General features: G+C 39.8%; 2 pseudogenes; both read left to right on the top strand.

Annotated features, from left to right (window-relative positions):
* Positions 1–26,342: 26,342 nt before the first annotated feature.
* LOC120594761 (uncharacterized) lies at positions 26,343–26,461 on the top strand (annotated as a pseudogene).
* A 22,891-nt stretch (positions 26,462–49,352) lies between these two features.
* LOC120594689 (uncharacterized) lies at positions 49,353–49,468 on the top strand (annotated as a pseudogene).
* The last annotated feature ends 22,621 nt before the right edge of the window (positions 49,469–72,089 follow it).

Below are 72,089 nucleotides of genomic sequence, written 5' to 3'. Positions count from 1 at the left end.
TCAACAAGTAAATACTTTTCATACTCTTCCAGATATTCTAAATAGTAGCAGTTCCTGGGGTGTGGCTGCTCCAGCCTGTACAGCATTGAGAGATGGGTTGGATTTTTTAAAGTGTAACTAGATTCTTACAGCTTTGAGTGGACCCCATAGGTGATGAGCCCCTGACCTTGGCTGAAGGCTCCCACTGATTGCACACGACCAGACGTTCAACAACCATGGAGAAAAACTGGCTCAGTCGTAACTGAAAAATGAAGGCAAATAGATCATTCAAGGTGATGGCTAAAGGGAACAGAACTGACCAAGGCCATTTACCTTTGACAATTCTATGAACTGGGTATAATTATACCCATTTTACAGATGTGGTAACTGAGTCCTATCGAGATAGAAAGTAGGACAGCTCAGACTTAAACTTAGTTCTCTGCTTCCAAATCTAATGCTTTTCCCACTGAGCTACATGTCAAACCCCTTTTTGGTGGCCGTTGTTTCCTGCCTTTGTTGATGCTTATCCTTTAAAAAATGTTCTATAGTTAATGTCCAAATGGGGACACTTGATGATGACAAATGGTAAACTGGATGGAGTGTCAGGACATCTGATGTAAACCTGACTATTCCAGTCAAACTGGGCTACATGGTCACCCTATTTATAGTGGTCAGAGTTTGATATACAGGGTGAAAAAAAGATGCATGCATGTCGATTACCTAGCAAAACAAAGATGTGGGCAAATTTATCTTAGGAGCAACCTAGGGACAGAGTATAGTATATAGACTAGCTCTAGGCACCCCTGGGAAAGGCTTAGTGCATCCTATCCTGCTTCCAACCAAGTACTTCGGGATCATCTATGGAATACCGCCACCTGGGTGCTAAGCTTCCCGACCAGGAAGTTCCCTCCCTCCCCTGAATTTATTCTTCTTCTTGCTGTAATCTCCATTAACATTCTGGTCTGAACTACGTCCTGTAAGGAGGCAGCATGAAGCTCTGCCTGGATTAGCCAGGCAGAGTGAGACTCTCAGGGGACAAAAGACATCCAAACCTTGCAGGTATGGGCAGAATTTCAAGTCTGCCTGGCAGGAGGAGAGCCCTCAAAGTTTCTAGGGAAATGTTCTCTCTCTCTCTCTCCTTCTCTCCTTCTCTCTCCTTCTCTCTCTTTCTCTCACACACACACACACACACGTGCACACATGCACAGACAAACTAAAACATCAAACCTTCCCTTTAAGTTTGAGAAGTCAGTTGCATAAGAACATAACGAAGAATATCAAACCTCACTGGAAAACACTTGGAGGATCCTACGACATCTTGTGTGTAACCTGAGCTGGCTGGGTGATATGTTTACTAAAAACAGCAATGCCATTGAAGGAAACATCCTAAGATCTGGCATAATAAGACCTACATTAGGTCCCTGTCTTTGATGCTTCTGGCTGTATGAGCCTGAGAAAGTCATCTCAGTTCTCTGAAGTTCCATTTTGTCATCCGCAAAATAATGATAATATTTAGTTTAGTTTATTGAATTGTCGAAGAATCTACTGGCCACACTTAGGAGAATACATGATAAATTCTAATATTAATTTAAATGTATGATGTAATGATGAAGATGATGATACAAAATGACGATGTTGATAAAGATGATGGTGAGGATGCTGTTGGTGATGATGATAACACAGTCATGCCCCACATAATGACATTTTGGTCAACAACGGACTGCATATATGGTGGTGGTTTCATAAGATTATAATGGAGCTGAAAATTCCTATCACCTAGTGACTCTGTAGTCATCAGAACATTGTAGTACAATTTATTACTCATGTGTTTGTGGTGATGCTGGTGTACAGTGTTTATAATGTTTACAGTAGTGTACAGTAATGTCTTAAGCCTTCTCATTCACTCACCACTCACTCAATCACCCACAGCAACTTCCAATCCTGCAGCTTTATTCATAGTAAGTGCCCTATACAGATGTGCCAGTTTTTAAAATCTACTGTACCTTTTCTATGTTTAGATGTGTTTAGATACACAAATACTTACCACTGTGTTACAGTTGCCTACAGTATTCAGTACAGTAACATACTATACAGGCTGGTAGCCTAAGAGCAATAGGCTATACCATATAGCCTAGGTGTATAGTAGGCTGCACCATCTTGGTTTATGTAAGTGCACTCTATAATGTTTGCACAATGACAGAATCACCTAACAATTCATTTCTCAGAATACATTCCCATCATTAAGCAACGTATAACTGTAAAAGGTGACAATGTTGATGAGGATGTTGACAATGATAATGATGAAGACGATGATGAAGAGGAATGTGATGAGAATGTTAAGAGTTGAGGGACTGCTCGAGAGTTGTCTTCAGTCAGTTGAAGAGCTAACAGAAGTACAAAGTGTAGGTATAATCAGTCTAGATCCAGATTAACACAAGGGAGGGAAAACCCACATTTCTTGAGCACATGTCATCCTCTAGGGCCACCAAAAGTCTTCATGTCCTTACCTTGCTTCACCTTCACAGTAACTCTGCAAAGTCTCCGCATTGGTCTTTGCAAGGCAAAGTGATTTTTCCAAGTTCATATGGACTGAAAAAAAAAGGGGACAGAATCCAAACAGAAATTTCTGGTTTTGTAAACTTTTAATCTTTGTATTCATCACTTCCCCACATGAAGGAAACTATCCATGCCAACAGAATGAGCGTCCTCAAGAAGAGTGAGGGAAAAATCACCAAAATGTCGAAACTCTATTCAAACACCTGCTCATGAGGGCTGTCACCTGTCAGGTTGGTCCAGCTGACCTCCTGACCCTTGCAGCTCTGTGATTCTGGGACATAGACATAATACATAGGTGCCCGGCTGACACTCTACTCCCTGAAATGACCAATCGGTTTCATCTCTTTTCTACTTAATCAGTATAAAATGCTGGTTAAGAGCAGAGACTCTGGAGTCATCCAGACCTGGGTGCAGTCCTCAGCTCCACATTTTATAGACAGGCACAGTGAGGCCCAAAGAGGACTTGCCCAAGAATACATGGGAGTCAGGCAGTAGAACCATGTGCAGAAGCTAGGTGTCTTGATTTATCATATTCTTCCCTAGGAGACCAAACCCTCCTTCATGGATGTGAATATCTGTTGTCCACACACTGACTCTCAAGTGGCACATTTACCCAGCTCCTCCATATTTACCCAGTAGATGGGCTGGCTGTTGCATGGGTACCCAAAGGCTGTTATTGATTTTGTCTGCTTCGAATAACTCATCGTTGGCTTGGCTCCTTCCTCCAAACCAATGATAATCCTGGGAAACAGACAAGGCTGCTCCTCTGAGGGAACACAGTAGTGTGTGTGTGTGTCTGTGTGTGTGTGTGTGTGTGTTGCTGTGACTGTGATGGCAACTGGTATACCTAAGTGATCTTATTGACACGTCAGCCACAGTTTCGTGAAGCGGGCAGGGCAGGGACGATTATCTCTTGTCATCAGATAAAGTAACTGAGTTTTGCGGGGGTCATGTGCCAGTTATTTCCCTCTCCAGGCCTCAGTTTCTTCAACAGGGCTTAAGTTCTTTTCGAGTCTAATAGTCTATGCCTCTGTAATTTGTCCAAGTTCACACAACTAGTTAGTAGCAAAGTCAAAACTAGGACAGATGTCTTGGGGCTCCTATACCAGTGATCTTTTTAATGTTGATCATATTAGTTTCCTAGGGCTGCAGTAATAAAGTTACAAACTGGGTGGCTTAAAATAAGAGAAATTTATTCTCTCGCAGGCTCAAAGACTAGAAGTTCAAAATCAAGGTGTTAGTAGTGCCATGTTCCCTCTGTAGCATCTAGGGAATGACTTTTTTTTTTTTTGCTTCTTCCAGCTCTGCTATGTCTAGGACTTCCTTGGCTTGGGGCAGCATCATTCCCATCTGTCTCCATTTTCATATGGCCATCTTTCCTCTATGTCTTCACATGGTGTTCTCCTCTCTGTACATCTGTGTCAAAGTTTCCCTCTTCTTATAAGGACATCAGTCATGTTGGATTATGGCCACCTCGATGGCCTCATCTTAGCTTGATGACATCTGCAAAGATCCCATTTCCAAATAAGGTCATGTTCTCAGGTACTGGGGTTTGGGCTTCAACACGTCTTTTTGGAAGACTCAATTCCATCCATAAAAGTAATAATACCTCACATTAAAAAAAAACAAAACTATTTTCTTTTATGCCAGGTTCTTTTTCATGGATTATCTCACTTAACATGCACATGCAATAAGCACTGTTATTATTTCCCTTTTACATGTGAGGAGACTGAACAGAGAGGCTGAGTTACTTGCTCAGTGTCAAAAAGGTACTAACAGGCAGAGCCGAGGCCTGGACCTATCTCAGCTGACTGCAAAGTCTGCACCCTTTGAGACCAGGCAACAGAGCCTATTCTCTGTTACGTGTGGCCCGTGGTCCCTGCACTTGTGGTTTCATGAGGGGGTGGCTATGAAGAAGGCTGTGTCTGTGTGGTAAAGAGGATCCACCATGGCTGGCCTGGTCATGTTGTTTTCTCAGCTGGAACGCCAACACACGGTGAGTTGATATTGAGTCTGCCATCTTCCCCATGATTCTTTGAGTGGCTGTGGTTTCCCTGAGCAGTTGTGGTCCAGGGTGAAGTCACCCAGAAAGAATGGGCATGACATGAGTCTTAGGGAGGCAGGAATATTGGGAACTTCAACTCAACATTGAGCCTGGGTGCTTTAGGGAGCGCAAAATGCATGCACAGCTGAGCAGCCCAGGGAGATCCCGCATGAGTGGTTTGTGGCAGAGAGGGTATAAGCAGGGCCTGTGGATTCAGACAGCCCTCGGATGAGACCCCCGATCCATTGTTTATTTGTTGTGCAACCTTGAGCAACTTATCTAAATTCTCTGAGCCTAAGTTTCCTCAGCTGTTAAATGCAGATCATAACAGCCCTTACTTCATAGAGTTATTGTGAATGTGCACTAGAATAACATATATCCAGAGCTTAGCCCAGAGCCCGGCACAAAGGAAGTGCAGCAAATGCCCACATGTGGTAGCCGGTTTGACAAATTTCAGTATTCTAAGAAGTAAGAAAGAAAATAAAACACCGATCTCTTCAAGGAATTTAAAGGCAAGAGGTTGTATAAGAAAGCAGCCTTAGTGCATTTAAAGCAAATGCATTTGAATTAAAGCTAAGACTTGGTGCTAACAGAGAGTAAATAGAGAGATTCTATGGAGAGATAGAATCTTGAGAAGGATTTTGAAGGAAGGCAAGAGAGAAGAAGACTGGAACAGGTGAGGCATACAGGGCCCAACAACCCCGAGGGCTCTAGGGTCTTCTGCCATCAGTGGCAGGCCCTGGGTGATGCTCATTCTCCTCTAAGTACCTTGTCTCCTGGGACGGCCAAGCCCCTCCTTCCCCTTCTTCCTTCCTGCAAATCACATAGTACAACACACACACACACACACACACACACACACACACACACACACCACATTTCCTTAGCACTTTTTGTTTGAAGAACCACCATGCTTGGGTTTTCCCTGGGAAGAGCCTGTCAGTCGAGAAGTGTGTTACCCAGAGCCAGTGAGTAACTCAAGAGAGATCAAAAGATAGAAGTGATGCCTTTTATTAAGCTTGCAGATTTATTATAAGTGAGTCGGCAGGACCACACAGGTCTCCTGTCCCAGTGCAGAAAAACTAAGTGTGTGTGTGGTCTGCAGCAGTGGAAAGGCAGTGAGACGGTAGCTGTGATTCTAATAAAGGCAACAACCGGCAGCTCTTTTCCCACAAAACTGAGCGACCACCTTCTCCCATTGCCAGGCCCTCTCCTTGTGGGGAGGAGTGTAAATGGGGGAGCTCGGCCCGGAGGAGGAGCCCTGGGGTGGGCAGGGGGCTTCAGGGTAAGGGCCATGGCTCCAAACGTAAGGGCAGCAGGGGAGTGGGTGATTTTTCCTGGGAGACTGTCCGCTAACTGAGCAGGAGTGTGTTTTCAAGGACTCCCTCCCCGTAAGCCGGTCACGGGTATTTAATTCCATGTTCTCTCGCAGGACAGAGGACGGAGAAGATAAGTCATTTTCACAAACCAGTGTCTGGTTCATTATTAGTATTAATATTTAATTATAATAAATATTGTAAATATTTGTTGCAATAACAACAAAATGTTTTAAAAAGCTGTAGCGGTTGGCTTCAACTCCCACAACCCCCAGATTCCAAAAGAAAGACATGGCAGTGTGAGTCTGTGTATATGCGGGATTCTCTGTGCTCAGTGGTGACAAACAAGTACCTGGCATTGCTTTGAGACTTGTACGAGATGAGCTTAGCACTTTCTGGACATCTACTTTGGCCAAAACAGGACATCGGACTTCCTTGCTCTGCATGATCCCTAGAAAGACAGCCATGTACAATGGGGCTCTTCCTTTACAAACCTGCATGTCCTTGGGCAGGTGGAACATTGCTGGGCCTCAGTTTTGTCATCTGTGCAGTGACAAGGTAGAGCCACCTGACGTGGAGGCTTTTTCTAGCTCTGACATTCTGAATCTAGGTCTTACGGCAAGGGCCATCTCTTACAGAGTGCACAATTCCTGGCTGCCGTGTTCCTCTCTCCATCACTACCCCAGCCCACCTTTGCCACTGTCTTTCCAGCCCTCCCTGCAGCCCCCCCACCCCTCCCCAGGCTCCTGCCTCACTTCCAGCCATCTCCCCATCTGCACGGCGCCCACAGCACATTAGAGCCTGGCTAATTCTGCTTGGCAAACCAACAAGCTTGATAATTCCCCCAACATTCCCTGGCAGGCTTTCCTTCTCCACATCAGCAGAGACTTAAAAGCCAAGAGCAACCTTGAGCTCATGTTCTGCTCGGCTTTATTACTTCTAGAAATCTGGCTTCATTTACTAGTGTGCTATTAATTATTGCTACAAATAATTGAATCTAAGCTGAATATTATGAAACAGCTAAAAAAAAAAATAAAAAAAAGAAATACCTGTAGTTCAGGAGATCTACTTTGAATTTTTTTTTTTTTTTATTACTTCTCTGCCTTAAGATTTTACTCTTATGGAAAAAAATAGAAAGTTGTTGCTGATACTAAACAATGGTATGCCAAATAAGTTTTGATAGATTGAGAGGTGATTGAGTTTGACTCTAGAGATGGAAGAACAAAGAACAGTAACACAAACTAGGCACTTCGTATTTGTTAGCTCATTTAAACATCAGAACAATCGACTTTTATTATTTCCATCTCATAAGTCAAGGAACCAAAGCTTTAAGGAGGTGAGTCCTACAACCAATGGCAGAAATGGGTTTGGATCCAGGCCTGTCTCAGTCCAAACCCTGTGTTCTCCTATGATGGCCATGACCTTTATTCACTAAGGCAGAAGTTGCTGCAAATATAATTTCAAGGACATCAGCCCACACTCAGTATGTATAGTACTTTCCTTTATTGCAAGCCATGGGTACTTGATCATTTGTTTCATCCAAAAGTAGGGGCTATTGAACATTTTTAGACCTTAGAGAAAATAACATCTTGAGTAGGTAAAAAAAATAAAAAATAAAATAAAAGCATTACAGTTAGCAAGAAATGATTTTTACTTCCTAATACAGCAACAGAGAAAAGAAATTGGGTAGGCCTATACTTTAAAGAGCTAATTTTAAAAGTCACTTTCTCCCCTACAGTTCCTACCACCTCTCCCTACCCTATTTCTTAAGAACCTTACTCTATAGAAAGCTCTGATGTTCCTTAATCCTTCTGGTATAGAAATGTGAATGTGTGGTTAAGGACCAATTTCTTGAATGTTAACACAAGGGTAAGTATGTGTTAGTGGACAGGCAAGGCAGGAGCTAAGAGGGAAAGTATAAATGTTACAGAATAAAGTTGAACGTCATGGGGTGAAAGGAAGGGTGGGGAGAGAAGGGGAAGGCAAGAGGGAAGAGAAGTTTAGAGACTTGCTTCTTTTGGTAGTTTTAACTCTTTACTTTAGATCAGGGGTCAGCAAATTTCAAGCTGTGTGACAAATCTGGCCTACCACCTGCCTCGTTTAGTGTTCAGTACCTGAAAAAAGCCCTCAGTCATAGGATGTATAATACCAAGAGGGAATCCTGATGTAAAGAACAAACTCGGGGTGATAATGACATGTCGATGCAGGTTCCTCAATTGTAACAAAGGCACTGCTCTAGTGAAGGATGTTGATAATGGAGGAGGCTGTGCATGTGTGGGGTTAAGGGGTGTAAAGGAGATCACTGTATCTTCCTCTTAATTTTGCCACGAACCTAAAACAGCTCTGACCAAATATCTTCTTTTTAAAAATTAAAAAAAAATACTATTTTGTGACACATGAAAATTATACAAAATTCAATTTCAGTGTCCATAAATAAAGTATTGTCGGAATACAGCCACGCTCATTGCGTATCATCTATGGCTGTTTTTATGCTACAATGGCAAAGTTGAGTAAGTTGCAACAGAGACTATGTGGCCCATAAAGCTTAAAATATATATTATCTGGCCCTTTACAGAAAAAGTTTGCTGGCACCTGCTTTAGACTATTCCCACTGCCAACCCTGCTGCCATCCTCCTGCTCTCTCCTTGTCGTTCCTCTTTCCACATCCCTAATATCGCCTTTGCCAACAAGGAAAGAAAGAGGGAAGGTTGTGTGGAGTTAGGGGTCACATTTAAAGTGAGGGAGGGGTGTGTGTGTGTTCAATTTGAAAATGCTTTATTTCTTTTTTACTTTTTGCTGCTCAAATTTCGGTCATCTGGAAATTTCTTCTGACTCAAACACTGACTTAGACAGACTCTGTGTTAATCAGGTCCACATTTATTTCTCATTCGGTCATGCCAGATAGATGAAATTTTAACGAACACATAGGATGTCAGGCTCAGCTAAACATATGAGCTAGGGTCTGAACAAAAAGGAGAAGTAAAATAATTGTCAGGCTAATTCGAGCCCCTACCTTTGCTCTTTAAAGAAAAGAGGAGGCGGAGGCCTGGATCATTCGCAGAGATGGCACTCACTGTGTGATTGCAGCATCATCTCATGACCCTTCTGGAGTTGGCAAAGCCTTCTGTGGGTACAGTGATGGATGTTGCAACTAGAATCTTCACTGGGAGAAAATACCTTTTCGTGTACAAAGCACTGTGGTTGGCACTGCCTTCGAAGTGCTACACTTCCGCTGTCTGTCTTATCCCCATGCCGATGGGTGGGGGTACAAGGAGGGGTGTGAGGAGGAGGACAGCCCATCCTTGAATATTAGCTCCAGGAGAGAGATTTACTCAGGTGTCCTTCTCAGGACCCCACATTCTGAGTACTTGTCTGCAGTCCGGCTTGGTTTGTACCATGTCCCTTGGCTTGGTTGACACTCTGAGATTACCACCTCTTGTCATCTCATAAGTATTTAAAGTTACTTCTGCTGGTTAAATGACCTTGGCATTTTAAGCTTTCCCTCTCACCAGCTGTGACTTCATCTGCCGAGTCTTCTTTTTCCCTGACCTCCATAACTGGGTCCTCAAATGTCATCTTTGCTCTCATTTATTTTTCCTGGAAGACCACATTCTCCTAAGAATTTAAATATTCTTTCTATACTGATGACTCCAAAATCTATATACTTAGTTCTGGCCCTTCTCTAGGACAATCAATGCACATTTCCAAAGCATTTGTTTATTCACTCATTAATTATTCATTGAGAGCTTGCCCCTGCTCCAGCACTGCATTGAGCACCATGGTGTAATGATGCCCACACAGATATGAACCCCATCCTCAGAGAGAAGGGAGACAGAGGTATCCAAATGACTACAAAAAGTATAATCACTCACTGCAGTAAGTACCCAAAACAAGCACACCATTCTCTGAAAGTGCATAATAAGGGGACTTGATATAGTTCAGAGGGAGTTAGGGAACTCTGACCAGAAATGGGATTTCAAGCTAAAGTCTGAAAAATGAAAAAGAATTAACAAGATAAAGTAGGGAGAGTTCTGGCTAGCAGAAACAAAATGAGAAAAAATCCTAGATTTATCGGGCTGACCATTATATAAGGTATATAAAAGTCTAATCACGATGTTGTACACTTAAAATTAATATAATATCGTATGTCAACTTTAATTAAAAATAAATTCAGTTTTTAAAATGATGAAAAACCCAGAGGTGCAAACAAGCATGATGTGCTCGAGGAATTAGAAGGCCATTGTGGCTGGAGAAGTTTTAGAAAAAGGGGAAAATTTGTTCAGATACTGCTACAGAAAGATAATATGCAGTCACCTTTTTATCAGTGCTTTTAACTGCAAGTAACAAAACTAATTTAAATTGGCCTATGAAATAAGAAAATGTATTGTGTCATATATATAACTGGGAGCCTTCAACACAAGGAGGCTTGAGATTGATTTAATCTGATGAGTTTGTGTTAGCCAACAATTTCTACACAACAAAGTACCCTAAACCCTAGCAGCTGAAAACAACATTTATCATCTCAAAGTGTCTTTGGGTCAAGAATCTAAGAACAGCTTTGTTGGGTGCCTTTTGCTCAAGTTCTCTCATGTGGTTGCAACCAAGCTATTGACCAGGGCTGTGGTCATTGCAAGACCTACCCGGCTGGGGCTAAGGGATCTTCTTCCGAGTTTAGCGAAGAGGTCGTTGGCAGCCTTCACTTCTTTGTGGGTGGTTAGACTAAGTACCTCAGTTCTTCAGTATGTGGGCTTCTCCACAGGGATGCTCACAGCGTGGAAGCTTGCTTCCCCAAGTGCAAGAGAGCAGAGAGAGAGTCTAAGGTGGAAGCTGCAGTCTTTTTATAACCTAATCTCAGAGATGACATGCCACCACTTCTGCCCTGTCTTGTACATTAGAAGAGCGTCTCTTGGTTCTGCTCACATTCAAGGGGAGGCAAGTCCATAATGGCATGAATACCAGGATGCAGGGACGTATGGGGGCGGGTCACCTCAGAAGCTACCAGCCACAGGCTCCATCTATGCTTCTCTGATTTCTCTTGCCTCTGCCCCTCCTCTGTGCATCACTGAACATCAAGATGGAAACAGGGTGACTACGGGATTGAAGAGCTTTCGTCCCATGCGAGACTACATCCTGAGGAACAACTTGCCCAGAAGCACCCCCAAATTTCCCTCCCTGTCCCTTGGCCCACCTGATGAATCATGATTGGTTTAAGTAAGTCATGGTCATACCTTTTCCCTTTGCCATATTTTCACTTTTCCAGGCTCCTCTGTAGTTAGAAGGGGCCATGTAACACACTACTGCTCACAGATGTAAGAACTCTGCTGGAGAAATATTCTGTTTATGAAAGGAGACTACCTCTGAGGCAATGCCCTTTAACCTCTTACCACTTCCCCCAGGCTTCCTGCCTTTAATAGGGTTGTGACACCTGGCGCTGCTTATGAGGAGACAGACATGAGGGCCAACATGACGAAGATGACCGAACAGAGAATGTATGGACCTTGGACAACACTGTGGAGCAGCCACACTAAACGTGGAACATACGTGAGATGATTAGTCTTTAGTCAGTATGAGTCGGGCACTCTTTTGCTGGCGTATCAACACGCCCTAGATGATGACATTTCTCATGTTAAGAATTTGGGTCTTTATGCTAAGTCAAATTTGCGTTTTTAAAAGGTTATTCGGGCTACAATATGGAAAATAGATGGGAAAGGGGCAATAGTGCATGCGCAGAGAAAGGGTACGGAGTAGGTATATATCCAGGAGAGGGGCCATGTACAGAGGCTTGCCTGGGGTTTGGAGCGGCAGGAGGCAGGGCAGGAGGTAGAAAAGCAGAGGCAGGAACCACTGGGGTTAGGAGCCATGGGAAATCGAAGCAATGACGCGGGAACTATTTAGGAAAGCTGTCCTAAAGATTGTTAACACGATTCTGTGTCTACTTCTCTTTCCAGAAAATGTTTGAGTTGGGTGGAAACATACATGTCCTATAACTCTGTGCTTTTGAGAAGTTCTGTTTAGAAGCTTTCAAGTACTTTGTCTCATTTTGTTTTTGGCAAATTACATCCATATCTTCAAGTGGTTTCCCCATAAATGCCTGAGTGAATGAATTGGAAAGGTGAAATCGAGGGTGACTTCTTCCTTATCATTTGACTTGTACCAATGTTGTCATGCTTATGTAATAAATTATCATTTAAAAATAAAACACATAAAATGTTTTTAAAAGATACTTTTGATTTTAAAAGTACTTGTATGGTATCAGGTGCTTACCCCTAAATGGGATCATAAATCTCAGCCTTCGAATTACCTCCAGAAGTTCTAACTCTTGCAGAATTGCTTAGATTTTTAGGAAAAAGTAGCTAAACTATTAAAGATTGAAGCTGTCGATTTCATCTTATATGAAACAGCTCTGAGGGACTGAATCTGCTTGCCGAGGTAGAAGTAGCAGCAGGCTAGCTCTGTGGTAGAGGCCGCTGGCTTTGACCTGGGCCGATCCTGCTTTCCAGTTCTGACCTAACAGTTACCAGCTGCATGACTTTGAGTAAGTTACTTAATGTTGCTGAACCCCAGAGAAGCATCCCCACTATAACACGGTAACATTGGCGGTAGTGGTGTGTGTGTGTGTGTGTGTGTGTGTGTGTGTGTGTGTGTGTGTGTGTGTGTGTGTCTCAGGGTGGGAGGTCCTTACAGGAATTTTGAGGAGAAGAGTGTATGGCAAGGCGCCTGGAGCCCAGTGGCTGATATAATACCAGTGCTCAATAAATGGCAGTTGATTATTGAATTTCTAATAAAATCACCATAGGAACATCCCCTTATTAAATCTCATCTGCTTCAGGCTAAATGTGTTAAATATTTCATGTGGATAATTCAAAGAGCCCACTGTGTTTACTAGGTTTCCTTTGACTTAAGAGCAGAAATGAGTTTGGCAGTTCTTCCCTCTCTTGTGGGAAACTCAGAACCCTTTCGGTGCATGCGTGTGTTCTATGGGCTCCCTCTGGCTGAGGTGGGCTGACATATCTGGGGTTTGTCATCTACTGCCTCACTTACCCACCAGGCACCTCTGAAGGGTCCTGTGGCCCGCCCCTGGTAGGCCCTCCAGAGGGCCTCTGGCAAGCCTAGAGCTCTAGAGGGCTTCTAACACAGAGACCTGCCCGGACTCCCTCTGAGGCCCTTGCTATCTGCCTTTGCTCTTCAACCCCCTCCCCCACACCAGCCAGCTCCAGACCTCCTCCCTGTCCTCCCCTTCTGCCACCTGTTGCTTCTGAAAGGTTTTCTCACCTCCTGTTTTACTGCAGAAGAGATGGCAGAGGCCTTCGAGGAAGGTCCATGGACGATGCCTGGGAGCAAAACCCCAGTTCTTTGAGAGTTTCTGAGGCTTGTTGTGGCCACTTGCAAAGATTAACAAGATGATACTTCTGGGGGCATGAGAAGCCTCAGCTTTTCCATTTTCTCTTCCTTTCCCTCCCTCTCTCTCCCCACTTTCTTCCTTCTCCTCCTCCTTTTCTTCTTCTCCTTCTCCTCTCTCTCTCTCTCTCTCTCTCCCCCTGCCCCTGTCTCCACCCCCCCCAGCTAACATCTGTGAGAAGAGGCAGATGTGTATCTTCCAGTGGTGATGATGAGGCAATGGTGAGACATTCTCTTGTGGGTGGGAGGGGGGCGGAATAGATACATGCATCTCCCCAAATCTTTACACCAGGAGCTGGGAAGGGAACTTGAGAGTGAAACAAGAGTGGGTCTCTCCAAAGGTGGGGAATGAGATGGGCGTGTGGATATTGTCAGTGGGGTCCCCTTGGCAGTGAAGTGGCCATGAGACAAGATGGGAGAAAGGCCCTAAAGGCTACCTTGCCTCCTCTCTCTTTCTTCCAGTCTCCTTGAGATCCTCATAGCCCCCAGCCCAGCAGTGACAGCCTGAGAGAAGAGGGGGAGGTTGTCCCCACTGCAGCGGGGTCTGCAGTTATGAGCAGGAAGAGATGCCAAACTGCTGAGGACAGGAGGAGAGGCAGCACGGTGTTGCTAGCCAGCTGTGTGGACAGTCACGGGATCAAGGGCACACCCACATCAGGAATGTCAGAGACCAATCCCACCAAAACACCCTCATATACATGTGCATTTCTATATATGGAGATGCATATGCTGCACACAAAACTGCATCTATACGCAGACTGGATGGACGTGTTTAGATGTTGGCAGCTACTGGGTTCCACTGCCAGCAATAAAATCAATCGCACAACAAGCATCTGCTTAAACACCACCTTTCCTGCAAGTTCTTCCCCAATCCTAAAATGGCACTCTTACTTTATGACCCCCTGTGCACCTTTCCTTCTTAATTCTTTTCCCACAGCACTTACCAGTATATAGTTTGCTTCTTTGTCTCTCTCTCTCAACTAGAACTTAAGCCTCTTGAGGATAGAGACATTGTTTTATTCACTGCTATATCCCCAGCTCTAAAAATATGTCTGGCATATAGTAGGTGCTCAGTAGGGACAGTGGGAGGGAAGGAGAGAGAGAAGAGGAAGAGAAGGAGAAGGGAGAGAAGGTGCAAGGGAGGGAGGAAGAGGACTGGAGAGGAAGGAAGGGAGGGAGGAAGGAATTGAGGGAGAGAGATAAATGAAGAATGTGGATAAAGCCTTGTAGTTGTTTGACTAGTCTCTGACTACTTTTTATGATTCCCAGCCCAGAATTCTGCATTGAGGACAGCTCAGATTATCCCAGAGAGAAGCATAAAGGACCCTGGAGACTGCCCTTGGGCTGACAAGAGTTCCCTGGAGGTAGCTCCTGGAAGTAGGCTCTCTGCCTGATGAAGCCTTCTCAGTGGCCTGAGAGAAGAGGTTCACCAGCCCCTTTGGATAGGCTAGTAGTGGCGTTGAACATTTCCTATGAGAAAGGTGGCACATGAATTACTGAATTTAAGCCTCACAGCATCATTATGAGATAGGTACTATTAATATTCCATTGTTACATTAAATTAAGGTAAATAGAGCTCAGGTGCCTTATTTGCCCAAAGGCAGTGGGGCCTCTGAGCCTAGACCCAGGTTTGATGTATCTCAAGTCTTTCCAATTCTTGCCACACCCTGCCAGCCCCCCAGGTGCCCTAACTTGGCCTCCTTGGCAGCAGCCCATTCTGTGAGCCTTAGCCTCTTCCCTTGCAAATCTAAAAAGCCTTCTCTTCTGGTTCCTGGTAAATTCATTCCCATGAAGGTGCTGGGTGCTGATAACAGCTGAGTTGTTAATCTCAGAGAACTGAATGAGACAACCCTGTAAAGATCTAACTGTCCTGCTCCAAGCACAGGGTAGAGATAAGCTAATAATCACAGAACAGAGCCTAGCGTGTAGTAGGAGGACAGTAAGTTTTTGAGGTGTTGTTATTATTTCTAAGGTAGACAGGAAACTAAGATCCATGTTCTTCACCTCTTCTCTCCTTTTTTTCCCCATATATTTTCATTGCATCCCTACGCTAAAGTCTTTCACAGTTGAAAAAATTCTCTCGTGCACATTATCTCCTTTGGGCTTTGAAAGGAGTCCATGAAGTAGCCCAATAGCTCCATTTTTCAGATGAGGAAACAGGCTCCCAGGCCAACGCCGTGTCTACCATTCATCCCGGCACCACTTTCTTTCTCCTATCCTCTGTCCTCAGTCCAAGAAGAGTCGTCAAACGCTTGGAATACAGAAGAGAGAGAATGATATTTGTCTTCTGTCTTGTTTTCTTCTGTGACTCTGGGCACTGGATGTGGTTTCCAGGTCATGTTTGGCAGGAATCGCATTGTTTGCATGAAACAGGAAAATCTCTGCCAAGCTAGCCTGGGTAATCTCTAGCTTTCACTCTGAAGACACTGGAAGATGTAACAGTTTTCTAGCACTGTGTTTGAGGGCTTGGCTTGAAGTCCCATTTCTTCCAGGAAACCTTTCCAAGTGAGGGAATTGGGATGAAAGCAGAGGACCAGTGATATGTGTTAGATTGACTTGGGGCTTTACCCTTGATTTCTGTATTGTTTGAATTTTGACACACTTTTTATTTTATGATGTGATTGGTCATGGATCACGATGCACATCTGTTATTATGTAGTGATTTGTGGACTGAAGAGCTGGCAGAGAAATAGATGCTTTATGAAATTACTCACAGTTCATATGCCAGGATAACTGAAAGGTGAGCTGTGGTGTTGGGGCTGGTATTATTAACTATATGTGGCAACTGAAATTGTGAGTGTGGAACTGTGCAAAGCAAGGACTTCCTGTATTCAATTGGCTGCTAAGCCACTCCACCAAGAAATTCTATAAGCACCTAAAATTTGTCATCTCTCCTTCAAAACCTTCTTCCTTTTCTGATTCCTGTCATATCCTTCATCTAGGCACACGGGGTAAGAACCTGGGAATCATTTTATCTCCTGATCCTACTCACTCTACATCCAAGCAATTACCAAACCCTGAAATTCCCTCCTAAATATTTCATGAATCCATCCTAATCTCTCTCTCTCCCACCCTAATTCAGGCCCCTATCTTGCTCATAGGTATCCAGCAATATTCTTTTCTCAGCGTCTGCAGGCATCCCTTCAATCAGTCCTTCACACACTGCCATTAACTAAAACATAGAGCTGATGCTATGTCCTTGCTCAAAGCCTATCAATGTTACCCCCTAGAGAATAAACTCTAACATATCGCCATGGTAGACAAGGCTTTCTATAAACTGGTTCCTGTAGAAATCTGTTTTCTCATCACTTCCTGTCAATATTCAATGCCTTAGAACCACGGAACTATGCTGCAGTTGGTTTGCAATGTCTGTTTACCAGGAATATTCCCCTTCCCTGTCACTCTTCTCACCTGGCTACCTTCAATGCACCATTTAAGACTCAGCTCAAGTGTCCCATCCTCCTTTACACCCCAGGACTGGGCTAGATCCCCCTCAATTCTCCCATAGTTCTCTTACATGGCTCTATAATTGCTTTCACCAGAAGGCAGGGGCTGCATCTTATTCATCTTTGTATTCCAAATGCATGGTATATAATAAATGCTTGATTGATGCTCCTTATGCATCTGAACACAAGTTTGGAGTTGTACAGTTGCTCTGTAGTGAGCCAATGACATGGAATGCAGCAGCATGCAAAATGATTTCATTTATTTTCTTTCATTTTATCATTTTTAAGGACAGCAGAGGAGGAGGCCATACGATGTCCACTAGAGATGAGAAGAGGGAACTCCAGGGAACCTACATGGTTTATCCAGTGTACATATCTTTTACCAGGCAGATCTTCCTCTCAAAACTGGATCTTCTGACTTGAAGTTCAGGACTCTTTCTCTGGTAGATTTTAGTCCTGACTTTTGTCTGTTGGCTAAGCGTTGGGGTGCACTTCAGGGAGAGCAGGTGTTTTGCTCATGTCCACTGTTCTTCCCAGTGCCTAGAACCCCTGGTAGTACTGAATATATGTTTGGTGAATTAATTAATCACGAGTTAGTGAGTGTTGGCATAATGTCAAGTTGTATTGGTCGGAGAGGAGAAGCCAGGCATTTGAGAATGTGATAAGGGTGTGTAAAAGAGATATCAAAGCATCCCCTACTTCTAGAGGTAGCAAGCATAAAGAGGATCACTTTCTCTCCTAAACCCAGATAATAGGACATCTGTAGGGTTCCCTGGGGCTGAAGTCCCCAACACTCCAGTCTCCCTGAGCAGGTGAAAGAAAGCTTTAGCAGGCAGCTGTCTCCTACCACCCCAGCAGTGGGATTCTTGGAAAGGTATCATCACTCCTGGCTGTCAGGATGGGGCTGGAGCTTACTGGCTTCCAAGAATGTGACTGATGGCAAATTTGAGTTCAAAAGAAGATTGGATTTCAAGGCAACTGGAAGCTATTCAGTCAAAGCCAAGTGTTAGAGGGAGAGTTTCCTCCTGTCTCCTCTCTTCTTCTCTCCCTCCCTCTAGGGCAGCCCAAGGCCTGTTGAGACCTGAAAAAGAACTGACAGCGCTTGACTGTTTTTCTAATTGAGAGAAGGAGAGATGAAAAACCAGGCTCTGGACTGTTCACAAACCCAGGGAGGATCTAAGAGACACGTCTCCCTGGGAGCCCTGGTTAGATGGCTATTCGGAGTGTCTAACATGCCTGGGCTGGGCCTGAGCACCCATATCCAGCAGTCAGCATGCTCTCTCAGGAAAAAAAGAATTTACCATGCTATCTGTTGACTATAAGAAGAAAAGAAGGGGCCAATAATAACAAATTGAGTGTGTGTACAAACTTTGCAGTTTACTATCACAACTACACAGTGAAACAGTTACACAGGTACCATGAACACTTTGCAGATAAGAAATCTGGGACCAAGGGAGGTTAAAGACTTGATCATGGTCATATACCAAGCAGATGGTGGTGCAGGCTTAAAACAAGGCTCTTAATAAAAGACAGCCACCAATAACTGAGCACAGTTCTAAGCACTTTCATGCATAAAATATTTAATCCCCACGGCAACCCATGAAGTAGATTTCATTTCCATTTTATAGATGAGGAAGTAGAAGCTCAAAAATATTAAGTAAATTGCTTCAGACCAGATAGCCATTAATAGTGGAGCCAGAATTAGTTTTCTGGGTACAGCCAGTCTGACTACAGAGTCAGTCATATAACGACTAGTTGAGTGTAAATTTTCACACTCAGAAGAAAATCTCATCCACAGTTTTTTGGGAGGTCTCCACATTTGATGATATTATCAGAACCCTCTTGATTTTCACCAGATCCTTATTGGGGCAGCTGTCACACTTGGCCATGGCAGGTTCAGGGCCCTGGAGGAGAACCCCAGCCAGAAAGCACCAAGCACACAAATTTAAGAGCCAGCACACCAATGGTCAGAGGGCATGCTGACAAATGGAAATCAAAGGAATACAGTGATAGCAGAGCAAATCAAGAAAAGAGATATAACGCTCATGTGGCTAGTCAATCACTAGTTGACTAGCCACATGAGCATTAGAAGTCTGTAGAAGGAAGAAAAGACAAAAAAAGAGGGTCATTTAAGGGGAGCGCATATTCAATCATCTTATGGACTTTTTTGAGTGTTTATTTTATGCATTATCCTGTCATGCAAACTTATCTAAACCTCACATCGACACTGTGAGAAACTGAGTTCTGAGAGGCTGAGTTGCCATCTACTAGTCCGACTATAGAGTTAACAAAGACATTCTGGCTGTCAACATAAGATGGTCATTATAACTTTCCAAGGTTCCCTCCTTTCCTGGTCCTCATGGATAAAAACTGTGTAATTACTTAGCCTTCAAGACTCCTTGCAGGGAGTCAAAGGAACATAGCACACAGCATCCCTGTTCACCAGGACCTGGCAAATTCATTGGGGAAAAACACCTCTCAAGTTTATCTTTATATCTAGCTATCAACAGTGGTGAACTGGTACCTTGTTTGTATAGCTGAGTAGAGTGTTTTAGGCATGAAAAAAACTAGATATAAAGCACTCAAAACAAAACATAACAAACAAACAAGTGGAAATAACTTTTCATTCCCTCATTAGTACTAACTTTAAAACATCTATTAATAGTAATAAAACAGGTTTACTTAAAATATACCCCTCATTATGAAATAACGAAAAACACACTCTGCTCAAAAGTCTAGTGCAGAGGAGTGGTGACATGCCTTTACATAAAAGTGATACACTTCTCTAACCACTTAGTTAATTAAATCTGATTTTATTTATGGAGTTTTCCTGGCCTTTCCCTTGTTTGGGTTTTCTTCCCATCTAAACTCTTCCAATCTCTCTGATCCACCTGCTGGTAAGTTTTTCTCCTTTCTTGAAATTCCTTTGGGTCTTCTGGAGAAAACTTTCTCTTATTCATCTCGAGCCCAGCCCAAGGGGAAACCAAATAAACAAGCAAACAAAACTCAGCTTGCTTTCCAAGTACACACACAGGGAAATCAAAGAAGAATTCAGGCAGTGAATGCTATGTGTCAAGTGTATGTTTTAGACCTGAGGTTCCCGAACTTTTTCTGTTCACAAAACCTTTCGTGTCTCAGCAATTTTTTCATGGTGCCCCTAGGCCAAAGGAATTACCGACAGTTCATTTACTAAGCAATTAAGTAATTAGGTCCAAATAACTTAATAAGTATTTATGGCTTAACAACTTAGTAGCCAATTGAAAAATTAATCCTCAAAAGATTGAAAGAAAAAACTGTTTGTATTTTATTATTAAATAATCGCAATCATTTATTTATAGGCACTGCACAATTTTTCAGACCTTGGACTCACATTAGATACTGCACCACCACCCTCATTTCCTGTTCCACATTGATTTTCACAAGGAATTTTCTTAAAAATCACAGCAACTGCAAAAATACATCATGAAAAGAAATGTGGCACGATCTAATGTGGAAACCGTGCACTACCTTGACCTGGTAGTTGGCATGGTGTCTGACATTTTTTTGAGAAAATCTAATATATTCCTCAGCACCCCGTGAGCTTGCTGCAGTACCCTGGGCGCCACAGCACTCAGTAGGGAACCACAGTTCCATATGGGAAATGTGGTGAGGGCTCAAAGAAGGAACCAAACACTTACCACGAAAGTGGTTCACAGATTTCGTGGAGGCGGAGAAACTGGAGCTGGGCTTGCTGACTCAGCTGGGTGCCGAAGAAGAGATGCAAGCATGCCAAAATAGAAGAGGGTCATGTACAAAGTGCAGAGAAGCCAGATGGACTTGCTGAAGACATGGAGGAGGAAGCAGGCTGCAACATATTGTCAGGGGCCTAGCCATCAGCCCAAGGGCTGGGGCCTGGCTCACCTCCCCATGGGCCAACCTTCATCCCCCCACTCTCTGAGGGCAGAAACTGTCTTTATACCTTTGTATCTTCCATACCAAGGAGCTTTGTGTAGAGAGCTCTTTCAAAAAGTATTGCCACAGTCAGCCTTGCTGGAATGCTAATATCCGGGCCTTTGAAGGCCAATGGCACAGCCAAAGTGGTAAAGGATATCAGCCAAGGCCAGGCAGCTGGGTCAGGGCTGTCCTTCCTGCAACAGATCCCATTACGGCTAGTTTGGAGGAAATGATAGGTGAGGGAACTCGGCCCGTGTTGTTTTGGAGAACAGTCTTACAGAGAACACCAAGCGCTCATTCCCACACCTCCTATCTGCTATGTCTCCAAAGTTTACCAGGAGGCTGGTCTTTGGGAAATGCCCCACTCCCAGGCAGGACTCCCCAACATGCTTCTGTGCCCACGAGGCAGCCCAGCTGGGACAGGAGCCCATCAGAGAGCCTTTGTGTCTTTTTTATTTACAGTGTAAACAGCATTTAGGCTGCAGCTTTGCAAGGCCTCAGTCTATTTGCTCAGGTAAATCCATTCGCCCTGGATGTGGTTTCCAGGCAAGATCTCAGGCCATGAAGGCATAGGAGGCTTTGTGCAGTGACTTCTGGATTCTTCCTCTTGCCAGCCATCACAGGAAGAAGAAGAAAGAAATCCTCTGGCCTTCGCTGCTTTTACATTTCCTCTGTTTATTTACATTGCTCCTAAACAGATATTCTCCCAGGAAAAAAAGAGGACGCTTCCTTGTCTATGTGCTGTCCTTTCCTGCACACAGCACTGCTTTAAATAACAGCTCTCTTGGGAACATCACTGTATAACAAAGTTCATTGGATGGAAAGAGAAGTCAACAATAACAAATGAAGTCTTCGTAATCAAGGACCGTACAGCAGTCTGCATCTGCAGCTCTTTTCAACTAAATTATCCATTTCTGATAAATAGATGTGTTGTTTGTAATTTACTGGTGTCAGCACAAATATCGGTAGGTTTGTAATTGGTGGTATCTCTTATTTTGAGAAAGAGCTGAATTCTAGCAAAACGAACACATAGTGGATTCTCTTTCCAGAGAAGCCTATTGTTTTTCTGTTAATTCCCTTCATAAAATTGGAAATGCTTTCTTTGGTCTCCTACAGGTCTGGGTTTACAAAGAAGCAATCCAGAGACATCTCAATTCCTCCTAGTTATTTTGTCCTGAATTAGAGTAAATTACCACTGGTAGGTTAGTAATGCTTCATGAATCAACCACCTAAGCTTCTCACGGGGTCCTTGCCCCGGAGAAAAATTCACATACCCTCCCTTTAAATGTGCCTTTAAAAGTAAAATCTGTAAAACTGGTTGTGACTACTGAGCAGCAGTCCCAAAGACAAGATAAGAAAAGTAAGTCTAGGTGAAATTTGGAAATTCTCTTGAAACTCTTCATTATTGATCAATGCTGGAGAGAACTCTGAATTTTCTTTCCTCCGGGGTGGAGTAGGGTCTCTTAACTGTCCCTTGATGTTAACACTTCCTCAAGTCAAAGCCTTTCCTGGAGGCTGGGAATGATTTACATCTTCACCTGAGCTGGACGTTAAAAACAAAAACAAGCTTACGGCTTAGGGAATATAGTCAACAATACTGTCATAACTATGGATGGTGCCAGGTGGGTGCTGGACCAACCAGGGGATCACTTTATAAATTATACCAATGTCTAACCACTATGCCGAACACCTGAAACTAATATAATATTGAATTTCAACTGTAATTTAAAAAACATGTTTTTAAAAAAGCAAACAAAACTCTGGCTTTTGTTCTGTTCTTCAATTACCTGCTTTCAATAAATTCCTGCCTCCTCCCCACAGGAACGCACTCCGAGGAGGCAAGGATTCCACCTGTGTCTGCCCTCCACGGGTTCATCCCAAGTGCCTCAGCGCAGGGCCTGGCACCGTCAGTGTGCAGCAAGTTCTTCCCAAGGAAAGGAGTGAGAGGAGCAGCAAGTGGAGAGCAGTACTGTGAGGCTTGCGAGGGGCAGAAGGCACAAGCGGTACTCGCCTCAGAGCAGTGGAAAAGCCTTGTTTGGGACCGAACTCCCTTCTCTAGCAGCCTCATGAATACTTAAAGACCTCAGTCCTATTTCCCACTGTCCGGGCACAGCACCCTCTGCTTAAATGCAATGGTGAGTGAACTAGTTTCCTGGAGCTGCCTTGCAAATTACCACAAACATGGTAGCATAAAACAACAGAAATGTATTCTCTCGCAGTTCTGGAGGCCAGAAGTCTGAAATTGAGGTGTTGGCAGAGCTGCACTCCCTCCAAAGTTTCTATGGACAAATCGTTCATTGTATCTTGCAGGTTCTGGTGGCCCCTGACAATCCTTAGACTTCCTTGGCTTGTACCTCCATCATTTTCATCTCTGCCTCTCTCTTCACTTTGCCTTCCCCTCTTCTCATAAGGACAGCTGTTGTCGGATTTGAGACTCACTCTAAATCCAGGATGATTTCATTTAACTTAATTCACCTTAGCTTAATACTATTTGCAAAGACTTTTTCCGAATAGTCACATTCACTAGTTCTGAGTGGACCTGTTTCTTGGAGGCCGCAATTCAGCCCGCTGCAGTGAGAATCAATGAGTCCTTCAACGAGGTCTTACAAGTGCCAAGTGCAATGAGACCATTACTTAGGATGATCTGATTATTTAACAAATGCTAAGATGTTTAGATGTTTCAGTTGCCAAGTGAACGCTGATTTTGGATAAGCAGTGTGCAGCCGGATTGCCCAACTGCATTTATGTCCTTGTTCATTAAGCAAAAAGAGATCTTATTCCCCACTGATTTCATGTAGAGAACATCTGGGGCTTTGACCTTATCATCTGTCGTTGTTATCTAAGCTCTGAGCCAATATACTGAACACAAGGGAGCTGAGAAGCAGTGAGATGTTGAGTAGAATTCCATCCCTTGGAAGCACTTGCTTATTGAATGTTTTTGGTGCTTTCACACTGAGTAGGTTGCTGTTCTCAATGTTGAGGGACTCCAGGCTAAGATGCGGTTGAGAGTGCAGGTTATAGAAAGCTCGTGGAGCCGTCAATAAATATTTTTTACATACACCTGGAGAATTAAACTAAAAGCACATGCTTTTATTTTATTCACAACAATCTCATTAAAAAAACAGCTTGCTAAGTGCCTTGCTAAATGTCAAAATACATTACATCTACCAATTGGCCAGTTCTATAAACTTATCAGAAAGAGGCTTTTATTTGACAGGATTTATTCTCAGTGAACCTATATCAGTTCCTGGTGATCACTGCTGAAAGATTGATTCTAAAATGTTGGTGTCAACAGCAGGTTTACCAGTGTATAGTTTCTGTAATAAAACTCAAAAAAAAAAAAAAAAAAAGGACATTTGCTCATATCCTGTCAACTGACATTCCTTTAACTTTCCAGGAATTTGCAGAGGTTACTGACAGTGGCTTTTCTTATAAGAAATTAACTCAACTGTATGAAATAAAAAATCCTGTGTACAGTGAATCCTTAGTGTGTGTGTGTGTGTGTGGTGTGTGTGTGTAAAACCCGCTTTTGTCTAATTAATTCTCAAAACAACCCTACAAGTAGGCATTGCTGTTAAGCTTTTACAGATGAGGGAAACAGTTGAAGCAAAACAGATGACAAGAAATTTCATTTCATGAAAGCTGGACATTTGAAAGGAAACACTTTTTTTTGTAAAGGTGAAGTTTCTGGTGCCAGAGAATGTCCCTTCATCTGGATAAGGCCACCCATGCACACAGGTTCCAACACTGCTGCCTTTGTGTTGTATGTAGCTGGTGACATCTGAATGGGGACCGGCCACAGATGAATGAGAATCTTGTGGCTGTTGTCGAAAGTCATAAATGGTTAAATCAGGACTCCATGCCGGTTTATGCCACATTCATATCTGCTCATGTCTCAATCTTAGAACAATTCCTTCTTGTTTAACCCTCTGAGATACAAACTGATAATGTTTTTAAACAATTAATTCAGGTCAATGGTTCATATTAAACTCATCAGAGAGAACTTTAAACAACAACAGCAACAACAATAAAATGATATCTAGGCACTTCTCCAGACCAATTTAATAAGGTTCTGTAAGAGAGAGGCAGAGAATTGGCATTTTTAAAAGGTTTCCCAGGTGATTCCAATGTGCAGCTTGGGATTTGAACTACTGATTGAATATCATCTCATTTAAAGTGGTGAGATCAGAGTTTCTCAAACTTAACTGTGCATACAAACTACCCAGAAGCTTGTTAGAAATGCAGGTGCCCAGGTGCTTCCACTAGAGATTCTGACTGTAAGTCGAGAGCGGAGTCCAGGAATCTGCATTTGTAACCAGCATCTCAGATGAGTTTAATGCATATAAATCCCTGGACCGCATTTTAAGAAACAACGGGCAAGATGCCCTATTTTGGCTTATCTTGGACTAAAATTATATCTTTTCGTCTTCTCTGTTTCCCATTCCAATGTGAAAATCAGCCTTATTTCTGAAAAGTATTTAAGTAGACTAGGAGTCATATTAGTCAGGTTAGGCTCTGCTGCAGGAACAAAAAATCTTCCACGTCTTAGGGGATTCATACAAAGTTTATTTCTGGTTACGCCACATGACTTTCACATTGGGGGCTCTGCTTCATATGGTCACTCGGAGACCCAGGTCGATGGAGATGCCACCGTCTTATAATGCTGCCATATCAACAGAGTAAGTGGCAGAGGATAGGGAAGAGTATGGAAAACTCACCATGACCTCCCCCGGATGGGCAGTGACACTGGCATTGCTACTCACCATCCATTGATCAGACCTAGCCACGTGACCGCCAAGAGGGAGGCAAGAGAATAAAGGGCAGCTTGGGCAACAATAGGTAAGCAGTCGTCTCTTCCGTAGGATTAGAACAGTTGTGCCTGATCTCTGGCTTCTTTTATCTATTGACAATTCTTTCTCAATCAAGCAAGCATTTACTAAGCCCCAACTCCATGATCGGCACTGTGCCAGAAAATAATGGAAGACAGGCTCCAAAAGAAATAAAGATAGGCTTCCTAGTCCTCGAGATTCTTCATAGAGATAACATTCACAGATCAGAAGGAGTGAGTAAACAATAGACAACATTGCATGATCAAGGACCAAATAATGTGGGTGGCTCTGTGCAGCAGACACTCAGAAGAGGTGTGACCCAGTAGGCAGGGAAGGTTTGACTGGAGACTTAGAAGCTGGACTAGGACTTGAAGGAGGTCTAGGTAACCGCTTAGAGAGAAGGAAGAGGCAACAGCTTTGAGAGAGGTACAGAAAGAATTGAGTATAAATCCTCAGAGAGGATCAAGGTGTTAACTGTCTGGGGAGCCCCGAGTGTTATACTTGCTACTCCCCGGTTTATTTTGATTTCAATGAAAGCCTATAATTAACTGAACTCGGGCTGTCAGTGAAAGTCACCTGTTAGCAAAGTGCAAACTCTATTAAACAGTGGCTTATAGGTGGACTAACTTCTACCTTTTCCCTATTTTAAAGAGGAAATACCTTGATATAGTCTTTGGGTCAGGAAAATCTGCAGAGCTTACCAGGGACAGCCTCTCTAATGTCCCATAAATAGTGACATTCCTCTCTGAGGACCACAGGTAGAGTGTTCCCCAAGGAGGACCTGAGTGCTTAGGGTTTGCACTTATGTGGGATGTGAAGTCCTCTCTTAAGACTCATACCCATCGACAGCCTTGCCACCCTGCACATGCCCGATCTCATCTGATCTAGGAAGCTAAGCAGGGTCGGGCCTGGTTAGTACTTGGATGGGAGACCACCTAGGAAGACCAGGTGCTGTAGGAGTTAAAAAAAAAAAAGACTCAAAGCCCTCACATTCTGCCGCTGCGGCTGCTGCTGCCATCACTGCCGCTGCTACCATCGTTCAGGTTTCAAGAACAGTGGTATCAGCAAGCTCCCAAGTCTTTCTCACCAAAGGCGAGGCTCTGCCACCCCAATAAATCAGCGGCGAAATAATAAATAGATGTTCTCACTGGCCCTCCAGAGCAGGCTTGCGAAATTCCCCTCACCCCACGCTGCTGTCACCACTTCTGCCCGGGACCAGAGAAACTCAGAGGGTACACAGTGCCTCTGTCCCTGGAGACAATGAGCCAAGTCTCTGGAGGGGTGAGCAAGGTGCTGCAGGCAGTGCCTGAGATGGGGCGGGCTCGAAAAGATTGGGATCTGCTTGGCTGTGTTGAAATTGAGTCTCTTGCGGGGCCTAGAGGAATAAAACCGTCTGCAGATAAGCGAGCTGGGCTGGAAGTCTGGGTCAGGATGGGGCTCACCTTTGAGAACGCCTGCTTTGAGGTGCTGTGAGAACTGTGGTTTGGATATGCTTATTTGCTTGTGGCTTTGGTCCCCACAGCGTGGTGGGGGGTGTGAAGAAAGGGGGAGAAAGTGTTGAAATATCAACAAGGAGGCAGAGGCAGTTCTCATGGGTGGCTGTGTCAGGATGGCAACTAGGGAAGGAAGGGAGAACTTGGACTTGGGGTCTGGGAGGAGCTGTTCACCCGGGGTGGCGAAGAGGGTGTCCCTGTATCTCCTCCAAGAGCTCCTAAATCCCAAATTAGAACATCTCTTCTAACTCCTATGTCTTATAAGTTAGCACAGCGAGGGAGGCTGACCAACCCAAAGTCACACAGCTAATGGGGGCAGAGTCAGAAGTCCAAGTCACTTTCCACCAGACTGCCTGTCAAGGCAAAATACACACATACATACGCATGTTCGTGTGCACACGTGCACACACACATGGAAAATCAGACAACAGAGCATGAGTTTCACTCAGGGTGGGAAAGCTTTTGCAAGGCAGGAAGAAGGCCCCAAGGAGTCCCCTGCATGGCCTCTCAGCTCTCACTGCTCCCCTGGGGTTGGTAATCAGTGGGAAAGTGCCTTTTTCTGGTAATAGGTCCTTAATATGTAACCCTTATTAGGTGATGCACTGGCATAGCTTTGATGTGACCACAAAGAAATCTCTGACACATCTGAACCACCTATGGGACCTCTTGGCTCTAGAGCAGAGTCTTCCTGGAATTATTTTTGGGGCTCGAGGGGAAGCAATTCTGCTCACTAGGTAGATATCATCCCAAATGAGCACACATTATCATTTTATGACTCTTTAGAGAAGTTATATGTGGGGTACCATTCCCTTGAAGGAGTTGAGAAATCACCCCAGGGAGAAGCCTGGGCAGCCTGGGATGGAGAGAGTGGCCTGACACCAAGACCACCATCAGGCGACAGCAACAGGTACCACAACCGCCTTACAGGGCACCTCCTCTGTGTGGCATGCTCCAGGAAAATGCCAAGTGCTCCCTGACTCCAAAATGCCTTCATCACAGGTACCTTCCAATGCGTCACTGCACTGGTGTCTGAGGCAGCTGTTCAGGCACCGAATAGAGAGGCCATGAGCCTAGTGGTTAGAATCATAAACCCCGAAACAGACTTCTCGGGGGGTTTCCCAGCTTTACCACTCAGTCATGTGATCTTGAGCAAGTTACTTGACTTTTATTCCTCAGTCTCTTCATCTGAAAACGGGAATAATAATAGTTACATTCTGGAATAGTTATTGGGGATTATATTAATTATTTAAGTACTTAAAATAATGTAAGACCAAGTGTTATTTTATTATAATCAGTATTTCCCCTTTTAGACATAAATCTAATTTTCCGTTTTGTAGAATGGAGCCAACACGAGGGAGAGAGAGGAAGAGAGAGAAAGAGAGAGAATATGAGTTAAATAACAGCTTCCCAACTTCATTCATTCATTCAGCCTGTATCCTGGCTGTGCTTTCTTTTCTTTTTTTCTTAAGTTAAAAAGACACAGATAAGACACAACTATTCAAATATAGCTTCAGGCACAGCTTAGCTTCCCCTTGTTTCTCCCTGATCTCCAGCTGTTCTCCACAGAACTGTAATTGTCCCAGCTGCTTTGTGAACACATGGGCCCAGGCTTCTCCCAGGTGAATGAATGGCAGCAGCCTGGCACTCCTAGGTTCCACCTGGGCACCCTGTATTTGCATATTTCCTAGGCTCTTCTTTTGAAATTCCACACCAATAATTAAGGATTTCTAATTCTCTAGTAATTGAGTGCCGTTTGGGACTGATTAAACAGATACTATCTAAATAATCATCTATTAATGCATTGCTTTCCTTTGTGTGGGCTATAGATGGCTTGTTAAAAGTCAACATAAAGTATTTCTTCCATCTGGCTCTTATTATGTCTGACACAGTCCCTCTCCCCTTATTGCTTCTCCCTCTTTCTACCCTTTCTCTTCTCTTGTTTCTCTTTCCCTCTCTCCTTCTTTTGCCATACTTTGCCTCAGTGCCATGGGACCCAATCATGTGAGCAATTTGGTAATAAAATCAACCTCCAGTGATTGCTCTTTGGAATTCCAAACCAAATAATTAGTAGGACTGATTATTTCTTTAAATGGTTAATTGATTGGGTCGTTAGGTTACCCGCTTTACAGCGTGTCCAGGAGTCAGGCACTTTACTAAAGCATTTTCATGTGTCATATCTAATTTAATTAAACCATTAAAACAGTCCAGCAACATAGATATAACTATATTTCACCAATTAAGAAATGGAAGCAGAGATTCAGTGTTCACTTTCTTTATGGGTCAGTAGTATTCACAGGGTGGGAATATTCATAGTCAAAAGCTGCATCACTAATTCTGGATAGATGTCTCTCTACTAGCTGTTCTTGGCTACAAGATGAATTTACTGGCTGAGAGTGTGACTAGCTCACTGTACCCCGCCTCACAGGCAGAGATTAGCCATCCCCAGAGAATGTCTCACAGATACAAATAGTGACTGCTTATGTATCAGAAATAAACCAAATGTAGAATTTAAATGTTCAAAGGGCTTTAGGATTATCTAATTCAATCACAAGCAGCACTGCACTATAGAACTTTCTATAATAATAGAGATGCCCTACCTCTGCACCATCAAATATGACAGTCACTTGTCAACCGTGGCAGTTAAGCACAGGAAATGTAGCTAGCATCAGTGAGATACTGAGTTTTAATTTAGCTATATGTAGCAAGCAGCTACTATATTGGACAAAATAGAAACGGACGCATCTGGAACCCGGAAAGGTAAGATTACTTTCTTGGGTCTCACGCTCAATTATTTCTAAGGCTGGAGCTAGGACCCAGGTCCCCTGACTTCTTTTTTGGTGCTCTTTCCATCTGGAGCCCTTAAGAAGAAGTGCTGTGTGGTAGGGAGACCGCTCCTCTGCCTAGGGAGCCTTGTAACATTAAACTAGGTTACCGGGCATTCTTACCTCCAAAGCCCTGAGAATACTGTCAGGAACAAGGAAGACGCAGAAATGCAGCCTGCAGTGTTATAGACATTTCTTAAGGCTCTAATCCTCAAATAAACAGCTCTGGTCTTTCATCTTCTCTGGATGATACCTCCTTTGTTAAAGCTTTCAAATTCTGTGACACCTTAAGCCGGACTGGCTACATTATCCGGCATGTTGCAGAGGGGCTGACCTGGTTGGGTCACAGCTCCTCAAGCGCTGGACCTGCTCTACTCCGTCAGCACAGTCCCTTTATGTCTTTCTGAGCTGACTCATCCCCAGGGACCCTATCTGGGTGGGACAGGATGAGGCTTAATATTGAGAGCAGGGGAGACAGTAAAATGTGATAGGCTCAGTCAAGCTGCCTGGATTCAAAACCCAGCTCCGCCACTTACTGCATACAAGCTGAGTGACCTTGGACAAATCACTTAACCCCTATGGGCCTCTGTTTCTTCATCCGTAAAATGAGAGACAATACCATATCTATTTCATAGAGTTGTAGGTTTAAAAGCATTAATACATGCAAAGCATTTGTAACAATGCCTGGTGTATAAGAAAAACAGTCAATAAATACTGTGTTTTTTTTAGAGTGGGCCTTGATAAGAAAGTTGTAGTTGGGGAGATGACAATACATAGGCTGGCTCTGGCAGATGACTTTGAGGAAGTTGCCCACTGTTCTGGGAATCAGCAATTTTTAGGTCTAAATTATAATCAGAACAATGGGGCTCCCTGATTAAGAACGTGATGGAAGCAGCAAGGAGGGAGTTAATGGATAATACTACTTTTGTCTGACTATGACAAAAACTTTCTTTCCTAATAATATTCCTGAGAAGTTCAGGAAGGCTTACTTTTCTATTTTAGGACAGCAGCCATGTTTTTATGTCAGTCCATGTCATATGAGATCCCGGAGTTTAAAGACTATAAACTGAGATCCACAGGGCAAATTCAGTCTACAGAGTGTTTGCTTGGCCTGTAGTGAAGACCCGAACAATGTTTTAAAATGTTTAATTAGTTGCCAAGTTTTAAAAACCAGGAGATTTCACATTTAAAAAAATGGGTTCCCAGCTTCTCTTGCCAAACCAGATAATATGGCAACATCTGTCCCAACTTCAGTCCAGGTAACAGGTCCTCTGGGGTGTGACATTATCTACCTGGCCCACCTCACTCTGTGTGACCTGCCTGACTCCATCTACCAGTGTCCCGGGATCTAGTCCAACCCTTCCTTTTATTGATGGGAAAACCGAGGGACTCAGTTTCGCAGCCCCAGGCCAGTGTCCCTTCCTTTGTACCAGTGGTTCCCGAACTGGGGCCAGCATGAGAATCACCTGGAGGACTTGCAGAAACACAGATTGCCGGGCCCCGCTCCTTGAGCTTTTGATTCCGTAGGTCTGCGTTTCTAACGAGCTCCCCGGTGACGCCCACGCTGCCGTTCCAGGGATGCACTTTGAGAACCACTGTTTTACATCCTACCTCGTTCTCTTTGAGAACTTATCCTGGCACTGACTTAGCCATTAACTGTTCCCACTGATTCTTCCCCCTCTTTTTCCATCTTCTTTTTTCTTTTTGCGTCTTTCTCATTTTTTTTCTTCGTCGTCCTGTTTTTGTCTCAGTTGCCTGTGTTTCTGGAGGTCGGCTGTGGGAACGTTTTGAGGCCCTCCCTATAATCTGTCTCAGCACCCCCTCCCCCTTTCCAACGCCCAGCCTCCCCAGGCCACCCTAGGGAGAAGGGTAGCGAGCCCCGCGGAGCGCACAGCCCTGCTAGGGGGTCCGGCTGCCGCCCTGCATCGTCCCCGCCCCCTTCCCCCGCCTGCTGAGGCCTGCGGGCTTCCGACCCGGTCAGGAGCAAACGTCCGCCCCTTTGTCCAGCCGCAGAACTTCCTTAGCGTCTGGGGACCGAAAACCTCAACACTCTTCCGAGCTCCGAGAAGCCTTTGCGCGCTGGCAGCTGCGGGCTCCCGGTGCCAGCGTTTTCGCGCAGATTTGCATCCCTGCAATCACAGCTGTCATGCCACCGTCATTATTTATCTCCATTTAAACCCATTCTGTCGTTTGGAGAGTTTTGAGCAATCGGGGCCGAGTGCCGGGCAGCGCCGTGGGGGCGGGTCGCCCCTGCCACCCCCAGACGCCCGCCAGGCAGCCTCTTCAGAGCGGCGGAGTATGAGGACGGCGGCTTCTTCGGAAGAGGAAAGCGATCACTGCCCTTATCAGAGGAATTTTTTCCTCTCCTTAAAGCACCAGAAACGTGCGGACCGGCGAGGCTTTGGTTCCTCTACCGCCACCCAGCTCGGCGCCGCGAACCCGGCGCTCCAGGCCCGGCGCCCTTGATGTCGGCCCGCAGCGCCGGCCGGTTCGGGCGGATAGGGCTGCTCGGGGGCCTGCCAGTCCGCAGCCGCTGCCTGCTCCCAGGCGCGCCGCGTTACCGGCTCTGCACCTGGAAGGGGCCCCAAGCCGGCTTTGGTGACTCTCTTGCCAGGTGGTTCAGGAGTGGCTGGGGTGCCTGGGTCAGGTAAACTCTAATAAGGACGGAGGCAGCCGAGAACTTTCTTCAGGGGTAGGAGACAAAAATGGGGATGGGGAGATGAGTGTTGTTACTGGAGACTTGGCACCTTCTCACATGGCTTCTGGAGCCACTACCAATAGCAGGGGAAGCAAATGCTTCTTGGGCCCCGCCAAGTACCAAGCGCTAACCTAAGTCATGGCAGAGCGGGGCTTTGAACGCTCTCCATTCTCTTGCCCCAGAAGGGAGGCTCCTACTGGATCTGGTGTTTTCACTTTGACCCCTGCCTACTAACCAAGGATGAAAAGGGAGAATTTCTGGATCAGAAGGCCGAGGGCCCCTGGTTCCATAAGCAGCTCTTCCACTCTGCCTGCTGCTCAGCACACAAGTCCAAAGGCACACTGAGTTGTAGGGTATCAAGGAATGGTGGATCCCATAAAAGGAGGCTCTGGGGAGAAGAGTAGGTGGCAGACTGCGGTTGGGAGCCGCGGGGTGGGAGGTGGGGGGTCTCCTGCCTTAAGATTTGTCTAATCCACCCGGATTCAGTACAATGAAGTTGCTGGTGTCTGCTGAGCACTCACTATTCCCTAGATTCTGTTCTGGGGCCATGACTTGCTTTCTGTCATTTAAACCTAACATCCCTATAACACAGGTACCCATTGTACAGGCAAGGAGACTAAGGCTTAGAAAGGGTTAGGTATTTGCCCATAGCCACGCTGGTAAGTGGTGGGTGGAGACTCAAACTCAAGCTGGCTGACTCTGGAGTTTGCACTTGAACCTCTCTGTTATCTGGCTCTCTGCAGGTGGGATCAAGGGGCCAGGGTTTCCAGGGAGGGGGATGCTGGGTGAGCTTCACTGGCCTGGAATAAAATAAGATTTCTTCTTTTTACTTTTTAAGGAATAGACTATTTAGTGGCTAAATGTTCCAAAATTTTCAGTCTCATTCTCATTTCCAAAAGTCTTCTCATGTTATCGTTAATTATGAAAGCACCTTGGACAAATTGTTACCTAGGACCCAAATTGGCACTCAGACTCCTTAAATCTGGAAGCAACATGAAACGCACTTGTTGATCTGTGAGTCCTACCTTTTGGCATACAAATGACAGTTTCCTGTATCACAGGAGATTTCCCTCTGTCAACAAAAGGAATTGGAGAAAGGATTGGTCTCATTTTCATTTTCTCATACTCAGATGAAACTTATGAGGATATATGAGGTTTCCTAAAAGCTTGTAACTTTCCTTTATTTGTTTGTTTTTGGTAGTCTCTAATTCCCTGTTAGTGATTTGCAGAAGCAAAAGGGACTTTACAGATATCATCCAACTCCTAATTTTACAAATGAAGTTAATGAGGCCAAGGGAATAAATAACCCAAGATGGCACAGTTACGTAATGGTCAAGGTGTAGCTAGAACCTGGAGCTGGGGCATCACAGTCCTGGGGTCTTTGCATCCAGTGAAATGGCAAGAGCCCTTGTACTTCTTTCATGTGGTGAGGATATGATGGGGTGGGAGTGTCAATCTAAGGAACCCGAGGAAGCAGGGTAGGCCGTGGCTAGAAATAGAGGAGGAGGCTTAGCAGAAGGGAAGGGGGCAAAGGACCTGGGCTGGGCCCCACAGGGTACTGGAAGCCATTTGCATTCCTGGCAGGTACAGATAGCAGTGATCACTGAGGTTTCTCGGAAGAACAGTCTCTCCTTGTCCAGATAGCTTGGCTCAGGAAGGATTTGTGATCAAACCCTTCCAGGCACTCCCTGTCATTCCTACCTTTTAGTCTGGAGATCCTTCCCTTCTCAAAATCCTCACCCCCCCATGTTATGTCCTTCTGGCTGTTAGTCCTTTCATCCTCCTATTTCAGCGATGGAGTAGCCTGTAGTTTCCCCTTTGGACTCTGGAAATAAATACATTTCTTTTGGAGACTTGGTCCCATCGACCTCTATCCTCAGGTTTTTCCCCTCTGTAACGATGCCGTAAGTCCTATAGTCCTATGATCCTTCACAGGGGCTGGAGAGTGGTTGTCAGACTCTGGGAGGAAGGCTGCCACAGATTACAAAGCAGAAAACAAGCCAATACTGAAAGTGATCCACTCTGTTCTGTTCTCCACTGCAAGGAGATATACTTGCCCTGATATATCTCAAAATAAAACAAAACAATAGTAAAAACAAACAAAACAAAAAAAAAGTGTCTCAAGATCAAAATAAAACTTCCTTCAGAAATTACCATAATGTCAACTTGTTCTTGGTAAAGAACAAATGATTTACATTTTAAACATTAAGAATGGTGTGAATTTTAAAAAAAAATTATATATATGAAAGAGGAACATGATGACTTTAAAAAGTTAAGAAATACAAATTTAGTTACTCTGGTCTTCTAGGGTCACTGCATCTGGCTTTTCTGTGGCTTCTCCTCCTTCCAGCCCATTCCTGATATTCATTTGGATATTTAGAATGTGTATCAGTTAGGCTTGCCTGGATTATGCTGCAGTGACAAGTCCCAAGTTTCAGCAGCTTAAAAGAAAAATTAGCAAATTTTTCTTAAAGTGACAAATACTAAATATTTTAGGCTTGCAGGCCATAAGATCTCTGTAATAACTACTCAACTCTGTCTTTATAGTGTGAAAATAGCCATGACATGATTGTGTTCCAATAAAACTTTGTTTATGAACATAGTCAGCCCTCAGGCATAGTTTACCTATGAGGCTTGGTAAATATTTTGTATCTTCCACAGACTCAAATAAGTGTAAAACCAATCCTCCACAATTTAAGTTGATTACCTAGTAACTTAACTGCTGGCTAGAACAACTATCAACATCCTTCAGAGGAAGACGGCAGAATACAGAGTCTCTACAATGTCTCACCTGGTATAAAATAACAAAGATTTACTTCATGCTTGTGTTCCATCTCCATGTTTGTCATGGGTTACGTGGGGGCTCTCCTTCATATTACCATCATCCTTAATCCAGGATCCAGCTTGACAGAGGAGCCCCTAAATGGATCATTGCTAATCATCTCCACAGAAGAAAAGAAACTGGTGGTGTTCATTTGTCCTAAAAGTGTCTGCCAACATGTGACACATTTATTCTGCTCACATTTTATTGCCCAAAGCAAGTCACATGGTCTCGCCTGAATTCAACACAGTGGAGAAGTACAGTGCTACCATATGCTAGAAGAAAAAAGAACATTTATGAATAGCTGTAGTGATGACCACAGAATGCATAGTTATAGGTTAAAGAAAATCTATATCTTACATAGGAAAGTTTAATCATTCTGCACATATTTGTTGAATGTTTAGTTTGCCAAGGACTGAAGACACTGAGATACTTTACAGGTAGTCCCTGCTAATAAGATACAAACAGTGTCATAAGAATGGATGGAGAAAAAGGAACCCATAAAGAAAATGGCTAGAGAAAGGAGGGAAAAAAAATCAAAAAAGCAGTGGTGCCACAACATAAAGGAAAAGGATATAATAGATGATAGGTAGGTAGGTAGATAGATAGGTAGGTAGATAGATAGATAGATAGATAGACAGGCAGATAGGCAGACAGACATACACAGATGGCTAGCATAAAGACTAGGAAGATGTCTACCAAAATGTTGCCAGTGACTAACTCCAGATAGTTGTAGTTACTTAATTTTGTTCTTTATGTTTTTCAGTATCCTTCAACTTTTCTTCAATGATTAAGCATTAATTTTATAAACAGATTTTTCTTTTATAAAAAGAAGACAAGGAGTGGCTCCATTTCTCATTATGGTGGCATATCTGGAGTCAGCCTAACCCTTCCAGAGATTATAATTATAAATTATAATTACATATATAATTTGAAGCCATGAGAAGTGGCCAAAAGCAAACAAAAGCTGAAAAGAATTTAAATAATGGGGAAAAGGGAAACATATTTTATGAGATTCACATGATATGATTTTTCCCTAAGATCAGCCCTAGTCTGTGTGGGTCAGAGTAACTAGAATTCAACAGAAAGTCTTGATCTTATTGGTTTGAGATGTGGTATTTAGAGTTGCCAGAGAATCTGAAAACAGAAAGGAAATCCCATATGGAGGTAGCCATAGCAAAAAGAAGCTCCCAAATCTGTATGTAAAATTTTTAAAATCCTAGCTTGACCCTTGAACTGCACATACATAGGGGAGACTCTAAGGAGCAAAAGTGGAAAGACTGAAGAACTGAGCAGAGATTTCAACTGCAACCAACCATAGAAGAGAAAGAGTTTAGAGTTTGAATGCTATCAAATAAGAGAGGCTTGGTAAACACCTTGCGTTTCCCACAGTCCTAAATAAGCCAAGCCTCCACAATTTAAGTTGACTATCTAGTAATTTAACTGCTGGCTAGAACAAATGTCAACATACTTCAGTGGAAGATAACAGAATACAGAGTGTCTACAATGTCTCATCTATAATGTCTGTATATAATAAAAATACTACAAGACATGTGAAGAAATAGAAATGTGTGATGCAGTTTTAAAAAATGTGTGATGCAGTAAAAAAATCAGCCAATAGAAACAGACCATTAGATAACATATGTATTAGAATTAGTGAAGATTTTAAAGCATATATTTAAAATATATGTTCAAAGACTTAAAGATGAGCATAGTAGGTGAAAAGATAGAGAAGCTTAGAATAGAAATGGAAACTGTAAACAAGAATCGAGTGGACATTCTAGAACTGAAAATTGCAATATCTGAAATTAAAAAAAAAAAGACTAATTGGTTAGATAACATCAGTTTGGCAATGAGAGAAGAAAAGGGAAGTGAAACCCAAAGATGAATCAATAGAAATTATACGATCTGAAAAACAGAGAAAAACAGATTTAAGAAGATTGACCGTAGGATAATATCAAATGAACTTGAGACAATATTAAGCAGCCCAACACATGTGTGATTAGAGTCCTAGAAGGAGAGACAAGAAAGAATGGGGCAGAAGAAGATTTGAATAAATAACACCATCCTCCTAAAATTTGGTTAAGAAAAATAATCAATTTACAGACTCAAGAGATCATCAAACCCTAAGCAGGATTTTTAAAAAAGACAAACATCATAGTAAAATTTCCGAAAGCAAAAATTCAGAGAACATCTTGAAACCAGCTATACAGAGAGAAAAACACATTGAACGATGATGTAATCGATGGCTGGCTTCTCATTTTTAAAAAATGGAAGCTAGAAAGCAATGGAATGATATCCTTAAAGTATAAGAGAAGAAAGTACAAACCTGTAAACCACAAATTCTAAATCAATGAAAATACTCTTTAAAATGAAAATGAAGTAATGACCTTTTCAGATAAATGAAAGATGAGAGAATTTGTCACCAATAGAACTGCATTAAGAGAAATGCTAAACAAAGTCTTTCTGGCTGAAGAGAAATGACATCAGATGAATTTCAGATATACAGGAAAGAAAGAAGAATATAGAAATATAAAATATGTGAATAAATACATAAGACTTTTTTTCTTCTCTTGGTTTCTTTAAAATGATTCTTTTATGAAAACATTTTAACATTGTATCATGAAATTTATAGTATGGAAATGTAAAATATGTGGCAGTAACTGCACAAAGGATAAGTCAAGGTAGATAAAATGTTATTGTTACAAAATGTTAACATTTTCAATGATGTACTATAATATTAAGTATCAGTAGATTGTGTTAAGGATGCATATTGTAATCTCTAGAAAAATACTAAAAAAAATCCAATAAGTATAGCTAAAAAACCAGCAGAATTAAAATGAAATACTAAAAAAAATGTGATTAACCAAAAGAAGTTAGTTAGAAAAAGGAGAAACAGAGGAACAAATGGGGGGAAATAAAACCCAGAAGAAATTAATAAAAGACATAGCAAAATGATAGACCTAAATATAACAATATTCATAACTATATTAAATGTAAATAAACTAAACATACCAATTTAAACTTGGAGATTGTCAGAATGGTTAAAAAAGCAGACCCAGCTATACGTGGTCTATAAGTGATACACTTAAAATATAAAAGAACAAATAGGTTGAGAGTAAAAGAATGAAGAAGATATATTATACGATTCATAAGCATATAAAAACTGGTATGGTTATATTAATATTAAAAAATAGACTTCAAGACAAAACTTCAATATTAGCAGAAACAAAGGACATTTAATAATGATTAAAGGGTCAATTCACCATGAAAACATAACAATCTTAAATTTGTGTGCCTCGATAACCAAGCTAATAATGAATTAAAAACTATTAGAAAGAGAAAAATAGAAATCCATAATCATAGTTTAATATTTTAACACCTCCTATCAACAACTAATAGAATAACTAGGCAATAAATTAGTAAATATATAGAAGATTTAAAGAATACTATCAACTTGCCCTAATTGACATTTACAGAATACACTCTATCTAACTACAACAGAATACACATTCTTTTCAAGTGCACATGGAACATTCACCAACATAGAACATATAATAGGCCAAAAAATAAGTTTCCATAAATTCTAAAAGTTTGAAGTATTACAGAATATGTATGTGACCACACAGAATCAAATTAGAAATCAATAACAATAAAACATTTAGAAAAGCCCTAAATATGTGGAAATTAAACAACACACTTAACCTATAGATTAAGGAAAAAATGATAGGAGAATTTAGAAAATATTATGAGGTTAATGAAAATGTAATAACAACATATCAAAATTTGTTGGATGCACCTAAAGCAGTGCAGTTTAAAAACAATGATCTAAGTTTGCACCTTGAGAAACTAGAAAAAGAAGATAAATTGAACCCAAAGTAAATAGAACGAAGGAAATAACAAAGAGCCAAAACAATTGGAATAGGAAACAGACAATAGAGAAAATTAGCAATGCCAAGTTTAGCTCTTTGGAAATATTAATAAAATTATTAATAAAATTGATAAATCCTAGCAGGGTTGATTAAGACAAAAAAAAAAACAACCACACAAATTGCAACAATAAGAAATTAAAGAGAAGATACAATTATAGATTTCTAAGACAACAAAATGATAAGAAAATGTTATGAACAACTTTATAACAATAAATTTAACAACTCTAAAAAATAGAAATTTCTGAAATGGACTCAAGAAGAAATAGATACTCTAGCCCTAAAAATTAATTATCAGAAAACTTTTCCACAAAACCACCTCCTTCAGGCCCAAACGTTTCACAGGTATCAAGCATTTAAAAAAGAAATATTACCAATGTCGAACAAAATATTCCAGAAAATAGAGTATCAAATAGATGAAATATGGCCACTAATTCTGTGTTACTGTCCTTATCAAGAGATAAGATGTTTTTTCAGTCTCTATAAATCCAGGTTGGACTTTTTGACTTTCTTTGATATATATATTATGACAGAAATGACACTGTACCAATTCCAGATCTAGTCTTTAAGAGGTCTGGTAACTTCCAGTTTCATTCTAGGAAGCCAGTCACCATGCTGGAAATCATCTCAGCTCCCAATTTTTTTGCCTAAATTTCTGACCCACAAAATCATGACAATAAGAAATCATTATTGTTTTTAGCCACTAGGTTTTGGGATGGTTCACGACACAACAATAGATAACTGAAACAGAGGACAGGGAACACTAAGCGAGTTATTTTATGAGACCAGCATGACCCTGATACCAAAATTTGGCAAAGACATTACAAAGAAAGAAAGTTACACATGAATATCTCATGAATTTATATAGAAAAGTAGTTTTAAAATATTATCCAAGATAATACAGCAATATATAAAAAAATTATAAATATCATCACCAGAGGAGTTATCTCAGGAATGCAATGTTAGTTTAATACTCACAAAATCAATCGATATGCCAGAAACAGAATCTTAGTGGGGCAGAAGTAGAATTTGAATAAAGTCTATAAATAAGTTAACAATATTTTATCATTTAATTTTCTAGGTTTGATAATTGTACAATGTTTCTAGACATGCTAACAGTTAGGGAAGCCCCTGAGTAAGAGATATATGGGAACTCAATATATTATTTTTTTGCAACTGTTTTTATAAGTCTAAAATATTTTTTTCAAAATAAAAAGTGAAAAAGAAAAGAAATCCAGGAAGAATAAATCAAGTGAGTAGGAATGTCATGGAAAGCATAGCAAAGAGAGTATGGTTTTGACCTTTGCAACTATATTAATATTTTACATATCAAAAGTAATAAAGAGACATCAATTAGAATGAAGATAAAAACCTTAAAATTAAATAGAGAAAAACAAATGGACCAAAAGTGTCTATTGAATGAATTTATGAAGATTTATTTTCTTAAATAATTTAAAAATTTGTAAGCAAAGTTTTATGTTTTAAGAAGTAAAAATTATTGAATGTGTACCAAATGAAGAACTTAGAAGAGTAAAATGACTGAAACTAATTAAATAGAAGTACTCGACGTGAATAATCAGTAGGAAAATAAAACTTTTGAGTACTGTATTGTGAAATAAAGGACCCAGTAGATAATCACATGCATTAAATATTTTACTACTATTATTAGTTACTAATTATGTTATTGACAGTTTCTGTGAAGGAACATTTTTTTTAATGTTGCAAAAATCATAAGTGACCAGTGAGTGCTATATTCTTCTCTAGTATGTGGAAATGAGAATCTTAATGTTTAATGAAAAATTTCCATTTCATGAACTTAACTTCTTAATGGTGTTATTCTTCCACCTTAAGCAACTAGGAAACGGGACAAAATTTAAAAAACAATTATTTTCAGACATTGGACAACAGATGGTACAGGACTGTGATCTCTGAGAAAAGAGAAACAAATGATTTAAATCCTATGATCACTTCTGATTTCTGACAATAGAAATGTTCTGGGCCACAGAGCAGAGCTGGTTCCCAAGCAGAGCATTGCAAAGTTGTTGAGTTGGGGGGCAGAGATTAGAGTACAGCAGGCTGATGTGGCTATAAATCGTTAGGCAGAGTTATTGAATAGAGGAAACTAGGTATAAAAAGAATTTCGGATATCTGCTAAATCTTCTAAAGGATTAAGAACTAAAAAAAAAAAAAAGTGTAAAGCAGTGAATATCCTCAGTGAGTACAAAGACATGATGTATAAGGTGAAACTCCATCAGGCTAGACAGAATGACAGGATAGCTGAGAGCTGAAGAGTTCCCAGAGTGCACACAGGGCTGTTCTGAAGAGTCCTCACTGATCACTCAGGACATTCAATAGAGACCCCAGAAGGGCAGTGCTTTATTAGTGAAGCTGAACTATCCATAGAAGAAGGATAGTCAAGATAGCCTGATACGAGTATGACGATAACCATGTATATCAAGGGAATAGAAGTAGAGAGCCTAGCAACAGACCCACCCATAAATGGTCAGTTGATTTTGGATAAATGAGCTAAGATAATTCAATGAAGAGAGTATAGTCTTCAATAAATGTTATTAGAAATGGATGTCGATATAGTGAAAAATAAATATTGATCCCGTTTCACCCCATACGAAAAAAAAAAGTAACTCAAAATGGACCGCAGACCTAAACATAAAAGCTAAAACTGTAAAAAATCAAGAAGAAAACATAAAGGAGTTGTAGCCTAGGGGTACATAAATGTTTCTTTAATAGCGCATAAAAATCACAAACCCTAATAGGAAAAATTGATTAAACAAATCATTAAAATTTAAACCTTATGCTATTCAAAAACTGCTATTAGAAAATGTAAAGACAAGCCACATAGTACAAGATAATATTTGATATCTATATATCTGACAAAGAATCTGTATCAAAGATTTTAAATTCAATAAGACAAATGACCCAGTTTTAAAATGGGCAAAAGATTTAAACAGGGAAATCAAAATAAAAATCACAATATTTCACTACTGCCTACTAGCAATGCAAAAATAAAATTCACGATAACAAATGTTGGCAGGATATAGAGTAACTGAAATCCTTGAGTATTTTGCCGGTGGGAATGCAAAATGGTACATTCACTTTAGAAAATTGTGTCAATTGCTTATAAATTTAAATATATACATATTCTATGGTCTAGCAATTCTACTACTAGGTATTGTCCCAAGAAATGAAAGACTATGTCCCATCAAAGACTTCCACATGAATGTTTATAACAGTTTTTTTCATAGTACTCATAAAATGGGAATAACTCAAATGCCCATCAATAAGTGTTTGGATAACGAATTGTCTTATCCATAAACACTATTTGGAATACATAAAATGGAATCCTTCTTGGTAATAAGAAGGAGTGAACTGTTGATACACACAATGACATGGATGAATCAGAAGCATGCTGAAGAAATATGTCAGACACAAAAAGTGTATTCTATACAGTCCTATTTCTATGAAGCCCTAGAAAAGATAAATCTTATCTTTAGTGATGGAAGCAGATCGGTGGTGATTGGGGAATGACTAGGACAGGATGTGAGGAAATTTTTGGTGTGGTTGAATTATTTATTCTATTCTTGATTGTGGTTGTCAAAAGACAAAGAACTGAACACTAAAAATAGGTATATGTTATTGTATCTAAAATATACCTCAACACAGCTGTTTTTTAAAATCCTAAGTGAATGGAAAATGTCAAAAGTTCAATGAACCATGTCTAATGGGAGCCTGATTATGTGACCTTCAAAACCATAATCCTATCAGTGCCACTTTTTGCCTCACCTAATGTCACACAAAATATTTATAATGTAACTGTAAACATCCCACCATCCCTTTCATCTCTTGAGTTGCTTTAATGCCTCCCAATTTGGTATTTTAAGTCTTTACATGTTTTATATTCTTTGAATCAGCTATTTCGCTTTTAGGAATTTGTCCAAAAAAAAATAACCATGAGAATGAGCACAGCTTTCTACAAAGATAAAACTTCCAACTGTTTATTAAAATCAAAAAATAAAACTAAAAACATTAAGAGGTTAAATAATAAGTTATGGTAAACATATAAAATGAAATACCATGCAGCCATGAAAAAGCATGATGTAGATGGATACTTAATGGTATTAGGAAGTGTTTATCCTCTGTTTTCAATTTTATATCAGTGGATTACAAAAGAATATATGAATATATAAAATGGAATCCTTCTTGGATTGATCTCAATTTCGGAAAAGACAAATATAAATTTTAAAAAAGATTAGAAGGATATAGGCTGTTATAAACAATGATAATCTTTGCATGGTGAGTTTGTGATTTTTAATTTGGAGAAGAGTGTATATACTTTCTAGATTTCTAAAAAAACCTGCATTATTTTATAATTTGAAAATCAAATAATAAATGTTTTGTTAAAAAACAATTTTTTGACATTATGTATTCAAATAGATGTTATGTTGGTGTACCGTGCTTAGTATGTTCCCCAAAACTTGTGTTTATTTTTTGTAAGTCAAATTCTATTTTCGCTGCCCCACATTATACACTATCGAAAGGCATGCTCTAAAGTAGCAGTCCCCAACCTTTTTGGAACTAGGGACCAGTGCTCCTAAGAGAATCTAATGTCTGATGAGCTGAGGTAGAACTGAGGTGGTGATGCTAGTGCTGGGGAGCGGCTGCAAATATAGATGAAGCTTCGCTCACTGGCCCGCTGCTCATCTTCTACTGTGTGGCCTGGTTCCTAACAGGCCATGAACCAGTACCAGTCAGCAGCCCAGGAGTTGGGGACCCCTGCTCTAAAGCACTATCATAGTGTGAATAATATTTTGTAATCTATCGGTAGTTTGTCTGATTCGAAATGTAAGATATTCATACTCATTTTCTAAAATGGAGCCCTTTTTTCAGGTTCCATTGTGTGTTCTTTCTGGTTCTATTGCGGCTTTGATTCCATGCCTGAGCCGGGTTTTTGGTATCTGTGCCAGTGAACGGTCTTCTGGTCAAAGAAAGAATCTGGACTCCTGTGAGCAGAACCTCACTTAAACCAGTGGGAAAAGCAGGTGTGCCAGTACTTCAGCGATGTGACTTGTGTTGCTTACTTCTTGTTACCATGACTTCGAAGTCCTGGAGACCCCGCCTTCTCCCAGCTACCCTTACCTCGGGGTTTTATAATTTCATTGGGGTGAGAAAAGGACTAAAAGATTTTAAAAATCTTAAAAAGGCTCTTAGAGTGATTTAAAAAAAAAAAAGGTTGGGATACACTGCTTTAAGAGTTTATGGAAAAATTTAGAAAAGTTGTGGCTAAAGAAACCAGGGATGTCGGGATAAAGGAGGTAAATTTTAAGAAGGGCTTGACACCTGAAAAGGATTTTGATTGTTGGAGATTAGAAGAGGAGGGCTTTCTAGGCAGAGAGAATGGGATTATGGAGGTAAGAAAGGAGCTGTCTTTCAGCTAAAACAGCAAATAGTTGACACCTAATGGTACAGAGGCCCAAAGCAGGGAATCCTGGAAGCTTCCATGGAAGATGCAGACTATTTCATATACATATAAAAATATCTCTCTAATTAGATGGTGACGTGTTCTAGGCATTTTTCTTTATAACAGCTTCCCCCCTTCAATCTCATATATATCCAAAATGTGACCAATTTGATTTAGGAAAATTTTATCTTTGACCTTACCTTTTTAATCAGCATTCCCTCTCTCTCTCCCTCCTTGGTTGTCCTCACTTTCTCCCTGACGTTCAAGGTCTGTGAAAGAACAGCTCATGGTGATCGTTGTATCGTTTGTACAAGATATGTATCATTGTCACTCATATATGGAACTTTAGCTAGATATACTTCTCCATAGAAAAGGAAGAGAGTAAGTGTATCGTTTTTACACATATGTGAGATGCCAGCTGGGAGAGGAGATGGGAGTAGGGCTAAAGCTGAGAACCTGGGCTGAGACAGGTTTGTGCACCTCTTGGGATCTGGCTGATGTCAATAATCTCTGCTATGCAAATGAGAAAAAAACAAGGGAGTGTTTTGTCTAGACCAGAAACCAGAACTCAGTGGGAGGTCGCTAAAGGGTGTGGTGCAGCTGGAAAAAGAAAAATTCGTTTCATCTGGCCTTGAACAGAACAGGATGTTCATCAGACTTGCTCCAGGGAGCCAGGTAACAACACAGCGCCCAGAGGCCCCTGAGGAGAGGCCAAAAAGTTGCTGAGAGAGAATCCAAGACCAAGTGCTCACAGCCTCCATCAAGCAAATGTGGTCTGGGAATTAGATAGCTAGCTAGCATCAGGAGAAAGCTGCACTTTGCAAGTCTATTTTTACTTATTTTGCCTATTTTGTCTATTTTTCTTTATAAATAATTGACTCTTAAGCGGGTCTTAAGTGCTGCCTGGCAATCATACTGGACTTTCCTAGTTCATTCAGTTCTTCATCTCCTAGCAGATTATTCTACATCTCTCTCTGCAAATCTCCCAGCCCTCTGCCCATCTTCCTACCTCAGTGAGGAAACTGGGCAAACATCATACCAACCCAGCTACCAGCAACAACACTCACATATTCTGCTTTCTTACCTGTTGTTCTCATTCCTGAAAATCAGCTAATTCGAATTTGCACTAGACCCTAGGCCGCTACTCAAGGACAGCCCTACATCTAGTCTCCTTTCTTTCTTCAAGTCTCACTTTCTCTGAATCACTCCTATCAGCTTACAAGCATATTGTTATTTCTCCCATTTTAAACAAAAATGACAACAAATATCTCTTGTCATCCCATTTTTTGTTTCCCTTTTCAGAAAACTCTTCAAGAGAATTACATACCACATTCTTAAGTCCAGTCATCGAATTTCTGACCTCATTCTATTTGACCAGTCAGCAGCATATGCTCTAGTCTCCTTCCACCTGCTCCTTGGCTTTCGGGATGCCATTCTGACTTAAGTCTTTCTCTTATCTCACGGGCTGCTTCTCAGTCCCCTCAGCTGCTTCTCCTCCTCTACCCCTTCATATAGGAGGATATATTCATTTTCCAAGAACAAATTACCACAGATGTGGTGGCTTAAACAATATAATATACAAATATATCTTACAGTTCTAGAAGTTAAAAATGCAAAATGAGTCTCAGTGAGCTAATTCACGGTGTCGGCAGGGTTGGGCTCCTTTCAGAGGCTCCAGGGGGCTCCGTTTCCTTGCCTTTTCTGGCTCCTGAGGTTGCTTTATTCCTTACTTCTTGGGCCCCTTCCTAGAAGACAGCAACACGGCATCTCTCTGACTCTTTTTCCATCATCACAGATCCCTCTGACCACAGTCATGAAAGTTCTCTACTTTTAAGGAGCCATGTGATTCGATTGGGTCCATCTGGATAATCTAGGATAATCTCTCCATGTAAAGATCCTTAATTTTAATCATATCTGCAAAGTCTCTTTTGCCATGTAAGGGTAACCCACAAGCTCTGGGGTTAGGATATCTTTGTCAGGGGTCTACAGGGATTGGTCTTTTTTCTACCTACACGCACTTCCTGATGATATCATCCATACTTATGGATAAGACATGTCCTTGACTTCCAAATTTATATCTCCAGGTACTTACTTTCTCCCAAACTCCAGATTCATTTACCTTACTGACCCTTAGACATCTCTACTTCGCTGGCTAATCAGTCTAAAACTCAACTTGTACAAAACTGAATGCCTGATCTTCCCCTCAAACCTTCCCCATCCGTCTTCTTCATCTCAGCTGATGGCCACTCCAGGCTTTCATCCGCCCAGTTTAACAACCTGGGAACTATCTTCAACTCCTTTTTTTCTTTTACATGCCTCATCCTGTGTGTTAGGAAATCTTGTCTCTACCTTAAAAATATATCTAGACTGCTTCAAAATAATTCAGTGTGTGCTGGGGGTGGAGAGGAGGGGAAGAGGGCATTTAAATGAAACAAGATTGCTCATGTTCTGGTAATTGTTGAAGCAGAATGATGGGTGCATGGAAGTTTATTATGTTAACTATTATCTCTACTTTGTGTATGTCTGAAATTTTCCATAATATGTTTTAATTGCATGTACCATTGAACACAGCAGTCCCATTCCTTTGAAATCTATCCCATATGAGTAAAAGCAATAGTAAATAATAATACATATATTAGATATTTACTCTAACATTGTTTTCAGAGACAAAAATAGTGGAAATGAAGTGCATACCTATTGATATAGATACAGGTGAGTATATTTCTGTGCATACATCATGGAGTATCACATGATGTTAATACAAAGTTAAATAATTAACTTTATATTGCATGATTTGATGGAGTTTCCACAATTTATTGATAAGTGAGAAAAGCCAGATGCATATAATATTATCCAATTTTTGTAAAACAAAATTATAATAAATCAATATACACATGACAAAAATTTTTGAAACAAAATAAGCAAACAAATGAAAGCATCCAAATCTAAGTTTCTAAACAGCTTTGTTCCCTTCCCAGTGATGCAAGCCTCCCTCTCCTCCCCCAACCCCCACCCTGAGTCTGATCTTAACACGGTGGCTAGAATGCTCTGTCCATCCCTTTATCCATTCGTCCATCCGTCCATCCATCCATCTCCTCTTTTATTCACGCTCTTTTCTCCCTACTGCAAGGTTCCATTCTCCTTCACCCAAATGCTTGATATGTATCCTTTTCTGTATACATTGTTATATAATGTCAAAGTTTTTGTTGATATGTGTTTTTAAATTATATATTTCATTCTATTTCTTTTTTCCTCGGCATTATATTTTGAAGATCTAGCCCTATTACTATATTTCTGTCTTGACTATTGCTTCTATCTTCTCTATGGTGTACTTCCAATACATTTCACTAATCTAGTTCTAGAGCAATGGAACTCCCAGCTACCACAAGCAACTCCCTATGCATGTGAGAAATTCTCTGGGATACAAATCCAGGTGTAGAATTAGTAGGCCTTCAGAATGGCTGCATGGGTCTATATTCCCACCAGTGGTACATGACTACTCCTAAATCCTCCACTCGCACCAATACCTGGTTTAATTTTCAAATGTTTAATTTTCAGCAGTCTAATAGCTAAAAGTATTTCATAGTAATAATTCTTTCAATTTGTATTTCTCTGATCTCCATTAGTTTATTATATATTTATATGCTTATTAGTCTTCTGTATTTCCTCTTCTCTAAACCACCTGTTCATAACCTTTGAATACCTTTCTACTGGGGTTCCTGTGTTTTATTTGTTGATTTGTGGAGTTCCTCGTGTGCTTTAGATAACAGTATCTTGGTCATTTTAGACAATGAGATTATACACATCTGATCTGTTACTTGCTATTATTTTGCCCCTAGTTTCCTTTGTTGGATATAGAGTTTTCAAATATTATATAATCAAATTTATCAGGGTCTTTTGTCTAATGGTTTGTGTGTTGGAGATTTTATTTAAAAAGTCTTTCTTCAATTTTATATCACAGTTTCACTTTTCACATTCCAGTTTTTAATCCATTTGGAGTTCCTGTTTTATGTAGAGATTCTGTTTTAGTTTTTCCATACAGTGAGCTAGTATTTTCCTAATCTTGTTCACCAAGCAATCCAATTCCCCCATTGATTGATAGTGTTATCTTTATCATTTACTGAGTTCCCATGTATACCAGGTCTGTCTAGACATCTCTGTACTGACTCTTTGATCTCTCTGCTTAGTTTTGTGCCAGTAACATGCCGTTTTTATTGCTAAAGCTTTATGGAATATTTTAATATTTGAAAGTGCAAAATAGGCTCTTTTTAGTCTTCTTTTTTTTTTTTTTGAAATTAACATATCTGCTTGCAGACCAGTATTTTTCTTATATAACTTGTATTTGAGTTGGAATTGTATTGAATATGTAAATCAATGAGGGGGAAACTGACATCTTTATAATATGAAGTCAACTCATAGATGCTATTAATTTTTTATAAATTGATCTTGAATCCACCAACATTGCTAACCTCTATTATTAGTTCTAATCATTTTTGCTATTTTTTCTTTTTAAGTATATTTTATGGGTGTGGTTCCATAGTGTAGCAGTTAGCACATCTGCTTTACGCACAGAAGATCCTGGGTTCCCGCCCCAGTATAGCCACCGTCCATGGTCTACGGCCATTCCACCCTGAACAAGCCCGATGTCTGATCTCAGAAGCTAAGCAGGGTCGGGCCTGGTTAGTACTTGGATGGGAGACCACCTAGGAAGACCAGGTGCAATAGGCATAAATAATAATAAATATATATATATTATTACTTTTGAATAAATTACAATTGACATATAATATTACCTTAGTTTCAGGTGTCCAACATAGTGATTAAACATTTATGTAATTTATGAAGTGGTCACCCCGATAAGTTTAGTACCCATTTGACACTATACATAGTTATTACAATACTATTGACTACATTCCTATGTTGCAGTTTACATTCCCATGACTATCTTTATAACTGGCAGTTTGTACATCTTATTCCTTTCACCATTTTTACCAGACCCCCTTACTCCTTTCCCATCGGGCAACTCTCAAAATGTTCTCTCTATCTATAAGTTTGTTTCATTTGTTTATTTTGTTTTTTTAGATTCCACATATAAGTAAAACCATATGATATTTGTCCTTCTCTGTCTGACTAATTTCACTTAAGGTAATGCCCTCTAGATCCATCCATGTTGTCACAAATGGTAAAATTTCATTCTTTTTATGGCTGAGTAATATTCCATTGTATATATGTGCCACTTCTTGCTCCATTCGTCTATCAATGGATACTTACGTAGTTTCCATATCATGGCTATTGTAAATAATTCTGTAATCAACATAGGGGTGCATATGTCTTTTTGAATTAGTGATTTGGATTTCTTCAAATAAATGTCCAAAAGTGTGATTGCTGGGTCAAATGGTAGTTTTATTAATAAATTTTTGAGGAACACCCATACTGTTTTCCATAGTGGCTGCACCATTTTACAATCTTAGCAATAGGGCACGACGGTTCTCTTTTCTCCACATCCTCTGTTTGTTGATTTATTAATGACAGCCATTCTGACAGGTGTGAGATGATATCTCATTGTGGTTTTAATATGCAGTTCCCTGATGACTAATGATGTTGAGCGTATTTTCATATGTCTGTTGACCATCTGTTGTGTTCTTTTCAGAGAAATGTCTATTCAGGTCCTCTGCCCATTTTTTAATCACATCGTTTCTCTTTTTAGTGTTAAGTTGTATGAGTTCCTTAGATATTTTGGATATTAACCCTTTATCAGATGTATCATCAGCGATATCTTCTTCCATTCAATAGGCTGTCTTTTTATTTTGTTGATGGTTTCCTTTGCTGTGCAAAATCTCGATAGTTTGATGTAGTATCATCCGTTTATTTTTTCTTTTGTTTCTTTTGCCTGAGGAAACATATCCAAAAACATATTACTAAGAGCAGTTTCAAAGAGTTTACTATATATTTTCTTCTAGAAGTTTTATGGTTTCAGGTTTTACATTTAAGTCTTTAATCCATTTTGAGTTTATCCTGAATGTGGTGTAAGAAAGTGATCCAGTTTCATACCTTGGCATATGTTTGTTCAGTTTTCCCAACAGAATTTATTTTAGAGACTGTCATTACCCTATTGTACATTCTTGCCTCCATTGTCATAGATTAAATGACCATATAGGTATAGATTTATTTCTGGGTTCTCTATTGATCTATGCATCTTTTTTTATGCCAGCACCATGCTATTTTGATTACTATAGCGTTGCAGTATAGTTTAATACCAGATAGTGTGATACCTCCAACTTTGTTCTTCTTTCTCAAGATTACTTTGGCTATTTGAGGTCTTTTGTGCTTCCATATGAATTTTAGGGTGATTTGTTCTAGTTCTGTGAAAAATGCCATTTGTATTTCAATAGAGATTGTATTGAATCTATTGATTGCTTTAAGTAGTACGGACATTTTAACAATGTTAATTCTTCCTACCCATGAACATGGTATATGTTTTCTTTTATTTGGATTGTCTTCCATTTCTTTCTTCAATACCTTATAGCTTTCTGAGTACAGGTCTTTTCCTTCTTCAGTTAAATTTATTCCTAGACATTTTTTAAAAATTCAATTGTGAGATTATTTTCTTAATTTTTCTGATAGTTTGTTATTGGTGTATAAAAATACAACTGATTTCTGAATATTATTTTGTGTTCTGCTACTTTACTAAATTTGTTTATCAGTTCTAATAAATTTGAGGGTAATCATTAGGATTCTATACATATAGTAGCATGTCATATGCAAATAATGATAGTTTCACTTCTTCCTTTCTAATTTAGATGCCTTTTATTTCTTTTTCTTGTCTGATTGATGTGGCTGAGACTTCCAATACAATGTTGAATAGAAGTAGTGAAAGTGGGCATCCTTGTCTTGTTCCTGATCTTCAAGAAAACATTGTAAGCTTTCCCCATTGAGTATGATGTTAGCTGAGGGTTTGTCCTATATGTCCTTTATTATGTTTAGGTATGTTCCCTCTATTCCCACTTTGCTAACAGTTATTTTTTAATTGTAAATGGTTGCTGGATTTTGTCAAACACTTTTTCTGCATCTATGAATATAATCATATAATTTTTATATTTTATTTGTTTAGATGGTATATCACATCAATTGATTTGTGGATATTGAATGAAACTTACGTGCCAGGAATAAATCCCATTTGATCACGGCATGATCTTTTTAATGTATTGCTGAATTTGGTTTACTAATATTTTGTTTAGGATTTTGCATCTGTTCATCAGGGATATTGGTCTATAATTTTTTTGTAGTGTCTTTGTCTGGTTTTGAAATTGGGCTAATGCTGGCTTCATAAAATAAACTTCAATTTTTTGGAATAGTTTGAGAAGAAGAGGTGTTAAATTTTGTTAACTGTTTGGTAAAATTCACATTTGAAGCTATCTGGTCCAGGACTTTTGTGTCCCAATATGTGGTCTATACTTGAAAATGTTCCATGTACACTTGAAAAAACAACAAAAAAGTACATTCTGCTGCTTTGGAGTGAAATGTTCTACAAATATCAATTAAATCATCTTGTCTAATGTGTCATTTAAGGCTACCGTTTCCTTGTTGATTTTTTCTTGGGATGATCTATCTATCGATGTCAATAGGATATTAAAGTCCCCTACTATTACTGTATTGCTGTCGGCCTCTCCCTTTATAACTGTCAATATTTGCTTTATATAGTTAAGTGCATAAATGTTTACATGGATTATATCCTCTTATTGAATTCATCATTTTATCATTATCAGGTATCCTTTTTGTCTCTTATTATGGCCTTTGTTTTAATGCCTATTTTGTCTGATATAAGTATTGCTACCTCAGCTTTTTTTTTCATTGCATGAAATGTCTTTTTCCATCTCTTTACTTTCAGTCTGTGTATGTCTTTCAATCTGAAGTGGATCTCTTGTAGGCAGCATATGTATAGGTCTTGTTTTCTTATCTATTCAGCCATCCTATGTCTTTTTATTGGAGCATTTAATCCATTTACACTGAAAGTAATTATTGATAGATACGTAGTTATTGCCATTTTATTATATTTTTGATCTTTTTTCTTTTCTTTTTTTTTTTTCTTAAAGAATTTCCTTTAACTGGTTTGGTGGGGATGAACTCCTTTAGCTTTTTCTTGTCTGGAAAGCTCTTTATGTATTCTTTGATGCTAAATGATAGCCTTACTGGGTAAAGTAATCTTGGCTGTAGGTCATTTCTTTTCATCGCTTTGAATATATTATGCTAATCCTTCTTGACCTACAGTTTCTGTTTAGAAATCATCTGACAGTCTTATGGGAGCTCACTTGTAGGTAACTAACTGCTTTACCCCTGTTGCTTTTAAGATTTTCTTTTTGTCTTTAACTTTTGGCTTTTTAATTATGATGTTTCTTGGTATGGGCCTCTTTGGATTCATCTTGTTTGGGACTCTCTATGCTTCCTGGACTTGCATGTTTATTTCTTTTGCCAGGTTAGGAAAGTTTTCAGTCATTATTTCTTCAAATAGGTTTTCAATCCCTTGCTCTCTCTCTTCTCCTTCTAGTACCCTATGATGAGAATGTTGGTATGCTTGATGTTGTCCAAGAGGCCCCTTAAACTATCTTCTTCTTCTTCTTCTTCTTCTTTTTTTACTTTTTGCTGTTCTGATTAGGTGTTTTCCAAATTGCTGATTCGATCCTCTGTTCTAGCTAATCTGCTGTTGATTTTTTCTAATGTGTTCTTCATTTCAGTTATTGCATTCTTTATCTCTGACTGGTTCTTTTTTGTTTTCTGATTCCATTTTTATGCTTCTTATCTTTCTGTTGAAATTCTCAGTGAGTTCACCTACTCTTCCTCTAAGTTCATTAAACATCCTTATAACCAGTGTGTTGAACTCTGCATTTGGTAGATTGCTTGTCTCCACTTCCTTTAGTTCTCTTTCTGGAGTTTTGTCTTATTCTTTTATTTGGGACATGTTTCTTGGTCTCTGCATATTGGTTGCCTCCTTGTGTCTATTTCTATGTATTAAATAGATGTGCTACATCTTCCAGTCTTGGCAGAGTGTCCTGGTTGATGCAGTCTCCCTGGTCACCTGAGCCAGGTGCTCCAGGTGTGTCCCTTGTGTGGGCTGTGCATATTCTCCTGTTGTAGTTAAGCCTTATTTGTTGTTGTGATGTCAGTGGGACAGCACCTCTCCAGACATTTCATCAGGGTGGCCTCTCTGCTTGTTCCAAAAATGCACCTCTGCTTGCTCCATAACCTTAGCTCAACACACTCCCTTTTAATATTTCTTGCCCTCACTTCACTTTTTTACAACTTTATCATCTTAATAATTTTAGCTTTATTGACATATAATTCACACGCATAAAATTTATACCTTTCAAGTGTATAATTTAATGCTTTTTTAGTATATTCCCAAGGTTGTACAACCATTACCACTATCTAATTCTAGGACATATTCATCACCCCCAAAAGAAACCCATGCCCACTAGCAGTCACTCTCCTTTCTCCTATCCTGCAGCGCATGACAACCACTAATTTCTATCCTCATGGATTATCTACTCTAGACATTTCATATAAATGGAACTACACAATAAGTGGGCTTTAGCGAATGGCTTCTTTTACTTAATATAATGTTTTCAAGCTTCATCCATGTGGCATCAGTACTTTATTTTTAAGGCCAAATAATATTCCATTGTGTGAATATGCCATTTTTTGTTTATCCATTCATGAGCTGATTAACATTTCGGTTGTTTACACTTTTTTGTTATTTGAATAACACTGCTATATACAAGATTTTGGGTGAACATATATTTTCAGTTCTCTAGGAATGGAATTGCTGAGTCATAAGGTTTAACATTTTGAAGAACTGACAAATATTTTCTAAAGTGGCTGCACTATTTTACAATACCACCAGCAATGTATGAAGGTTCTAATTTCTCCACATCCTTGTGAACATTTAAAATTGTCCATCTGTTTGATAATAGCCATCCTCGCAGGTATGAAGTGTCATTTATCGTGATTTGCACTTACTTCCCCTAATGACTAATGATGTTAAACATCTTTCAGAAAATGGGTTGTCTTTTCTCACTTCATTTTGAAGTTCCATCTGAGCCTCCTCTCTAATCACCTACTCTTGACTGCCGCTCAACTCTTGGCTCTGAATGCTCCCTCAATACAAGTGTCTCCAGAAGCTTCAGGATTAGACAGACTCTGCCAGCGTTAGCAGCAAAAATCCTCACTGGTAGGGCCATTCTTTCTCTCTCCCATCACTTCTTCCTCTGCCGTGAGGAAGGGGAACTGGAATACCTATGGAACCATCTAGAAATACCATTTGGAAGGGCCCTGATTCACCTTACAAGGTAGAGGTACCCCAAACGTGCTCCTACAAAATCCTGGCATTCTCAAGCAAGACCAATGTTTTCTACTGCTCAAGTAGTATAAGGGTAGTTCATTTCTAGTCTTCAGGAGAAAAAAATGAATAAATTTTCTAATTTTAATTTTTTCTCCTAGGTTTTTTACTTCAAAGTGCCTATTATAATTGCTTTTGCAGAAATGGTGATTAATTTATCACAAAATTATCTATGTACATTTTCAAAGTACAAATGTTTCATTGTCTTCTTCAGAAAACACCTATAGATGCTAAACAATTTTGAGGACCATGGATGCAAAAGATAGAAAGGACAGAAGACATTATTCTCTTTCAGAAAGGATGGCACCACTCTGGCTAAAGACATCAATGATGATTTGCTCTCTTTTCTCCCCATTCATCCAACAAATCATCACCTCCTAGATCATTCTCAATGTCATCTTTCCCTCACTATCTTGCCTATCGCTGCCCAAGTCCAAGCTCGCTCTCACTCTCTCTCTCTCTCTTTCTCTCTCACTCTCTCTCTCTTTCTCTCTCTTTCTCTCTGTCACACACACACACACACACACACACACACACAAGTCCTAATTGGTGAACTTGCCTCCAACCTCTATACTGTACTTGAGCAATGTATTACATTTGCAATCGATTAACTTGATAATCAACAACTCAGTGTGGGCTTTCCTGGGATTAACTTCATCAGAGCTAGGACCGTGCTCATCTTTTCAACACTGCCTTTATAGTACCCAGGACAATGACTGGCATGGCATTCGAAAGATAGGTCCTCAGTGAAAGAATGAATGAAGAACAAACAAGTGAATGATTTTTAAATACAATATCACATACCATTCAACTCTTTGGTGACTACCCTCCCCTACACCTACTGAAGACGAGATAAAGTCATACTGCCCAATCTGGCAAACGAGGCCCTCCTTGACCTGACATGGTCTAAGACTGCTTGCTTATCTCAGCCACTCCCTTCTTTGAACTTTATGTATCAAGAATATCTTGGACAACTCCATAATACTTTGCTTTATGTCTCAGCTCACTTCTTTGTGCCTGGAATGTCCTTGTCAAATATTTCTACCCTCAATCTCATTTTCACCAAATTCTTCTATCCCTTTTAAAGGTATGGAAAATAATGTCTGCCATATTCTACCATGTAGACTTATCAAAATTAAACATTTTGCCATACTTACATCAAATTTTCTTTACAGTTGAACTTCTTTGTATGTTCTTCATCAATCTCATTTATTTCTCCTCCTCTCCACAGGCATCTATTATCTTGATTTTGGTTTTTACCATTCATATATATTTCATAATTTTTATTGGTATTTTAAAAATCTTCCCTCTCCCAGAGATTCTAATGCTTTAATCTAGATAAAGACCCTAAAATCCTGAGAGGTCAAGACATGCCCAAGGTCACACAGTAAAATGAAGCCAACACATGACAATAGCCCAGGACTCCTGACTCTTAGTTCAGTGTCTTCCCAATACGTTGTGGTGTATCTTTTTTGAAAAATGTAGATATGTGAAATACATACCGTCACAATGTCCCAGAGACAATACTAAATACTTTTTAAAATTACATTTATTCAATCAATCTTCAATCTACGGATGAAGAAATTGAGGCTCAGAGAGATGAAATCTCCTTTCCAATGTCACCCAGCCAGCAGGCAGCAGGGTAAAATTGGCACCTGAGGCTGCCTGACTTCTAATACTGCCCTCTAGTGGGGACAGTAGGGAAAATGCACAGGTTCCGAAAGCAAAAACCCCTAGTCTAGGGTTCTGGTTCCACCACGCCTTGCTGACCCCGCGAACCTGGGTAAAATAAGTCAGTTTAAACTAAAATTTATTGAACCTTTACTAAGCACCAGCAATTTTTACAAATCATTTTGTTTAGTTTGTGCAACCACCTTCAAAAATAGATATTATTTAATCTCTGTTTTTCAGAAGAAGAAATTGAGACTCCAGGAGGTCACACCACTAAGGAAGAGCAAAGCTGGAGGCAGAGCCCAGATTTACCAGCTCCAGAGAACGCGCCACCCCGCTTCTCCTCTCCTCTCATGACTCAATGGCTTTTTAATCTCATTTTTTAAATTATCACATAGTTTGTACAATACATATCTGATAAAACACTTGTGTACTAAAGAACTCTTCAAACTTAACAGTAAGAAAACAAAGACCTCAATTAAAAATGAGCAAGAACTCTGAACAGAAACTTCAATAAAGAAGACATACAGATAGAAAATAAATATTAAAAAAGATATTCAACATTATTCATCATTAAAGAAATGCAAATTAAAACAATGAGATATCACTACATGCGTTTAAAATGTCTAAAATTCACACCTGAAAATGATAATTTCTGGCAAGGATGCAGAGAAATAGAAACTAAATTCTACCTCATAGGAATTCAAAATGGTGCAACTGCTTTGGAAAATATTTTGGCAATTTCTCAAAATGTTAAACCTAGAGTTATCTTATGACCAGCAATTCTGTTCCTAGGTAGTACCCAAGAAAATTGAAAACATATGAACACACAAAATCTTGTACACAAATGTTTATAGTAGCATCACTCATAACATACACACACACACACACACACACACACACACACACACACACACACACAGAGCAAATAAGAATCGAACTGACATCCACCTTCTGAACAGCAACGCCAGAAGCAAAAGACAGTGTAGTAATGTTTTAAAATGTTTAAGGAAAAGAAGTTTAAGCCAAGAATTTTATATTCAATTATACTGTCATTTAAATGTGAAAACATAATAAAATATTTACAGAAGATATGCCACTAGTATCGACTTTGAAAGCACTGTTGAAGGAAGAATTCAAATGAGACAAAAATTAATTCAGGACGATACTTTACCAAACTGATTTGAAAAAATATGTCCACACAAAATCCTGCACGTAAATGTTTCCAGCAGCTTTATTCAAAATTATCAAAAACTAGAAGCAACCAAGTGATCTTCCAATAAGTGAATGGATAAACAAACTGTGGGTAAACAACCGTAATGGATAAGTGACACTATTCATTTGTCAGAGCCTGTAGAACTTTACAGTGCAAAAGAGTGAAATTTAGCGTATGCAAATTAAATAAAAAGAGTGAAATTTAGCGTATGCAAATTAAATAAAAATCAATCACTTCCAATTGTACATTATGGAAATGGAAGAAAGAGGATAACTTCATAGTAGAGAAACCCAGCACACATTACCTGAGCCAGGTGATCAAAGTTAACACTAGCTGTGATGAGTCATGTTAATAGTACGTGCTCTTGGTATGATGCTATGAGAAAGGCACTTTCTCTGTGCTCTTCCTCCCCTGAACCTCAAATCCCAGTCTAACTATGAGAAAAACTACAAACTCCAATCGAAGAATATTCTATACAATAGCTGATAACTCCTCAAACCTGTCAAAGTCATCAAAAACAAGTCTGAGAAACAGTCACAGGCTAGAGAAGCCTGTAAATTTTAACACCAAAATATAATGTGGCATCCTGGATAGGATCCTGGAATAGGAAAAGGACATAGGTAAAAACTAAGAAAATCTGAAACAACTATGGTCTTTAGTTAATAATACTATATCATTATTGGTTCGTTAGTTGTGACAAATGTGCCATAATAATGCGAGAGGTTAACAATAGGGAAAACTGGGTGTGGGGTGTACACAAAGTCTCTGCTACTGTTACAACAGTTCTGTATATTTAAAACTATTCTAAAATAAAAAGTCGATTTAAAAATAAATTTTAAACTTTAAAAATAATATAAAAATTTATTTTTTTCTTTTTGGGTACAGTTCCATGGATTTTAGCACATGTACAGGTTCATCGGAATATAAAACAGAATAGTTCTATCATTTACAAAAACTCCATCCTGCTATCCCCCTGAAAACCACTGATCATTATAATATTGTCTTTTCAAAAGCATTACATATATAGAATCATAAAGTATGTGACATTTTGAGACTGGCTTCCTTCACACAGCATTATGCTCTTGAGATTCATTCAGGTTGTTGTATTCATTAATGATTTGTTCTTTTTATTGCTGTGTACTATTCCATTGTATGGGTATACCACTGTTTACCAATTCACCTGCTAAAGAACTCTGGGATTGTTTCCATTTGGGGGCAATTATGAATAGTGCTGCCATAAACATTCATGTGTTTGTGTAAACACCGAACCTGTCATTTCTCTTAGCTAAAAAGCCAGGAGTGAAGCAGCTGGATCATATGAGAGGTGCATGTTTAAGTTTATAAAAACTGCCAGACTGTTTTCCACAGCAGCTGTACCATTTCACATTCTCTCCAGCAGAGTATGAGAGTTATAGTTGTTCTACAGCCTCACCAGCACTTGTATTATCATTATTATTCTCTTTTAGCCATTTATACTTTATAATTCAATTATACCTGTATGTATCCAAAAACAGTAAGTAGAAAGAAAGGCTCTGTGTGTCTTTGAATTTTATAAAATGGAATAATGCTAAATACTTTCTTTTAATACTTGCCTTTCGTTCTTCCAATATTGCTTTTGAACTTTTTAGTTTTGATTCATATACACCTATTTCACTCACTTTAACTGCTATATAATGTGCTATTTTATAAATGTATCATCAAGTATTTATGCAAGTCCCGCAGAGATGGTCATTCAGGTTGCTTCCAATTTCTTGCTATCAAAATCAGTGCTGAAATGAACATCCTCATGTGTCTTCTTGTGTACAGTGATTCTCAAAACTTTTGGTCTCAGGATCCCTTTACATCTTAAAAATCATTGAGGACTCCAAAGAGCTTTTGTTTATGTGCATTATACCTGCCAATGTTTACCATGTTAGAAACTAAAACTGATAAATTTAAAAATATTTATTTAAGAATTTTGTAACAATATTTTTAAACTTTTACAAATAACCTTTATAAGATAAACAGCTATATCTTCTTTTCAAAAAAAAAATAGAGAGAAAAGTGGATTTGTCTTACACTTTTGCAAATCCCTAATGTCTAGCTTAATAAAAGAAGCTGGATTCTTCCTATATGTTTCTTCCTCCAATTTGTTGCAATTATCACATATTACTTAGTACTTAGAAAACTCCACTGTACATTCAGGAGATAATGAGATTAAAACAGTAAAAAAACACATTTTAACGTTATGAAAATAGCTTTGGCCTCATGGATCTCTGAAGAGATGTTGGGGAGACAACTTTGAAATCTGTTGTCCAAGAGCACATGCCTAGATAAGGAATTGCTGGGCTGTGTAGCTGAATTGTCTAATTGCTCTTCAATATGCATTCCCATTAGCAGCATGTGTGAACTCCCACGTTCTCACATCCTCAGTAATACTTAACGGTGTCAGGCTTCTTAATATTTGCCCAATCTGATGAGTGTGAAATATTGTCTTCTTCTTATTTCAATTTTCTTTTCTTTAATTACTAGCAGACTAATTCTTGCACTGTCTTTGTACACTTGGCCTGGGCATCACCTCAGAAGCAAAGCCTTTTCTCATCTCTGGATTGGCTGCCTTTTTTGGCCTAACCCATACTCTCTGTGAGAGAAGGTAGAAGGTCCACACCTATCTAGTTCACAAAAGCATCCCCAGAGTCTGACACAGGCTGTGCACACAGTAGGTGCTTGATAAATGTAAAAAAACAAAACAAACAAACAAAAAAACGCACCACATTATTTATTGTTTATGGAATCATACAGGCCTAATAACATCTCACTCTGTGTAGATTATTACACCAATTCCATTCATTGGTTGTGACTTCTTATTATATGTCTATCTGTCTTACAAGGCTATATTTCAAGGCAAGGATTATTTCTTACTCATATTTAAATTAATTCTTGCAGATTAGCCTCTCAGAAAATTTTTCTGGATTTATATATAAATGAACATAGTCTTGTCTTCTTCCTCAAGGCCTGAAGGGTCCAAAGAGGAGCGACTCTCGGGTCCATTCCAGGCAGACACCCCTTCTCTCACCTTGGTCCGTCCTTGCTGCCAACATGCTGCAGGGCCAGCCCTGCGCCAAGCTGGGGCAGCCACCCTTCCCTCATGCACAGTAGCATCCATTTAAGGGCAGAGAGACAGCATTGCTTTCTCCACCAATTCCATCCTGGACGCATTTCTCACGTGGTAAGCAGAATAACGGCCCCCTCAGACGTCCATGTGAGGGGCAGAGAAGGAGACGTGATGGAGAAAGCAGAGGTGCAGAGGTCTGGGAGAAGACAGCCATGAGCCAAGGAACACTGCAGCCTCTAGAAGCTGGAAAGTCTGGGGAACAGATTGTCCCCTAGAGCCTCCAGAAGGAACACAGCCCCGCCAACCTATTTTGGACTTCTGACTTCCAGAACTATAAGGTAATAAATCTGCCTTTAAATTTTAAGCCATTAAATTTTATGTATTTAAGTTTTGTGATAATTTTTCACAGCAACAATAGGAAACAGATACGTTTATACATCCAGAGACATCATTTGCCTTTTTGCACTGCATGCTTATGTATTGTTACGCAACAGGCGCTATAGAAATGGTATGTTCATATAAACCAATAAAGTGAAATTAGATACAACTTCTAAACCATGTCTTTCAATTAACAGATGTATATTGAATACCCCCAAATATTGATAATAATTGGCACTCTTTACTTTTGCCTGGAACGCAGAGGAGGAAGTTGGAAGGACTGTAAGAATCTTGGGGATACGGATCTCTGTAGCTTCTACAAGTCAGACAGGCTGTGTGTGTGCTAACCCCAAACATCTGACAGCACGTCAGAAATCACAAGCTGCAGCTCTTGGCCTGGACACACTAGGCTAGCTGACCTGTGTCCAAGTCTGGATTCCAGCCTCTCCCTGATGCTGAGGATGAGGTCCAGGAGGGGCCACAGATGTGGGCTCCAGGGTGGGCTGCAACAGCTACTCACTATTCAGGTGGATCAGGCTTGGAGAAGGCCCAGCTTCACCCTTGGAGTCTGCCCCAGGAGACAGATGGCCAGCAGGGACACCTGACATTCTGCATGGTTTTCCCCCAGAGAAGAGCAAGGTAAAGCCGTGTCTCTGCCACTCCACACAAATCTGCCTGATGACTGGGCTCTGTGGGGAGGGGATTTGCCCAGCAGGCTGGATGGAAGTTGCCCTGCCAGACAACCCCAGCTCTAATTAAAGCCATTAAGGAGGAACGAAGCCAAGGACCATTGTTATCCCTTATTAGGCCCCTTCCACCAAAACTCTGGCCCTTAAGCCTAGGAGAAACACTCCATGAGGCATTTTACTTACAATCATTCCTTAACCAAGTTCAGTTTGGCCTCTTGAGTGACCAACCACCCAGGTATGCCTGGGAACAAGGACTTTCCCAGGACATGAGACTCTGGGAAAATCCGAGGCAAGTTGGCACGAGTTGGTCACCCTACCTTTTTACCTCTGTGCTGCCATTTTGTGTAGCCCTCCAGCTGAGAAGCCAAAGCACAGATCAGCTGGACTATTTTCCTGAGCTGTTATAATTCTTTATGAATCACCAGTTTATACCTAAGTCTCTTAGATACAAGGCTTTCTCCCCAAAATTTCCCTGTAATAACAACAGCTACTGTTTCTTGAGTGCTTACCACCAGGAACTTTAGATATCACTCTCCATTTACTAATTCTGTTCATCTTTTTTCTAATCTTAAGAGGAGTAATTTTATTCTTAGTTTAAAGATGACAAAATTCAGACCACGAGAGCTTAAGTAATTGCTCAACGTTACAGTGAAAGTACGTGGCAAAACCAGGATGGTCTCAGGTCTTCAACTACAGAGCAGGCACTTAAACCACCAAATGCAGCATTCTACATTTAAAGGACTTGACCCACACAGGACAGTGAGTACAGTCTTTGCAGGGGGGGAGCTTTTTTCCTGCAGCAATCATAGTAATTTAGATAAGGGGCAGATGTGGCCCTCTGCTGCTGTGGCCTGTTGTTTTCTTTGTTTTTGTTTTTTTGTTTGTTTGTTTGTTTTGGAGGTTTGTTTGTTTTTTGTTTTTTGTTTTTTTGGAAAAGAATCTTCCCCAGCCAGAGCAAAGTTTCTGGGGACTGGAAAAATCAGAGCCAGCTCAAGGGGCCAAAGTGACCCACTTCAACCCCCGAGGTTCTTCGATGCTGTGGCTGTGCAGAAGTCTCGGAGCTTCACTTCTGCGATTCTATACCGCGTGGTTTGAGGTTTGAGGCTATCTGCGTCGGGAGACTGCAGGTTCACGGCTGCGGCGGCCCTCCCCCACGCCCCGCCCCAGATCCCCCGCCGGCAGCCCCCGTGGCAGTTCAGGGCACCTCTGCTTGCAGTAAACATGACCTTTGCCTTCCGCCGCCAACATGACATTGGCATGTCGCTGCTGATCTGTAAACACAATTGTGTTTTCAATCTTCTGACTGAATTTTGTTACTGGGATCCTAACAGGCAGCACGTCTCTGTTTATCTGTAAACAGCAGCCCCATTTCCCAGCAGAGAGGTTCGGATGGTGTTTGTTGTTACTACTTTACAGTAGGAAGGAAAGGTGGCTTCCACACTGCCCCTCCCTCTGCTGCCAGACTGATATTACCGCCCCTGCCCAGCTTCTGTCTCTATGAGTACAGGCGTAGGTTCATACCCCAGACCAAGTGGAAGAATGGAATAAACAGGTCTCTCTCTGCCTTTAAGCATCCCTTGGAATGACACTAAAGAATATGGTGGAAATATTTCAGATAAATGTCTAGTGCTATGTGGACCAGTCAGCACAGTTCCCTATGTAGAGGAAAGAACTAATATGAACAACTCTTGGGAAGCTCAGCCTAAGGGCACAGAATCACAGGATTCTGCTTTTGAAGGTCACTCATCGTCAACAGCCTGAACAGAAGTGTGTGCCTTGTGAATCTTTTATATTTCTGCCTGTTTTTCTTGGAACCACTTGAAGTCTCTTTCTACAAAACTCAAATATTCTGTTTAAATGAGTAGATTTCTTTTTCCCCAGAGTTTGTATTCTAGCTAAAAGAATATTCTCTCTTAACAGATCATAAAAACAAGCTGATGAATTAAAGTATTTTTAAGAAAACTTCGAGAGTATTGATTAGCTTATAAAATTTATAGTTAGAAGATATAAATTCCACCTTTTATTAACTCTAGCAGTGGAAAGCAAAAAGCCAAATTGCTATCTCTTCTTTCACAAAACTCAGTTGTTGGGGACATTGTGATTTAGAAAATTTATAAGATTTAACAAGTGTCATAACGTACAGAAAGCGTGGTGATTTCCCTCATCTCTTCTAACTTTGGGAAAATGAAAAAGGAAATTAAAATATTTGTTCTGATTAGATGACAAGAGCAAAAAGCAAAAAAGAATACTTATAATTCAAAATGTAAAAATTAAAATTCAAAATAATTTAAAAAATGAAATCTTGCCATTTGTAACAACATGGATGGACTTAGAGGGTATTAGGCTAGGTGAAATAAGTCAGACAGATGCATATCTGAAACAGCAGTTTTAGTGAAGAACGTGCTTTTAAAGAAGTCCCCAGGGAAACTCCACCTCTCCATCTCAAATATAGAGAACAGGTGGTCTGTCCAGTGGTGATCTAGTTAAAGATCATCTGTGCAGTCCTCTCCTGCTCAGAGCAGCCTATGGAGGCATCATCCGTAGGTAAAGCCCTTAAAATGGTTCTTGACGGAACTAGAGGACCGGCTAAGGGAGGCTCTGAAACCTGGTGGTAGTGCCAGAAAAAGCAGAGCAAAGCCAGGTAACTTCATATCCATAGTGGATGTACAGAAGCTGAGAGATGCTCAGCTTTTCCCAGGAAGGATATTCATCATAGTGTTCCTCTCACAGAGTAAGGTTGTTCTTTCTTTGACAATTGCGAGGGCTCCTAGCTGCTGTTAGCCTGCTGCTCTCCACTCACATTCTCAATAAGCGCTGCCTACTCAGCCTCCTCACTCAAGGGAGAGGTCTGTTGGGGAAACAAACTTGAACAGTGGCAGAGGAAATTGTTCCAGCTACAAATATTTATCAAGAGTCCTTCATTTAGAAATATGAACAGACAACCAAGGATCACCACATCCCTGATAACAGCCAACAATATAAAACATAAAGATCAAGATGAACAAACAGAAACACCAATCTTGAGGGAATAAATGTAACCCAGAAAATAAAAACACATTCTCGGAAATTATAAGCACAATGGCAAACACCAAAAATAGCAAAAAGTCACAATAACTTTCACTAATTTTCAATAATTATATCAGTGATATAATGCTTATAGTTTAAATCTCAAACTTAAAAGCAAAAGCTCAGAGTAAAAGGAATTAAAAAGAAATACTAACTTAAAGAAGGGCTATAGTGGTATCACAATATGATTCAAGACAAAAAGTATCAATTGTAGAGACCATCACTGTGGAATGATAAAAGATTCGATTCATCAGTAATATAAAACAATACACTTATCAGCACTTAATGCTCATATATATTTCAAATTGATAGAACTATAGGGAGAACTTTACAAATCAGCTATTATATTGGGAGCTTTCAATATATATCTTTCAGTAAATTGTAGGTCAGGCAGACAAAAGAAAAATCAGCATTGAACCCCATAATTAATAAATTTGGATTAAAAGATATGGAAGTTTATACCCAACCATTAGAGAATACACATTCTTTCAAGCACAGATGGACTGTTATAAAAATGTGTCATGTAGTCATAAAGCAAGTCTGAGCAGATTTGAAAGAATGGGTTTCATATAGACCACTGCTTTTCAAACTAATGAGCACACAAGTCACCCAGAGATCTTGTTAAAATGGAGATTATAATTCAGGAAGTTTGTGATGGTGCCTGGAATTCTGCTTTTCGATTAAGGCCCCAGGTGATGTCTGATGCTGCTGGTTTGAAGATTATGCTTGGTGTAGCAAGGATTATAGACAATGTTCAACAACAACTTCTGTCTTAGTTTGAGTTCCCCTAGAACTAGACCCTAAGACTTTCAAGAGCTAATGGATTACTTTGTTGGTGAAGGAAACACTAGTTGGGGAGTAAGGCAGTGAAATAGGAGCAGGAAGACAGCCAATTAAAGTATGTTTTCAGGCCAACTATCACTGTGGGCAACTGGAACTTAATGACTCTGGAGGAACTCTGAGAGCCAGTGTCAAACATATGCCTCATAGTCATGCCCTCAGGAGGCAAGGGAACTGGAGTATTATACACACATTTCCTTCACTCGTTTGTTAAGGGATGTTCCCTATAAGGAAGTATTAAGAATTTTAAAATAGTGATTATTATTATCTTTACTGAAGTAAGCCAAAATATGCTCATGGCAAATGAAAAATAGGGAATCTCAGCAGGAAATGTAAAGCATAAAAGGAAATTCTAGAACCAAAATATACAATATCTAAAATTTTAAATTCACGATGGACTTAGCCAAATTGAAAAGGTAGCAAGTGAACTTGAGGTAGATCAATAGACATCCAATATGAAAAAAAAAAAAAGAGGAAAAAAAAGATTGAAAAAATTGAAGAGTCTCAGGTAATTATTAGATAATATCAAATTGTTTAATATATGTATAATTGGAGTACCAGGAGGAAAAAGAGAAAAAATATTGCATAAAAAATATTTGAAGAAATCATAGCTAAAATTTTCCCAAAACATAAATCTCCATATTTAAGATGGTCAGTGAATACAAGGCAGAATAAACATGAAAAAGGCACACAAAGTATATCATATTTAAACTGCTGAAAAATCTAAGAAGAGCAAGAAAAATAGTCAAATTAAATAGAGTGAAACAATGATTACAGCTGAATCATCAGTGGAAACTATGACGACCAGAAGGGAGTGAAAAACATCTTTAAAGTACTTAAGAAAAAACTACCAAACCAGAATTGTATATCCAGAAAAAAATATCCTTCAAAAATGAAGGCAAAATATGGATTTTTTTTTCCACCAGTAGACTCTGACTACAAAAAAAAAGGAAGAAAAAAATACTAAAAGAAAGTTTTATGCTGAATGAAAATATTATTAGATGTAAATAAACATCCTTAAAAAGAAATAGAGAACATTCAAAACGATAAATATCTGAGTTTAAAAAAAGACTAAATGTTTTTTGCTTTTATTCTCTTAATTTTTTTATGATACATATGACTTTGAAAGCAAAAATGATAACATTTTCTTGTGGGATTTAGAGAAATATAACAGCTATAACATAAAAGAAAGAGGTGAAGAAGATAAGGACCTATAATATGGTTGCAAAGTTTCTATATTTTTTGTGAAGTAGGTTAACAGTAATTGCAAGTGGACTGTGAAAAGATAAAAATGTGTATTATAATCCCAGAACAACCACTAAAAGTAGTGCAAAGAAGTATAATTTAAAAATCAATTCAAAAAATTAAAATGGAAATTTAAAATATATTCAAGTAATGCAAAAAGAGGGAGAACAGGAAAGGAAGAAGAGAAAAACAAAAAACAGAGACATAGAAAACAAATTATAAAATGATAAACCCAAGCCCAAATATATTAACAATTACGTTAAAGGTTAATGAACTTAAACATTAATTAAAGGGCAGAAATTGTCAAAATAGATAAAAAAGCAAGATCCGATTGTCTCCCCAAAACTCATATGTTGAATCCCTAACTGCCCCTCCTCCCGCCCCCGGTGTGGCTATATTTGGAGTAAGAAATAATCAAGGTTTAAATGATGTCATAAGGGTACAGCCATGATCCTATAAGATTACTGTCCTTATAAGAGGAGACAATAGAGAGTTCACTCTTTCTCTACCATGTGAACACAGCAAGAAGGTGGCCATTGAAAGCCAGAAACACAGACCTCGCCAGGGACTGAATGAGCGAGCACCTTGATCTTGGACTTCCCAGCCTTCACAACAATGAGAAAATAAATTTCTGTAGTTTAAGCCACCCAGTCTATGGTATTTTGTTATGGTAGCCTGAGCTGACTAAGACATTAGCTATTTCCTGTCTTTAGAAGACACACAGAGGCTGAAAGTGAATGAATGAGAAAGTATATACTATTCAAAATGAGCAGAGAAAAGTTGAAGAGGTTATAGCAATATCAGATAAAATATATTTCAAGACAGAAATTATTACCAGTGATAAAAAGAAACATTTCATAGTAATAAAAAATTCAATTCATCAAAAAGACTTAACCATCACAATGTGTATGCGCCTAATAAGAGCTTCAAAATACATAAAGTAAAATTTACCATAATTAAAGGGAAAAAAAGGCAATTTCATTTTCATATTTGGAGATGTTAGGACCTCTCTCTCAGAGGTCTAATTAATAGACCAGACAAATAAAATCAGCACTCAGACAAAATGAGCAACACTCTCGACCACTTTGACCTAATTGATATTAATAGAGTGCACTCACCAACTGCAAAACACACATTTTTTAAATCTTCCCCCAAGCTTTATTGAGATATAATTGACACATAACATCGTGTAAGTTTAAGGTGTACAACATGTAGATTGAATACATTTATGTATTACAAAATGATTACAATCATAGCATTAGCTACCACCTCCATCCTGCCACATAATTATAAATTTTTTTTTTAATGTTTTATTAAGATAACTTGTGTCTATCATCGGGTCTTTTTAACATCTTATTTTATTATTAGTTTCAACTATACAGTATATTGGTTAGATATTTATACAGTTTATGAAATGATCTCCCCAATTACTCTATCACCTCTCCGGCTCTACACATAGCTATTACGTTACTGCTGACTGCATTCCCTATGCTGTGCTCTCCATCCCCATGACCATCTATCAGTTTAGTAACTGATCTGTACTTCTTTAACCCTTCTCTCTTTTCTTTCAGCCCTCCAAACCCCCTCCCCTCTGGCTGTCACCAGCATTTCTGTGAGTCTGTTTTTGATTAGTTTGTTCTTTTTGTTCCTTAGAACAAAAAACAAGTGAAATCTAGTGGTATTTATCTTTCTCTCTCTGACTTATTTCGCTCAGCATAATAGCCTCTAGGTCCATCCATGTTGTTGCAAATGGTAGGATTTCAATTTTTTTTTATAGCTGAGTTATATTCCACTGTATATATGAACCATAACTTCTTTATCCAGTCGTCTATTGATAGGCATTTATATTACTTCCATATCTTGGCTATTGTGAATACTGCTACCATGATCTATGGCACCCATAGGGGTTCATAGAGCTTTATGAATTATTGTTTTGGTTTTCTTTGGATATATATCCTGAAGTGCAATTGCTGGGTCAAAAGGTAGATCCATTTTTAACTTTTTGAAGAACCTCCAGATCATTTTCCATAGTGTGCCAATTTGCAATCCCACCAACAGTGTATGAGGGTTCCCTTTTCTCCACATCTTCACCAACACCTGTTTTTTGATTTATTGATGATTGCCATTCTGACAGGTGTGAGGTGATATCTCATCGTGGTTTTAGTTTTATTTACTTTTCTCTAGATTCAGCCTGCACAGAGCCCCTGTGCATGGGGTGGAGTGGGGTGGAAGGGCTAGGCCTCCCATCCCCCGGTCGCCCCTGGGCTGACCACTCCCAACCCAGGGCAGCATGGGCTTTGCCCAGGGTCTTTAAACCTTCGCAGGGATGCACTAGGTATCTGGAAAAAGGAGGGCTGACCGCTGAGTGGCCAGACGCCTGCCACGGTCGTCCGCCTGGAAGCCAATCCCATCCAGAGTGCCTGCATTTGCTTGCATTAGGCAAAAATCTTGGTACTGCTGGCCCATGATGGAGAAGAACCCCGCGCCCCTGGCCATCAGCCATTGCCACCGGCCCAGACTGACCCCACCCCTTTGGGTCTGCTCCCCTGCCATTTCCCCCACCTCTGCACATCCCAGGCCCCTGGCTATGGAGAGCATGGGGCTGTGTCAGGAAGCAGGATTCATTGTGGTTATAATTTGCATTTCTCTGATGATTAGTGAGCTCGAGGGTCTTTTCATATGTCTATTAGCCATCTGTATTTTCTCTTTGGAGAAATATCTGTTCAGGTCTTCTGCCCAGTTTTTAATTGGATTGTTTTTCTGTTATTGAGTCATATGAGTTCTTTATATATTTTTGGATATTAACCTTTTATCAGGTATATCATAAGCTAATATCTTCTCCCAATCAGTTGGTTGTCTTTTTGTTTTGTTAATGGTTTCCTTTGCTGTACTAAAATTTTTTAGTTTGATGTAGTCCATTTATTTATTTTTTCTTTTGTTTCCTATGCCTGAGGAGATATATCTGAAAATAAATTACTAGTAGCAATATCAGCGAGTTTATTGCCTATGTTTCCTTCTAGAAGTTTCATGGTTTTGAGTCTTACATTTAAGTCTTTAATCCATTTCAAGTCTATTCTTGTATATGGTGTAAGAAGGTGGTCCAGTTTCTTTTTTTTTTGTCTTGCATGTATTTGTCTAATTTTCCTAACACCTTTTATTAAAAAGACTATCTTTACCCCATCGTATATTTTTGCCTCCTTTGTCATAGATTAAATGAGTGAATAGACATGGATTTAATCTTGGGCCCTTTATTCTTTTCATTGATCTATGTGTCTATTTTTAATGCCAGTACTATGCTATTTTGACTACTGTAGCCTTGTAGTATAGTTTGATATCAGGTAATGTGATACTTCCAACTTTGTTCTTCTTTCTCAAGATTGCCATGATTATTCGAGATCATTTATGGTTTCATATAAATGTTAGGATTATTTGTTCTAGTTCTTTGAAAAATGTAATTGGTATTTTGATAAGGATTGCATTGAATCTGTAGATTGCTTTGGGTAGTATGGCCATTTTAATGACGTTGCTTCTTCTTACCCATGAGCACAGTATATGCTTCCATTTCTTTATATCTTCTTCAATTTCTTTTTTCAGTGACATAATTTTCTGAGAACAGCTCTTTTCTCTCCTTGGTTAATTTGATTCTAGGTATTTTATTGTTTTTGATGTTTTTGTTTTTGATCATAAATGGGATTTTGTTTTATTGTTTTTGATCATAAATGGGATTTTTTAAAAAATTTTCTTTCAGATAGTTTATTATTGGTGAATAAAAACACAGCTGATTTCTAAATATTAATTTTGTATCCTGCTACTTTACTGAATTCATTGATGAGTTCTAACAGGTTTTTTGTGGAATCTTTAGGGTTCTCTCTATATAGTATCATGTCATCTGCAAATAATGAGAGTTTTACTTCTTCTGTTCTAATTTGGATGCCTTTTATTTTTCTTTCTTGTCTGATTGCTATAGCTAGGACTCCCAATACAATGTTGAAGAGGAGCAGTGAAAGTCCTTGTCTTATTTCTGATCTTAGGGAAAATGTTTTTAGTCTTTCCCCAGTAAGTATGATGTTAGCTGTAGGTTTGTCATATATGGCCTTTCTTATGTTGAGGTGTGTTTCCTCGGTTCTCACTTTGCTGAGAGTTTTCATCATAAAAGGATGCTGGATTTTGTCAAATGCTTTTTCTGCATCTATTGATATGATCATATGATTTTTATCTTTCCATTTGCTAATGTGGTGTATCACATTAATTGATTTGCAGATATTGTACCAACTGTGCATCCCAGGAATAACTCAACTTGATCATAGTGTATGATATTTTTTAATGTATTGCTGAATTAGGTTTGCTAACATTTTGTTGAGGATTTTTTGCATCAATGTTCATAAGGGATATTGGCCTATAGTTTTCTTTTTTTGTAATGTCTGGTTTTGGAATCAGGGTAATGGCAACCTCATAAAAAGGATTAGGGAGGCTTCCCTCTTCTTGAATTTTTTGGACTAGTTTGAGAAGAACAGGTGTTAATTCTTTGACTGGTAAAATTCACCTATGAAGCCATCTGGTCCAGGACTTTTGCTTTTGGGGAGTTTTTGGCTTACTGATTCGATTTCGTTGGTGGTAATTGGTAGGTTCAGATTTTCTGTTTCTTCTTGACTCAGTCTTGGGAGATTGTATGTTTCTAGGAATGTATCCATTTCTTCCAGATTGTCCAATTTGATGGCATATAATAATTGCTCATAGTATTTTCTTACGGTCCTTTA

The sequence above is a fragment of the Pteropus medius genome, unplaced genomic scaffold, assembly GCF_902729225.1.
Source record: "Pteropus medius unplaced genomic scaffold, Ma_sr-lr_union100, whole genome shotgun sequence".
Taxonomy (NCBI): Eukaryota; Metazoa; Chordata; class Mammalia; order Chiroptera; family Pteropodidae; genus Pteropus; species Pteropus medius.
This window is presented reverse-complemented; position numbering and strand designations above follow the sequence as displayed.